A 72,089-nucleotide genomic window follows, 5' to 3' on the forward strand; every position below is an offset into this window, starting at 1 on the left:
ATAATCAGAAGTATTAGCTCCCTGAGAAACATTTTCCAATGTGGTGGAAAAGCTGTTTCTCTGTCCTGAAATATCTGTAGGAATTGTATTCCATCTTGACCATTAAGGATGGCAAATAAATGGAGGAATCTGGTGATTCTCAAATATCATCAATGAGAATTGTTTTGCATGTGACACTCAAACATTTCACACACAAGAGTAACTGAAAGAAAAGACAAAGCATAACAGGATGACTGCAGTGCATGTTATACCCTACCCTTAAGGGAAGACAGCACCCAAGATTTGTAAATGCTTGTGGTTGAGAGAAAGAACAAAAGTCAGAGAGTCTGCAAACCAGATGAATAAAGAAGTTTTATTAGCAAATAACACACTTGGAGTGAGAATATGTATATTAGTTCCTGATCTACTGTATAAACAAGTGGCAGTGTTTTGGTTAAAGGAATAAGATTAAAAGGAAGTGAGAAAGACAGAAATTAATTAAAGAGAAAGACAGGAAGAGAGAAAGAGGAGGGAAGGAAGGAGGGAAGGAGGGAAGTGCGGAAGTGCAGAAGGAAGTGCGGAAGGAAGTGCGGAAGGAAGTGTGGAAGGAAGTGCGGAAGGCAGGAAGGCAGGCAGGAAGGAAGGCAGGAAGGAAACTTCTATGACAATTAATTAACATGACCAGTTCTTTCTTTTGCACATTTCTGGATATGGGTTGAAGGGCTTTGGGGATCTTGATCCCTCCTACAGTCCATGCACACTTCTTGGTCTGATTCCTGAGCTTGTGCTAGGCTATGTTGTGCTTATCTCTAGGAACTAAAAGAAAGAAGTTTGCCCTGGAAAATTGCTGCTCTACCTCCGCATAGCTCCCTTCTATAACCATACCTTGCTCTTTCCCACAGTGTGTTATTACTAAGAGTGCTTGGCTATTGCTACTAATCTTTGTCAGTTATTATCAACAATCTTTGGCTGGCTCCACAACCATCCAGCTTTGGTGTTTGGGACTCATGAATCCTTATCTTCTACAGATTCTGTGGTGAGGTTCTAGTTTACTGTTTCCACTCAGCAAAATATGGGACCAGCATCTTGGAACCTTTGAGTGCCTCTTATTGTGATATATCATCATGAAAAGAAGACTGGGAGTAAAAATTACCTTTTAACAGGTAGAGATCCTCGTCAGGATGCCCTACACCCCTGTCTCCTGCTGTGATACACAATACAGGGGAAAATGAAGCTTGTACTGGAGAGAATGTAGTCAGCATGGCTGACTTCCCACACAAAATACAGGCTTAAGGAAAGAATTAACAGAGGATGGGGTGGGGTGGGGCCGGGTGGGGCCGGGTGGAGTGGGAGTGGAGACATCACAGCCAGATCCTGTTGAAATCCTTGTAGAGGAGGAAAGTTAGTTCTGCTTTTATCTGATAAGCTGCACAGCAGCTGTTAATCAAGGGAAATAAAAACACATGTCTTGTTAATGAACCTGCAGATGGGATGAAATCACTCTCCTCAGATTTGACACTGATATCTATCTCCATCTCAAGGTTACCTTAGATGTAATACTGACGTTATCTGCCTCCAAAGTAAAATCACCCTTCACCAATGTCCTGGGGTGACTTTATGACACTGGTATCCCCAATCGTCTGGTTTACGTTATATGTTAAGACATGTAACACCTTTAAGACTGGCTTTGAGAGCAAGAGAGGGGGAAGAAGAAGCGCATCGTTTGTGTTAAAGAAAACATCACTCCCACACATCTCGCTCCTGGACTGTGTTGTCTGCAGCACGGACAGACAGCGGGACAGAGCTTCTCTCTGGCTTTTAGTTAGTTTTAGCTAGCTGAGGCAGAGGAGTTCCCTGGACCTTTGGTTTTTTTTTCCTTTTTTCCCTTTTTTTTCTTGGATCTGTGCAAGCCTGCTCTGGACTGAACACCCAGCCAAACCCTGGGAGCTCAGGCCTGTGGCCCACCGGGGCCTGGGGCTTGGCACTTTTCCAGCGCCGGAGGGACTGATAAGAACCTGAGCGAGCCGAGCTACACCACATGAAAAGGACTTTTCTTCCTAGGCTTGCCATCCCATCAAACAGAGAGAGGTTTTGTTATTTAATATTATTCAATTTCTGTTAAATAAACAGTTTTTTCCACTTCTCTCCAAGGAATTTTCTTTTTTTTTTTCCCGGACCAGTTGGTGGGGAGGGGGCATTTCCCTGGGGAAATCCCCATTTGGAGTTTTCCTCCCTAATTTGGCCTAAACTAGGACAACCAAGTATGATGTTTCACACTCAAGTTCCTCCTAAATGTAAGAAATATATGTATAAAAGCATGTTCAGAATGTGGGGAAGTTAGGGAGGACTCCATCATAATTTCTGGTATTAGTCCATGGGCTAAAACCTGTCTTCTTCTCCACAGGGACATCAACTGGGTAAGAACCATAGTCTGTGTGTTCTGAGTGAGTACCTTCAGCTAGATTTTGTTAGGGATAGAACATGTTTGTATATTGTTTTAAATAAATTCTTGCAATCAGTTACTACCATGGGAAATCCTTGAACCTTAATCTCTCACAATTTTATTAATAAAGAGTGTTATGCTCTGAATTGTCAGTGTGAATCCTTCATGTGTGTTAAGCAGTTGCTGGCAGTGGATAATACACTCAAAACTGTGAAGTCTCGGGGGTATTCTTTCTGTGGGCTGGTGATCCTGAACAAGCTAGTCAAACTGGCTTCTGTCCTATTGAACTCAATTGGACTCAGTAGAGAGTCCCCCTAATGAGATTCTGACAGAGTGGTCAGGCATAAGGGTCTCAATTTTCCTGAGGCTCTGTCAGACTAATCAAACACAAAGGGTTTGAGGAAATTTTCCACTTTCACATGGCAATCTTCTTTCCAGAAAACAGCATTTAAGGTTAAAGCAGAAAACAAGATCTTAACACAAGCTCCATCTTTCAAAGCAGCCTTCAACTACTGTATATTGAAATAGTTTAAGATAATTACAATTTTCTTAAAAGATAGCATAATAGTGACAACTCTTCATTCTTCAAACTCTTGAGTCTTTAAATTAAGTTGCTTTTATTTTTTTCTGGAAAGGATCTATAGAATAAAACTAAAGGAAGGAATTTAAATATTATATATTTTCAGTATTCTAGTAGAATTATTTAAAAAAAATAAGGGACTACAAAGCTCATTTTTTCCTTTAGCAATTTCTGAAGTCTCAGCCTACTAACCCTTTTCATCTCTTAATTTGCAAAATGAAATCTACAATCTATCTCGCTAAGGTTTCTTCCTATATTTCATAGAGCATCAAGTCTTCAGAGAAATAAATAGGGTTGCCAGTTGGATTTGGACTGATTTGGTTAAATAAGCAAATTGTGGTGTTTAAAACCATTCTGCAACAGTGTGCTGCATGATTGCAGACAGAGTCCAGGAACCATGGCCATGAACAGGAACAAGGAAACTGCTATACCAGGAAAAGAGTATAGCTTTCTTATAACCTTGGTACACAGAACAGTGCAGAATTAATAAAATTAGTGAAGAAGTCTGAAAGCTCTTTTTCCCATGGACTGAATAACATGGTAAAAATCAGAGGCTTAACCTATAGATAAATCTTCTTCTATTGTGTCCAGACAATGAAAGAAACCTTTCTCTCAGAATAGGAACTTTTATTTTGAAATAGGTAGTTCAGGTCCTAGATAGTGGAATTGCAGTGCAGTGCTTTATTTGAATTGGAAAGTTGGCTAACAATGGGGAAAGAAACTATGAGCAAGGCATAATAACTCTAGCAAAAATATTGCCACACTTGTAATAATACAGTTTTAATCAAATATTGATTTCATGTTATAAACCAATTTGTATCATGCTGCCTCATGATAGTATAAAAATAGACGTAATTAATTTCAGCTGTAATTAAAATAATTGTTGACAGAAGTAAGATGTCATTTATAGGCTAAACAGAGGAAACTTTCTCATTGATGTCCCTTACTAGAGCCTCTTTATATGTGAGACTACAGAACACTTTTTTAAACGATATTAAGACCAATTTCAGTAATGTTAAAATCCTTCTTTTTATAAAACCTGCATATTGTTTGAGCTTTTCAGGATTTCCTATACAGCCTTATATCAACTGTTAGAGTTAGGCAGAATGCAGTTATCTGGGTATACATGATACCTATGACTTGCAGGAACTAAAACCAGAGAGAGCAAGGGAAATCCTGGTAGGTGGAGCATCATGGTCTGTAATTTCTAGCATTCTTTAGATGTAATTTATTACAGATTCTTCACTTGGACAACCAATAACTGAATTCCTGTGTTTTTTCTTTTTCACCTGCTTTATAATTCCAGAGGTCTCAGGTCTTACATAAAAAGAAAACTCTCTAAAAAATGTGGATTAAAAGTTCCTAGTGGTTACAAATACGGGTTTTACAGTTTACTTAACAGAACTCACTTAAGGATCTTTTGAATCTCATCTGTCTCTCTATCTATTTGATGAGAATTTTGTAGGAAAAGCTAGCATTACTCGCTATGCTACTTTCATGCTTTTTTATTCATATCTATGACCATAAGTAGTAATTAACTTCTTTTATTCTATCCCACAGGGTAAGAAGAAAGTAAAAATAAAATAACTCAGGATTGTTGAAAATGTTTTGGTTTACAGCATATAATTTTTGGCCCTTAATGGAATCACTGTGAAAAATTAAGGCTGTATTTTTTTGTGGGAAGGAGGTGAAAAATAATGTGAATAATTTATTAAAAAAAGAAGATTTTATTTACTACCATTTATCTTAAGAAGCTTGCATTCATGAATCCTCCTTGCAGCAGGTGAGGATTAAAGGAAAACTATCTCACAGTGCATTGTGCCATAAACCAGGACAGAACAGGTTTTCATGGGCAGATCCTTTCTGATGCTACACATGCTACTTAAATAAATCTTATTTCTCTTGTCCCTTCCCTTCCCGCACCTTCCCTTCCCTATCTCCCCACCTTTTCTATTCTAACCATTCTAACAAAACCCCTTTCCCCCTCCTCTAGCCACTCCCTCCCCCCCTCCCCCCACCAATAAGTAAAACCTGAGTTTCATTCATCCACATCTTACCCAGAAAAGAACTTTCTCTGGGTACCAGCCTGTCAATGGTCTCAGGACTAATAATCAGTAGCAACTGAATTGAATAGAAATTCTAGTGGATGATCTAGTAATTGGCATAGAAAGTCACATGAGGAAATTAATAGCTTTGTCACCAGAACAGCACTGGAATAAAATGTGATCTAAGGCCCACAGCAATCCATTTAATTATGAAGGAAGAATAGCATATCAAATAACTGATCGCTATATGAGAATGATCCATTTTGTACACCAAATGAGGAAAGACCCTATGAAGAATGAAAAATATCAGTCTGTTAGTTTAATAATGTAGCATAGCATATACTCACAATGTTTTTGAATCAACCTTTTATGTCCAGTGGCTGTTATTTGAAAAAGTCCCCATTAAGATTTCTTTGAGTATTTATGTAGAATTAATACCTTTTTCTTTTTTTTTTTTTTTTTTTTTTTTTTTTGTTGTTGTGACAGTTGTGAGAACCATGGTACCTGAAATTTTGATTTGTATGTGGGTTGGGTGGTTTTACTTGGCAAGCTCTGAGTTTCAGATTTACATATGAAAGACTGAGAGGGAGATGGGCAGGAAAACATTAGGGGCTTTATTTACAACTCTCCTTTTTTTTGCAGTGTGTTAGCCAAATACTGCCAAATTTTGTTAGAGCAATCTCACGTCTGGTCTTCTCTGTCCTGTCTTACAAGAGAGTAAGAAGAAATGCAAAGAATAATAAACAAGTATATTTAAATATTCCCACCCTACTTCTTTCTGATAATTTTAAATCCTTAACAGGTAAATCCTGGCAGACAGTTTGATCTCTTCATGGGAGTAGTTCACACTGCTTATTAGGACTAACTGCTATAAGAAATCCACAGTAGTGTACTGTATCTCTGTGATTTTTTTTTCCCTGTGAATTTATTTTTGGAAGGTAGAAGTGTGTGTATCTTGGAACATGTAAACATCAAAATTATCTCCAAAGCTTAGACCTTGACAAGTGGCACCCTACCTGCCTGGGTGTACCTGTATCTGATGAGTGTGAAGAAATTTTCTACTATGCGTTTCATCACATTTTTAAAAATATATCTGAAATAAATGTGATGGTTGCTCCCTTTTGGTCAATAAGCAAAGCTTTAAAGCTGTAAAAGAGTGGGAGAAAGGAGTAACTTCCATTATAATTCCTATTTGGGATAGGGCACATAATTAGAATGGCTTCAGTTTATCCACAGCTGTGGGCTCTGGACTGATTTGAAATATTTTGGATAAAGAGTACAAAACACAGATATGGGAGTCTTTGATATTATTGCTTTAAATGAAAAAAAAAATATGTAAACTGCCTTCAGGATTTTAAGAGTTTCTTAAAGGACTTCAAGGTCAGATGCTTTTTGTTCAAATCAATAGGACTTTCAGATGCTAGTTTATCCTTCAAGAGTCCATGTATCAAGTGTTTTCTAAAACCCTATCATCTCTCCTGTTAATATAGTTTAAATGGTTAAGATGACCTGAAATCCTTAAAGATGCTGTATCTCATATTTTAGCAACTCCAGACTATTTAATTCATTACTTTTGAGACTAGCTGCTGTGAAGGGTCAACATAGTCTAATTCAAGCTACATTCCTCAAATATAGTTAACCCTTTTCACCCAGTCATAAGAGATACTGAACATAACTCTTGTCATATAGTTATGAGCAAAATAACCTGAAAGACAGTTTAAAGATCAAAACCACAGATTCTGCATGACTCTTGGGGAAGAAACTACTTTTACTCCACTATTTGCAAGCCTGAACTTGCAATTCTGACTGCCAGTTTCTGACAATTTTCTACTATTTATTTTCTACTGTTCTCATTTTTTTCTTGTTTGTACTTATTTTCTGTTTGTACTGTTGCTCTGTTGGTCTAAAAAAAGCTGTCTGAGTGCAGCCCCAGGTATTTTACCATGTTAGCTTCACACTCAATTTAAAGAGCAGAGTTGGCCAACTGCTGGATTTTTCTCCAGCTCTGAGGGATAAGCCACCTACATAATCCTGAATTTATTTTTTTAAAGGCTGTGTGTATTTTCGCCCCTGTCTTTTGGTAAATAGATACTCTCTAAAGCATTTTCAAGTTTCCTCCATTTCATAGTTGTTGCTTGTGAGAAAAAGATTCCTTTCTCCAGATCAAAACATTTGTCTAGACCCTGCTGCCCCCCATGCCATCTAACATCTGCTGTATCTTTTTGTAACTGCCTTGTGGTGTTAAGTGTTAAATGTCTTTGAAATGGCAGCCTATGGAAAGAGCTCACAGCAGATAAATGTATGATCTCTTTCTCTGGAATTCTGACAAGTGCCTGTCAATTCACACAAAGACAAAAAAGGTGTACTTCCCCAGATACGTCTCCCTTACTCAATCTTTAACATTGTTTCCTCAATAGGAAGTTCAGTAAATATAATTAGATAATCATTCTTCTATGCCTTCATATAAATAATTGTGTTTCATGCATTCAAGAAAATTTCTGTGAAATTAAAAAAAAAGATTTTCCTTTGGATTTCTTATTTTTTCTTTCTTGTATTTCATTCAGTGTATTGCAAAGGTACTTTGTGGTTGCTGTTCTGGAAAGAGGGCATTGTAAACATCTAGGTATGTCACAGAGTCTGCTAATTAAAAATTAAAACTTTTTTATTTGATTTGATTTACAGATTCCATGGTGAAATGCAAGTACTGTCTTGATGTCTTGAAGTCCTGAATTACCTTTTTATTATGATGTATTGGATGTACTATCCTTGAATATGTGAAAGGTGTATAACATATAACATAATACTGTGTAGATACTATGTTAAGATATTTTGTGTGGCATTGCAATGCAGACTACTATGACTTCCCATATGTGACAGATTTTCAAGTGCTGTAATTTCAGTGCTGTAATATCATTAAATCAGAGATTTAACATAATTTTGGATTACACAGAGAAGCATAATTTTCCCATACCTCTATAAAAATTTCTACCTATTTAAAAGCCCTACCTTTCTCCTTATCCCTGTGAATACGCAAATTCAAATTTTTCCCCCCACCAAAAAGAAAATAAATCAAGATATGTACTATTTCTTTCTCATTAGTAACATCCTGAAGTTATACAGCTTAAATATGTCAATAGCTATTTTATTTTCTTGTTTTTTAAATAATTTTGTTTCACTTAGGATTATTCATTCAACAATATATTAGAAACAGTAATTTGCAGCTATATTCTTTTATTTAATCTTTTTTATTTTTTATTATTATTCTTTTATTTCATTTTGTTGCTCAAGCTGACAAACCTTTGAAACCTAAAACGCAGATGTATCTGGCTGTGTATGATCACTGTTAGCCAGTATCAACTTTTGAGCTCATAGTTTTTCTATATTAGGAAGAAATCTGGACTGTTTTTTTTAGTAGAGCCTTTATTTCAGGTAATCACATAGAAGAAAATCTGTAGCCTGCTCCAGCTCTGCCTTTTAGGATTATTTGTAGGCCAAACAATGGAGTGTGGGTTTGAGGGTAGGAGCTGAGGTAGGAATATTTGCCAGTCAAAGACTAACAACCAACCAAGTAAGAAATGCAGGATCAGATGCATAATAATCAATATGTAAAAGGTAGCTTGTGCTACTCTTTTCCTTACTGATGCACACTGAAATTTTCATTACTTAGTGGTGGTTGGGACAGGACACTGCTATTTTAGATTTTAATTTAGTGCTTCTTCAGGCATCAGATGATTCTGTTCTTAGCAGATTATTTCACTTTTATTTAGAATGATGAGAATAACTCTAGATAAAATGCATAAGATACATAATGCATATTTGTCTTGCATTGTCAATTTTGTTTTGCCCATTGTCAGTTGTATTTGAAGTTAAATTATGTGTTTGATCATATTGTTCATTGAAGCATGTTTAGTTTTTAATGTCTGCAGGTTAGCAATGTGTTACGTGGAAAACTGTTATGAATTTTTATATTACACATTGAATGATGAGTTTTTTTCAGATGAAATTAAATTGTCTGGGTGCATATAAAGCCCATATAAAACTCAGTTGTTTATTTATGAAGTCTTCTGCAGATTAGTCCAGAACTGAAGACTTCATTTAAGGTATAATATATAATGGCAAAGGAATCTATAAGGAAATAAATTACACTAGATAGGTAAATACATGAAAATAGCATGGATCCAAGTACTGGTTTTGGACTATACGCCATTACTCTATCGTTGCTTTGCATAGAGAAGAAATATCACAGTTCTTTCTGTTGGCACCTACTTAAATTCTTACCAGACTTGACCCTCTGGTTTTATGCCTTTTGTAACATTCTAGGTAATACAGAGTTTTCAAGAAATTCTAGCTGAGCATCTGCTCAAATCAAGTATTCCAGGTAAAGGTCAATTGAAAACATGTTTAAGCATGTCGTTGGGAGCCAAACACATAATTTAATATATCTCTTCTTCGTTGTTTTTCTCTCTCTCCCTCTCTCTCTCTTTTTCTCTCTTTCTCTCCAATCTTTGCTTTGAAACACATTGGTATTGGCCAATATGTGAAATAAGAAACTAAAGGATTTGGGCTCATATGCTCAGATGGTAAAGACAGTCTTCCCATAGTTATCTTAGTAGCCTTTTCCAGGAATCAAAGGTCAAAATGATGTGGAAATTTCATGTTCAAAAACATGTTCAACCAGAGTGACATGGAAAAACATGGTTTTCTAAGGCCTTTTTTAATGCCAAAAGCATGCACAGCAGTACCTCTGACTTCACAGGTTTCTGAGAATAGAAATTCTTCTGATAATAAGTTATCTTCTGAGGAATGATTTCATCTTCTTAAACTTATTGAGTCTAATATGGGTAAAATGTAATGTCTTGTGATATGCAGGAGATTAAATAAGAAATTTTTCATTACTTTCTGAACAGGACTTTTATGAAAGACTGTAACTCTGGAATATGTCTTTTTGAACTTTCTATTAGTACCACTGAGAGGAGGCTGTCAGTGAATAAAATTTTTTGGACACACATTCAAGAAATAAATACAAAACTTAAGCAAGCTTATTTTTTTTGTGTGAAGTTAAGTAGCATGATGGAGTTTCATTTTCAAAGTAAGTGAGCATTAAGGTATCATTTCAGGATTCACACACAAATGGCATTCTGATTTAAGTAGGTTGTTCTAAACTTTGCCCTCATTTTAGAGTACTTCTGTGATTTTTTATTTTTTTTTTTTTTTTTTTATTTTTTTTTGAATACAGGACCATTTTATAGAGCTTTTGATGTGGCTAAAATGCACAGAGACATAAGGCTGTTGGTTGATTATCCAGAGGCACTCACTGATGCTAGCTGATGTCAGTGAAACCCTCCCTCCCAAAGGAAAAAGTTGGCATTTGCTGGGTCACTGAGAGATTGGAACTTAATGAGAAAAAAACCCAACAAAATGCTTATACCCTTTTCATATCGAAGAATGTGTTGAATTTATTTATTAAGCTTCAAGGCTTTCATACACAAAAAGAACAAGTTCAGGGAGACATTAAATAGAAAGCCCCAGTGTGACAGGACATTATTTCATATTTCATCCAGTATTTCCAATATAAAAGCTCTTCTCTATACAGAACCTCTCCTCAAACATCCAATAGGAGGCCTACAGAAATAAGGAGAAGTCACATCCTGTAAAGCTCCTGATGTCACAAAGGTTGTATAAATTGACTTCCTCCCAGTTAATCCCTCCATATTGTTCCTGGGATGAAATTTTCTATATATTTCTATGTGACACACAGCTGTTGGTTTACCCTTATAAGCTGAATAAAAAAATTATCTCTAGTATCTGTACTGGAGTTTCTCACTGCATATGCTCTTATTTTGCCTTGAACTCCCTTTGTTGCCAGTGGATTTTCTTGCATAATAAAACAAGTAAAGCATGTCCAACTAGAAAGCAATATGGGATGAGAGACCTCAATGTTGTATGTTGTACTGAATCTTTTTGTCATTCTGAAATGAAACTTTTTAAACCTCAGTGACATTACAGAAGTGAGAAACTTTATCTCTTCAAAAAGAAAGCAGAAAGCATTGTATACTGATCTATCTGGTGTAACTACTGCAAGGTTATAAGTCTAACAAAAATATAATGTTATCCATCAGAGCTGCCTGTTAGTTTATAAAGGCTGACTTTTTTATGCAATAAAATGTAATTTTATCCTTGAAAAAAAAAATTAAACAAAAGACTTAGTAGAAGTAATCTCTTTTTTTTTCCTTTCTACTTTTTTTTTTATTATTTTTTTTTAATAAGAAAGGAAGTTTCAAACAATTTCTTAAGGATTTCCTCCTGCTCCAACAGATTGATCATTCTATTTCAACAGAATGATAATTGCTGTAAGTTCTGTGAACTACTCAGTTTTCTTTGAAATCAATGTGTGAGTGAAACAGAAGTGTTTAGGGAGGGTTTCTGAAGAAAGAAAACTGCTTCAAATAACATCACAACTAAGTGAACAAGAGAATGGTGTAAGCTGATAAAGAAAAAAACCCAGGCTGATTAAGGAAGTGTAAATAGATAATAGAAGAACACAGGAATCCTATAATGTTTAGTCATGGAAGAAAAACTAATTTGATTTAAGAAATGTATGTGTTGGGAAGAAAGTGATACTGAAGTTAAATTAAATCTTCAGTTGTGAAAGACTTTTAATGGAAATACTATTGACCTCTTATGCTGGTTTTGCACTGATTGACATTTGGTGAGGACAGAAGATGCCACCCACGGAAATGAGTTTTCTGAGAGAAGCTGCTAAGAACTTCCTCTGTGCCTGGCAGAAACCAATAGCTGGCTAGCTCTGAGTACTGAAAACCTGTTAAACCATTTAGGAGCTAGATCTGCCTCTGCAAGATTCACATTTTAAAGACGGTAAGCCCGGGAAACCTCTGTCTCCCTTCTGGCCTTGGAGAGGTAAATGGGGACCGGGCCGGGCCCCGGCGGTGGCCAGGCTGGGGACGGGAGGCCGCGGGGCTCCGGCCGAGGTTGGGCCGGGCAGCGCCTGCCAACACCTTGCCGACTCTAAACCCTGCCCCGCCACCGGCCTGCGCTGTTTTGGTTTTGTTTGTTTGTTTGGTGGGATTTATTTATTTATTTATTTATTTATTTACTTACTTACTTACTTATTTTTAAATTTGATGGTGTCGGATAAATAGGAAATCCGTGCAGGACTAAGAAAGCTAATTTTGAATACCAGCCTGTAATATAATCTTAATGCAGATTGAGGATGTGCAATAGTAATAACTTTTTTTTTGGTAAATACTTATAAAAGTTTAGCACTCTTGCTGCATAACCACATAACATTTCTCAGCCGTAGGTCAGAGCACCTCATCAGATTGAAGGAGCTGTATAAAGTATGGTCAATGACTGTAAGAATGACTGTAAGGAATTTTAAATTTGATTTCAAATATATCTATCTGGTAGCCAAAACCTTTGAAATTAGTGCCCACAAAGACTTCTGTCTTTTACTGTGCTCTTACTGATTGTTTATCTATACACTTGAAGGTATACATTTGTCTTCTACTTGAGCTAGTCTCAAAATAGGTTGTTTTTTTTTTTCTTTAAAGCCTTACCGTAGGGAGAAAGAAAGTGTAAAGCTTCAGGAGAAGCAATTCTTACCAGGAGGATATTGATCACGACCAATTACATGAGCTATGTATACTTGCCATGTGAATCTGCCTTTTCAGAAGAATTTTAATTTGTTTATTCATTATCACTCATATATTAATTTTGTAACACTTGCTAGTCTTAGGACTAACAATATGTGGTAGATCATTGTGAGGATGGGAACTGCTGTGAAATTCTACTGGGAATTGGTAAGTCTCATAATTTGAAGGTAGGCTACGATGCCTTTTCTATTTATTGGGCTGATAAATTTGAAATAGATTCTAAACTCTGTCTGGAAAAATACACGGTGTGTTCCCCATTATTTCCTCTTCCTTATTAAAAGTTTCAGAAGCTAATGCCTGAAGAAATAGTCCGATTCAAGGGTAATCTAGACTAAGATTGTCTCTTTTCCAGTATTCTGTCAAAGTAATTTTATTGTTATGTCTTTTCCACCTTACCAGCCACCTAAAGTGAAAATTTTAGCTGTTGTTAAGAGTGACTCAGAGAGTTTTTATATTTTATTTGAAGAGTCACTAGTAATGCACTTGCGGATGAAGTTTCTGCCTAATACAACTGCTGACTTTATCCTTCACATTCCAAGAGTTTCCTTTTTCAGAAATAGCATCTTCTTTTATTTAACTCTTGCTGTTCTCTTGTCTGAAACGCACAGCTCAAACTTTTATGAACTGATGTGAATTTGCATTATAGAACCTATTCACTATAAATCAGCATAGCTTTCAGTGACTGAATGAAGATCATGCTGTCCTACCTCAGCTGACAAACAGGACTGGTTTCTCACAGCTGTAACTTTTCTTTTTATAGAAAAACTGCAATATGACTTCTAAATCAGAATATTAAAGCCTGTGCCTTAATTAAATACAGATGATGAAGTCTGTATTTCAATTTCAGTCCTACAGCTGTCACTTTGTCATCAAACAGTCTTAATCACTATTTTTATGACAATTTATCATATCATATCATCATTCTTTTATAAAAGTTCTTTGTAATTTTTTTTCCATTTTTGCATTCAGGCTCTAAATACCCACTTTTAACATTCTGCACTCTTCCAAAACCCTTCTTCAAGTTTCACTTCATGCGTAGGGTTAAGGTAGTTCCTTTCTGTCCACATTTCATAGAGTTTTAGACTGAAAGATCTAATATCAAAATATCAAAATCATAGAATGGTTTGTGGTGGAAGGGACATTAGAGAGAATCTTATTTCAACCCTGTGCCATGGGCAGGGATGTCTTCCACTAGACCAGGTTGTTCGGGGCTCCATCCAAACTAGCACTGAGCATTTCCAGGAATGGGACATCCACAACTTCCCCTGGCAATCTGTTCTGGTACCTCACCATCTTCACAGTCAAGAATTTCTTCCTAATAACCAATGCAGTTCCACACTCTTCCAGTTTAAAGCCATTCCCCCTTCCATCCCTACACACTCTTGTAAAAAAAAACCCTCTCCAGCTGTCTTACAGCAGCCCTTTAGATACTGAAAGGTGCTCTAAGGACTCCCTGGAGTCTTCTCCAGGCTGAACAGCCACAGCTCTCTCACCCTATCTGTTTCATATGAAAGACTCTTCAGGCCTCAGCTCATCTTTGACTCCTCCGGAGTCACTCCAAAGGGTTCCCAATCCTTGTTGTGTTGGGGCCACAGAGCTGAAAGCAGTACTCCAGGAGGGAGTATTCTTCCTTTCTTATGAGAGTTGAGTAGTTTGTGAGAATCAGTTTTACAAATTTTCCTTTGCACTTTCTGCTCAGGGTTTTCTTGCTGGGTCAACAAGAGAATGTGCCCAGGATGGTTCTTCTTTTGAAGGAGCTAAATACTACCCATAAACCCTATGACTGTAAGTGTGGGCTCCACATATGGTGGGAAGAATATTTTCTGTTTTCAGTTGAGAATGTGCCTCATGAAGCAGAAACGTTGCATAATGTGTGTTCATTCTGGTATGAAATGGCATGGTCATGTGAAATTTGGGAAGCCAGGGCTAGCTAGGTGAGAGTGGTCTGTAAACCCTTTCTCCTTTTTCATATTCTGTTTATCAGTAGAATTTACTGTTTAACTGTCCATGTTTGTGCAGGGTCACAGTCTACTAGCAGGGACTTTCAGTGCTTTTGGGAAACTGGCCCCTTCAGCCATAGGAGTGGTTGAAAAGTGGAGAGATTAAAAGAGTTGTAATATGTGGCTAAATAAACATTGTTTTGTATGGACTTTGTTGGGTCTGGCAGTGCACTGGAAAATGACAAACTGGCCTTAAAAGGAAATGGGTTTGATTTGTTTTCCTTTTTTTTTTTTTTTTTAAGGTTGTAAATTTGATGAGGTTTGGTTTGTTTGTGCTTGGTTTTTTTGTTTTTTTGAGTTTTTTTTTGCTTTGCTTTCTCTCCCTGTAGTGCTTGCCTTTATCTGACATGACTTTTTCCAACATAAAAATTGGACTATATGCATGAAGTTTTCAGAAATGTGCTACACAAATTATCCACTCTGTTTTCTTTTATGTGCAGTTAATAATGCTCTTGTTATATAATTGATACTTAGATGGAGATTTGTAATTTGTTTAATGTTTCCCACAAGATATATTTTTCACTTCTGCGTGGTTATTCATGCAGCAGCTTGAACTAGGAGAAAAATAATCCAGCACCTCTGTATAATTATTATAAAATCAGAACTTGTAAATGACCTATAAAGAATATTTAGCAGGAAAAAGGACCATTTTCCCTCCAGCCATGGTGATGTGCTTGCAAAGCTTTTTCAAAAACTGCATTATCACTGAACTAGTTAATTAATTTTATTTTATAATGCAGCCAGCAATTTAATGTATTTTTTTTCCTCCTATTGTTTTGATATTCCTCTTCTTACAAAGATCCAGTGCTTCTAAAAACCCAGGTAGCCAAAGTATGTGACAATACAGCTAAGGATGAAAGCTACTCTGTGATAAAAATCTCTTTTGTAGCAATTTTTGCTTTCTGTGATAGTGTTTTTCACTCTTTGCCATTCATATAATCAAAGCCCAAGTTAATAGAACTAATTGAAAAATCAGCAACTGATCACATTACAGCTGAATGTCATCATAAAAATGTTTTAAAGCACTTTAATTAACCCCTTGAACACCAGGGAAATATGCAAATTAATTTGCTTATTTCCCTGAGCTCTTTTCACAGCTATTTAATTAACATGTTTTTGCAAATTCTCTGTTTTAATAGTAGCCCTACAGTTCGGGTACAAGGGGAACTAGCTCTGAATGCAGGACTAAAACTGGTAGGTTTTTTTCCTTTTCTTTAATGACTGAATTTAATCTTCAAATTTGACACAAAAAAAAAGATCTACAGACTATAATTAATTTTTTTATGTAACTTTTTGGCACAATTCTTAATAGCATTTGAGAAGAGAACATTCTGACGGGGTTCCATTGTTTTAGAATTATGTCCTTTAAACACAAAGTGACCTCTGCCATAGTGTCATAGATGCTTCTTGCGGTTGGATTGAAATTTGAGTCCATGGGAACTATGGTCATCAGAAAATCAGGATGAAACACAGTGTAAAATATGGCAGCAGTTTGTTTCCCAGATATTGAACACTTTGCAGTCCAAACAAGCATGAGACAGAGCGTTGGCTGAATACCAAATAAGTGCTTTCATAAATAAATCACTTTACAAATTTTGCTGGTATCTACTGAATAATTCATGTTACAAATAGGAGATGGTCAGCAACAGTTCTCCTTGAATACAAAGAACATCCCTGTTAATTGAATTTTTTAAATGAAAAATTAGTAATTTTCACTGACTTTTATATTCCACAATTGTTACTCAATTAAGTTTACAAAACTGCAGTCAGAGGAGCTTCACGTTGCTGGTAGAAAAGACATGTCATTTGAGGATAACTTAAATTTTTCTTTTGTACTCTTTCCCTAATGGTCTGTACCACTTTTGTCCTGTTCAGCTCCAGTGCTAAATAGTGGAAAAAGCTTGTCTGCTTGATGTACCAGAATCATCATGTGACTTGTCATTGGCTCAGCAGTTCTTCTATTTTCACATCTCTGGGAATGTTTCAGGTTTATATGATTCTGGATTGATACATGGGCAGTTATTCATATAAAAACCAGTTAACTTGTATTTGAACATTGCATAATGTCTGCTTTCACTGTTGGAATTAAGAAAAAAGCCCCAAGCACAAAAATTCCTAGTATTTGACTCTACAGTTAGGAATTACCTAGTTAATATGGCAGAATTATAAAAGTGATTCCCGTGAACTTGAAGAACTTAAGCTCTGGATTTGTTATTGCCAATGATTTGGCTGTTTAGGATGTATTTTTGCTACTCAAAAATGTAAGTGGCAAAACCTTTAGATTAAGGAAAGCAGTTAAATTTTAAAATATTTCAAATTTATTTAAATTTGAGAAAAAAGATAAACTACAAAAACTAAACTAAAAAAACTAAAAGAAAACTAAAGAAGATAAACTTATCTAAGAACTCCTAAAATGTACTAGGTTATCTTCAGTTAGAACTGTGCTATCCATGTGTTTGTCCATTTTAGCTTTCTGGTTTAGGTCAAAGTATAAGATCTTTCTCACAATCTGTAAAAATGAAGAGATGAATTAATTACCGAGATCTGATGATAGAAACATTATGTTGTCTCCTTTTATTTACTGAATATTCAATAGAATATCTGGATGACTTCCAAAATGTTTCTATAGAAGTTAGCTATGCAGGGGTTTATGGAACAGCTGTAACATTCTTCTGAAAATGAACTCTAGGTAGTCTGTTTCTATTCAAAGATTTTTTAATAAAAAGTTGATTACACACAGGTATAACTGATAAAATAGATACATCCCAAAAAACCCCTAACATGGCCACATGAAGCTTTGCACAAAGGTTTATTTTCACCTATTGTTAACAGTCTGGCTGCTCAGTGAAACACATCAAGAACACACACATGTGTGTAATGGATACAGATTTATGGCCATCTTTCTACTGTATGAGTGCACTGGGATAGTTCCACATTAAACAGATGGCTGAAAAGTAAGTTATGGAATGTCATGTTACTGAAATAAATAAATTTCCTAAAATTTGGATCATTGAAAATATCATTCAGTAATGTTATTTTCACTATAGCAGGTGCATCCTGACTATGTAGAAAATGGTATCACTGTAAAAAGAATGAATATGCCATGTTTAGGAGAGGAAACATGTAAAAACTGAAGTGAATGCTGCACTTACGCAGTCTGACATTCAAAAGAACAAATCATTTCTTGGTTTAGAGCCAGTAGCACTGATCGAGCTGCAGTGATTCTACTATAAAAATCTCTTATCTTTCTGTAAGAGAAAAGAAACTACCATGGTATTTGGTAAATTCTCTAATGGCAGGGAATCAAAATTTTCCTGTTTTTCTTAAATATGTAAGGCAGCAGTAACAAATTGTTACCCCTATTTTGAGTTTCATTCCTTTTAGTATTTTATTTTCTGTTGTAATAATGACAAAGAAACATGAGCCACAGATGAGTAGACATAACCAATAGTGCAGGAAAGACTGCTACATGAACTTAGAAATTGCCTGATGGGTTTGTTTAGATGCTTGTCTTTAGGGTGTTCTTAAAAAGTGTAATAAACTCCTTTTATCTCTCCTATATATATTTTAATAATTGTTTTCCTTTTTGCATAGGTTCTGTGTAAAAAGGAAGCACTTTTTCTGTTTGAAAACTCAATGAGGCTCAAGATGCCTTCTCTAAATATTTCAATTTTTACTAGTCATATTGAATCTGCTCTTCTGCTGATTTCAAGATGCTTTTGAAATATTTCAGCTCCTTGGTTGGTCTAGGATTTTCTATCAAACATTCCAGTCATGAATGATTCTTTCCAGAGAAATAATCTTGTTGACATTCCCAAGACTTAATCAAGGCATTAAGCTTAAAAAACTTGCATTCTGAAAGATACACATTCCTTCAGCTTCAACTTTCATCTGTTGAAGGAGGTTAAAAATTTCTATTCTGAAATATTCTGTTGAATTGACATTATTCCTAAAGACACGTTTGTGTTTGTGCTTCCAGAACTTTTGTTGTATAAAGTAAGCTAGCTGGCTCTGTTGGCAAAGTTTATTTCCTAGACTGAGTCATTCTTTTGACACTTTGGATTTTGTAACATCTTTCAACTCTCTTCTTAAACTATGTCTGCTTCTGGAATATTTTTACAGTTCCAGTGAGTGCACTGGTCAGTCAGTACAGATTTTCATTTTTGCCTTGATCATGCTCCACAACATGAATGGGACCTTTAGCTTATGTAGGTTAGCCTAAGTTTTATTAGGTACTTTTTGATTAGATATTTAAAATAAATTCTTTACTCTGAGAGTGCTGAAGCTCTGGGACAAATTGACCAGAGAAGCTGTGGCGTCACCATTTCTGGGGATGTTCAAGACCTGGTTGTATGGGGCTCTGAGTTACCTGTGCTAGAGAAAGGTATCCCTGCCCATAGTAAGGGTTTGGAGCTATATTTTTTGAGGTAGATTCCAACCCTCACCAATTACATGACTCTGTGATTCCATTACCTGTTCACTGAATGATGGTTGTTCTCTTTGCTACCTTTTCACAATCTGCTAATTTCCTTATGACTTTTCTTCCTGATTGTCAGTCCCTGTAACACACCTTTGTCCCTCACTTTCTCTAGGACAACTCCCAGTGTTCAAGATACCTTTAGGCTCTATCAAATACCTATTTTTCATCCAAAATTTTGGCCAACATGCTGGTTTTAATCTTGCAGTCATGATAAAGCTGGAAAACTTCTCTTGTAAATAAGAGATTCTTTTGGTGGTCATAACTAACTACTAGAAACAGTTATTTAGGGATGTTTAGGAGCCTTTTACCCTCTCCCAATCAGAAAAGCTTATTAAACGCTTGCAATCTTATGGAGCTATTAGTGTTTTTAAATACACAAATAAAGTAACAGCTTTCTAAAGCGTAATGAAATCAGAGGGCTTTAATGGATTTTTAATTTAAGCTCCTTTTTTCACTTCACTTCACAATATGCTGCTTATTTTTAGTCCAACAGTGAAGTTGGGAAGATATTGATCTCACAAACTCTACAGAATTCTTTTTATCTTATAAATAGTAGTAGCAAAAATTGATATACGCACCTTTCTATAGAAATTTGCATTTAGGTACCAATCCCTGTCCTTTGATGCTTTATTTCATGCTTTGATTACAGTATTTGTCCTTCTCTTTAGCCAAAAAACTCCACTGGAATACTGCTTTCAGTCAGCAGGACAATGGAGAAAGTTGAAGGGAATGGTAGTAACGAAGACCTTCCACTAGGAAGCTGTCCACTGTTTTGACTCACCTCAGGAGAATTGTACCATTTCCCTCTGGAAAGGTGGGAACAATGCAACAATGGTTGCATTAAAGTATAACTTAATTTTCTTATTTCTCAAGAACCTTACAACTTAAAAACTGATACAAATTTATTAAGCTATATCCCATGTAATTTAGAAGTATCTCTTCATAATTTCTCAGTGATCTTTCTTTCTAATGAAATATAAAAAATAATCACTTTGGAACAAACTGAACACATAGGTGAGACATAAAAGCTGCAAAAGTTACATTTTAGTTAACCAGAGCATTCCTTAGCTTTGCATATTAGCTTTTTAATGTGATTTAGTTTTTATGTTCTTCAAAATAAGATCTTAGTGAATAATGGGTAAGAACACTCAAGTCACCATAAAAGAAAACGACAAAATGACTTCATAAAAATGCCAACAAATGCAAGCTAAGAGCATTTTCAATTTATCTGCCAAGTTTCTAAGCACTCATCCAAAATAGCTTTGTGATTTCACTTCCAAAGCTATTATCTGTACCTAAATAAGTAGCTGTCAATAACTATCAGCTATTATGCTGACCTTTTTCTGTGTGAGGCTAAATCAGAACAGGTCTGTTGAAAGCTATACCTGGCTTCCAGTACAGCAGATCCCATTAGTTGTTAATTCTTTACTCGCCTCTGAGGTCGGAGTTCTTGTCACTGCCTTTATGGCAGTTCTGAAACACTTTAATAGTGATATGCCCAGTTGCTGTGGAGTTCTAGTTATGTTTAGATTCTGTTATCAGTGAAAACAGGCATGAGAATAAAGGCAAACATACTTTTTTCCTTAATGGTTTCCTTATTTTACCTTGAAAAAAATTGTGTTAGATATGTTTTATAAGCCCATAGATCCATACTTTTTATAAGCAGATATATAATGAGTCTTATTAAGTTATGTCACTCATACACCAATGTCATGTTTTATTATGTAATGCAAAAAGGCTCACAAAACTTACTCAATTTTCACAAACTGGGAAATAACATTGGTGCTGTTTGAACAGGCTGAGTTCCTCAGGAGGAAAAGATGTTCATTTCAAAGAAGTAAGAACTGCTGTGCTTACAAAATAAGCACCAATTAATTATAATGAAATTTAATTAAGCTTCACTCAGGTTTGCATTCTCTCTCATGTCTTTAAGGATTGATCTTTAGGAAAGACTTAAAATCACATTTCTCAGGTAAGTCACTTCTTATTTAATTGTGTATGATGAAGTTAAAAAAAACCCAAACCCACAAACAAAACAACAACATAATTTTATCTAAAAATTTAAAACTTTTTGATTTTCAATTAAGGTGTACCTTCTAATCCCCAAGCTGCAGTTCCCTATACACTTACATTTTCTAATTCACCTATTGTTGGGCTACCAGCAGATTGACAAGGAGCGGACGGGTCTCACAAGATCGACATTTTCATACTGGGGAGCTTGTGACACCTCAGAATCAAGTTTTTGTGTTCTCTATTTTCATTTCTTCAGTTCTTACTTTCTCATACACTGACACCTATGTTCATTACATTACATTTGACCACAAGGCAGATCTCGAACCTTTTGGTCTGTTTGAGCTACTACCAGCAACAAGTGCAGCAGCACCCAGATCTTCAATCATCCTCAGTCTTTCTGTAAAACTTCTCAGCTCTATATTGTCCATAGTTCACGACAGTCAAGAGTAAAAGTATTCTCCATTATTTTTTTGCACTGTCTTCTGATCTTTGTGCCTTCCCAAAATTATTTACCAAAACATGATGTGCTGAAGATTACACATACAAAGTCCAAGCAAATGTCTCTGAGAAAGGCAAGGTTGTAGAACCGTTCTTTTTTAGGTTTGGCAACTGGCATGAAGGACATAATTGACACTTAATCCTCTTAATTTATAATTGTATAAATATGTTGTAATAGCACCCAAGCACTTATATTTCATAATACTTGAAGGGTTTGTGAAATAGATTGTATTTTTCAGAAAAACAACTCGCTGTTCAGTGGCAACAAAAAAGCATAATGGAAGCATAGGAGAAAGGTGTAACATTATTACAGCACAAATGACCTGTTGGCACTGTACAGTTTTCCAGATTCATTTTATCTGTAAATTCCAAATCATGTTAGTTTTGCTTTTTCAGGAGGAACCCTGTAAGCTAAATATTTTTGTCTTGCCTTGCTTCTTTCCTTCTCCTTCCCCTTCCCCTGATTATGGTGAGATGATGTTCTTGAGGATAATTGCACACAAGTCTTTATTTTAAGCTGAGGTTTGTAGTATAACAGGTTTCCATGTAGTCTGTGATATCTATGATCCCTGTGTGTGCACATGCATGTGTGGGCATAAATTTTAAATAAAGTTATAATTAGAATGAATGAAAACTGTACCATATTGATTTCATTAAGTTATAAAACTGCACCATCGTGGGTGCTTAAAATATTTTGGTGAAGGTGAAAAAACATTGGAAGATAATGTAAATAATTCCTTATTTTATTTTAATCCCTGTGCTTGGGATTTATACAGGTGCCTGTCATTATTTGGGAGAGCTATAATAAACTATTGCTTCCACTTCTTGATAACAGTTGTGATTTTGACATTTGTTTGTCAGAAGAGAATTTTGTTCTTATACAGTTGACACAGTAAGGTAAGATTGACTTAAATTCAGGGAAAGCAGAGACTTTAAGGACATAATAAATTTTGATGCATCACTTATAATTTGTCACTGATGTCAGCACCTTGTCAATATCAGCACATCATCTTGTTCATGAACTTGTCTGATATCATGAAAGATTCAGATTTTTTATAGACAAAAGCTCTGTTATATTAGTAGTCATAATATTTCTTTGGGCATTTTTCCTCTCCTGGATGTTCTCCGTGAGAGCTTTTAATGCCAAAGCCTAACTATGTAAATAATTAATCTGAAAAATTTCATGCATTTTTATAAAACACTTCTGATTTTTAATTGTCAAGAGATAACTGTCTTGGACATTCATAAAAAAGTAAAGAATGAAAAAAACCCCTATTTTTGAAATGCCATACTTTATTTGATCTCCGGTCAGTCACAGTAATCAGAGCAGTAATTTTTACCAGCTTGAAAGTTATGCTTAGTTCAGAAGCCCAATGCTGCGTTTTTTCTTCAATGCAGTTTTTCTTCAAATTTTGCCTATTATCAACAGCAGGTTGCATTAGGTATTTGGTAAAAAAACCTAATGTGAATTCTAACCTTACCTAACCATAAAGGGAATGGTGCAACACCCTTAGAAGGCTAGAGAACTTTATATTAAATATTGGAAAAATATTTTGGTGGTCTGCAGTAAGCTAGCTGCAAATTTTTTATTTTTATTTTATTATTTTATTAAAATTTTGTTAAATTTTTAATTTAAAAATAAATATTATTAAATTTTATTATTTTACTTGTGTAGTGGTTTGACTTTGGCTGAGTGCTGGTGCCGTGTGCTCTATCACTCTCTTTCTCAGCAGGCCAGGGTAAAGAGAATAAGATGGAAAACAAGTAGTAGGTTGAGATAAGGCACTAGTTTGTGCTAGGAAAAGTCAGTCTCTACTTCCCATCAGCAAGTGCTGTTCAGACACTTGCTATGAATCAGGGCTTCAACACAAACAGTAGTTGTTCTGGAAGGAAAACATTGTAGAACAACAAATTCCCACCTGTCCCTCCCCCTTCCCTTCCCTTTTCTGTCTGAGCTGGTGTGACATGGTGTGGAACATCCCTTTGGCTAGTTTGGGTCAGTTTTGTGTCCCCTCCCAAGATCTTGTCCCCTCCCAGCCCCTTGAGGTGGCAGAATGTCAGAGGGACAGAACTGCTCAGCAGTAACCAAAGCACTGGTGTGTTACCAGCATCCTGCCAGCTAGCAATGCGAAGCACAGCACTGTGAGGGCTGCTACAGGGAAATAAACTCTGTCTCAGTCAGACCCAATACAACTTGTACCAAAGATATTTCATCTTACAAAGGCAGAAATTGTCCGTTAAATGTTTCCTTATTATTTTCTGAAATAAAAGTTTCTGAAATAATCACAGGGACCATTAGTACAATACATTAATATCATGAATGGAAAAGGAAGTGGTCTGAGATGTAATCTTGCCTTAGACTTTTTATACTCTACACTATAAAAAAAGTTTGTGAATTCCGATGCTAACCAGTTAATTACGGTATATTTGTAAAATATGACCCCTGAAACTTGTAGCATACACTAGGGAGCTGTAAAAATAAATGGTGATCATTAATAACAAAAAAAGTGAATTAAAAAAGTGATTCAAAAATTGTATCTACTCTGCTCTCTCTTATCTGAAAGAAATTTCAACATGACAATACTAACAGAGGAGACTTCTTCCAGTGGAAACATCTACTTTGTTAAGAAACTTTCTTAGGTACCTTTCTCATTCTCAAGGCATATGTCATTGTGAAGACTGTCCTATCTGATGATTCTCTAAGCTGATTCTCTTTTTCTGGTTTTACAAAACATTTTTAGTACATTTTCTGACAGTAGGCAATACATGTGTTATAATACAAATGTATCATTGGTTGTTACGGTATTAGGGTTCATGTCAATGCCTAGCTGGATAGGGATTGAAAAAGAAACTGCTAAGTCTCCCATAGGCTTCAACTGTGTCATAAAGTTTCAGAAAAAAATCAGGAATGGAAGAGTGTAAAATTAGCCACACTAGTAGTACAGTGCAAAAATGCTGATGTTCATGGGTAGTGAAGCAATTATTACAAAAGTTTTCCAACAAAATCTCCACCAGTGCAATCCATCAAGACAAAGACAAGACAAAGTTTCTATATTTATATATAAGTAAGATAAAGGCCTGAGAGATGATGAAACCTAGGCAGACAGTCCAACAAGTCTTCTGCCATTTAAAATTACTCTTTCCAATGTATTCCAGTGTTTTATTCTGTGAAATGCTGCGTAAAGGACTGGATGACAGCATGCTCATAGTTTCCCATGTGTTCTGCTAAAAACTCTGCATGATTATGTCAGAAAAATAAAAAGGAAATATGGTTAATTATGTTTGAATTGTTCACAGTGCACCCCCATAGGCCTATGCTTTTTTGCTATAAAATAGAAATGTTGTGCTCAAAACTCCATACGTTAATTCGTATATTCATGAATTCAGAATGAATAATCTCACAAACTATAGGCAAAATAAAGTCAACATTTGTCTTTTCCGCATGGTAGTGGAGGTGCTCATGCTGGATTTGCACACATTCCTTTTTCTGTGAACACTTGTGTTTGCTTTATATTCCTGTGTCCAACACATATTTTGTTTTGAAGGGACAATAGTCCTCATGTCAACATTTCAGCTAGTGATGTTAGAAGAAGGTGGGCTAGCTATGAAATTGAATTAGCTGTTTTTGTTTTAGGAGTGGGCATGCCTTCTATAGCTTAAATCAGATCAATATACTTTGCTTTATGAGGTTTAAGAGAAATCTTACTAATCACATGACTGATTCTAAAATTTAACTAATTTATTCATTTATTCATCTCTATAGAAACACATACTGAGATAGGACAGGAGTCATCACGTTTCATTTAAGACGTAACATAGCTCACATTATTATTTATATATTCAAATTATGGCCTGAAATTTTTGGTATCTTTCATGTTTCACAGTAAGGTTCTTAGTGGAAAGATTTTGATTCATGTTATACTTTTCTTTTCCTGCTATCAGAACTTATTTTACTTTGGAGGTTTGAACCTGTGCTGTGAGATTACAGACTCTTTTGCAAGAAGAGGTAGGCACAGGCATAATAGAACATTTTGGTACTCAAAGATGAGAAATGTGCAACTGACACAGAAAAGTGAAGTACTTGTATTAGGTCACAGCCTTTTCAATCTATGTTTCTTGCTTTCAATGTGGTATACTATCATTTTTCATAAGCATTTTACATATCTGCAGAAAATGGAAAAAAAGTTCTTAAGTGGTTGTCATGGTTCAACCCCAGATGGCAGCCAAGGCTCACACAGCTGCTCTCTCACTCCCACACCAGCAGTACTGGGGAGAGAATTGCAAGGGTAAAAGCCAGAAAACTCATGCGTTGAGATAGACTGTTTTATAAGGAAAGCAAAAGCCACTTACACAAGAAAAGCAAAAATAATTAATTCAGTACTTCTGGTCGGCAGGCAGGTGTTCAGCCATCTCCAGGAGAGCAGGGCTCCATCAGCTTGGGAAGACAAATGACATCACTCCAAATGTCCCTCCCTTCCTTCTTCTCACCACCTTTATATACTGAGCCTGATGTTACCTGATCTTGAATATGCCTTTGGTGAATGGTGGTCACCTGTCCTGGCTGTGTCCCGTCCCAACCTCCCATGTATGCCCAGTCTCTTTGACATGCCAGTATAAAAAGCAGAAAAAGAATTGGTGCCATGCAAGTCCTGCACAACAAAAGCAAATATCTCAATATTATCAAGCCTGTGTTCAGCAAAAATCCAAAACACAGTCCCATATCAGCCACTGTGAACAAAGTTAACTACCCCAGCTGAAACCAGCGTAGTGGTCCTTTAGATTTCATCAGTGCACAAAAGGGACCACGCAGGACAGGTTTAATGAAAGTGTTTGATCAGTCATCCTGAGAAAAAACTTCCTGCTTAAGAACTGATGATACCAGTTTTTGATGATGAAAATTGGAACCAAGAAAGTGAAAAGTATTTCCTTTTTTTCTGACTTGGATTAATCTGATGCAAGATGAATGAAATATCTAGATGGAGCTCATTTTTGGATGTTAAGCATTCTAGCTTTCCAAAATTTAAAAATAAATAATAACGACAATTTTGCAGATAGTAGTTAGACATAAAATCACAGTGCTACAGAAATGAACATTAGAACTCTCAGTGACTGCATATTGGCTGAATTTCATGCAATGCACTTAAAATTATTTAGGACAGCATTAACGTTAAAAAATAATCCCTAGTCTTTTGCAAATGCAATAGATATTTGATAGATAAATCAAACTCAAGTACTTTGGCATCTTTATTACAATACATCTGTTAGTGAAACAAAAAGTCTGCACCACATACACATATTACTATACTCAAGTAGTAACAATCTTTGGGTGTTTTACTTAAGGTTTAGCTATTGTCTTTCCTTTAGCTTCTTTCATGGTTATTAAGCTGTGCTATATATCTTGCATTCTCTTCTCCTTCTCAGCTAAATTATATGATGAGCTGATCTTTGAAAGGCCACTAATAGTCAATAACCATTATCAAGAGATTCATGCTTGTTCTTCTCTAAATCAGGAAATTGACAGAAAAACATAGAGCACACATGAAGCTGTCATCTTATTCAGTGGCATCCCCCATCTCAGCTGTGTTTACTACACTACTGTGCAGTGAACTGCTTGCTTTTTAAAACTGAGGGTAGTGCCTTAAGTGGAATTCTTAGTATTCCTTTTGACCTCTAGATTTTACCACATAGTGAAGCATCTCATTTGAAATCTAGCAAGGGGGAGACTGCTTTCTCCTATCTAAAATACAATGATTAAGTTAAGCATTGAGATTTAGGGGGAAGTTGCCTGCCTTTATGTTGAAGCAGATGATTATGTATCATTAGTGGTCAAAACAGTTCTTCTTGCACTCCTGTATTATAGAGTGTTTTATCAGAAAAAGGTAAATATAAACTCAGTCTTATTTTACTGTTAATCTAATACAAGTCCATTTTCCTTTGTTGCTATAACAAACCAAGATGGACATGACCTCATTTCCAAATATTCAGGGTAGATGATCAAAGCAATTGTAATACCAGCGGCAGATTTTGAGGCTCATATTGATTACAGTTACATATAGTCTGATAGAGCTCTGTAAAGAGAGGCAAATTTGCCACTAGTCAAGGAAGCAAAAATTCAGATTGTGTATATTACCGTCAGTGAACAAAACTTGGTTATTTGGGCACTGCTTGTGTCTAAAAATTTTCTGTAAAAAGTTACAATTTTAGTAATAAGGGTATATGTGAAGAGAAATTTCACCAGACAAATTAAAATATAAACAATACAAAACCAGTCAAATGTATGAAAATGAGAAGGAATGAACAATTTTTCCGGCAGATATCCCTTCCCTTCCCTTCCCTTCCCTTCCCTTCCCTTCCCTTCCCTTCCCTTCCCTTCCCTTCCCTTCCCTTCCCTTCCCTTCCCTTCCCTTCCCTTCCCTTCCCTTCCCTTCCCTTCCCTTCCCTTCCCTTCCCTTCCCTTCCCTTCCCTTCCCTTCCCTTCCCTTCCCTTCCCTTCCCTTCCCTTCCCTTCCCTTCCCTTCCCTTCCCTTCCCTTCCCTTCCCTTCCCTTCCCTTCCCTTCCCTTCCCTTCCCTTCCCTTCCCTTCCCTTCCCGCACCCTTCCCTTCCCTTCCCGCACCCTTCCCTTCCCTTCCCTTCCCGCACCCTTCCCGCACCCTTCCCGCACCCTTCCCGCACCCTTCCCGCACCCTTCCCTTCCCTTCCCGCACCCTTCCCGCACCCTTCCCGCACCCTTCCCGCACCCTTCCCGCACCCTTCCCGCACCCTTCCCGCACCCTTCCCGCACCCTTCCCGCACCCTTCCCTTCCCGCACCCTTCCCTTCCCGCACCCTTCCCGCACCCTTCCCTTCCCGCACCCTTCCCTTCCCGCACCCTTCCCTTCCCTTCCCTTCCCTTCCCTTCCCTTCCCTTCCCTTCCCTTCCCTTCCCTTCCCTTCCCTTCCCTTCCCTTCCCTTCCCTTCCCTTCCCTTCCCTTCCCTTCCCTTCCCTTCCCTTCCCTTCCCTTCCCTTCCCTTCCCTTCCCTTCCCTTCCCTTCCCTTCCCTTCCCTTCCCTTCCCTTCCCTTCCCTTCCCTTCCCTTCCCTTCCCTTCCCGCACCTTCCCTTCCCGCACCTTCCCTTCCCGCACCTTCCCTTCCCGCACCTTCCCTTCCCGCACCTTCCCGCACCTTCCCTTCCCTTCCCTTCCCTTCCCTTCCCTTCCCTTCCCTTCCCTTCCCTTCCCTTCCCTTCCCTTCCCTTCCCTTCCCTTCCCTTCCCTTCCCTTCCCTTCCCTTCCCTTCCCTTCCCTTCCCTTCCCTTCCCTTCCCTTCCCTTCCCTTCCCTTCCCTTCCCTTCCCTTCCCTTCCCTTCCCTTCCCTTCCCTTCCCTTCCCTTCCCTTCCCTTCCCTTCCCTTCCCTTCCCTTCCCTTCCCTTCCCGCACCCTTCCCTTCCCTTCCCGCACCCTTCCCTTCCCTTCCCGCACCCTTCCCTTCCCTTCCCGCACCCTTCCCTTCCCGCACCCTTCCCTTCCCTTCCCTTCCCTTCCCTTCCCTTCCCTTCCCTTCCCTTCCCGCACCCTTCCCTTCCCGCACCCTTCCCTTCCCTTCCCTTCCCTTCCCTTCCCTTCCCTTCCCTTCCCTTCCCTTCCCTTCCCTTCCCTTCCCTTCCCTTCCCTTCCCTTCCCTTCCCTTCCCTTCCCTTCCCTTCCCTTCCCTTCCCTTCCCTTCCCTTCCCTTCCCTTCCCTTCCCTTCCCTTCCCTTCCCTTCCCTTCCCTTCCCTTCCCTTCCCTTCCCTTCCCTTCCCTTCCCTTCCCTTCCCTTCCCTTCCCTTCCCTTCCCTTCCCTTCCCTTCCCTTCCCTTCCCGCACCCTTCCCGCACCCTTCCCGCACCCTTCCCGCACCCTTCCCGCACCCTTCCCTTCCCTTCCCGCACCCTTCCCTTCCCGCACCCTTCCCTTCCCGCACCCTTCCCGCACCCTTCCCGCACCCTTCCCGCACCCTTCCCGCACCCTTCCCGCACCCTTCCCTTCCCGCACCCTTCCCTTCCCGCACCCTTCCCTTCCCGCACCCTTCCCTTCCCTTCCCGCACCCTTCCCGCACCCTTCCCTTCCCTTCCCTTCCCTTCCCTTCCCTTCCCTTCCCTTCCCTTCCCTTCCCTTCCCTTCCCTTCCCTTCCCTTCCCTTCCCTTCCCTTCCCTTCCCTTCCCTTCCCTTCCCTTCCCTTCCCTTCCCTTCCCTTCCCTTCCCTTCCCTTCCCTTCCCTTCCCTTCCCTTCCCTTCCCTTCCCTTCCCTTCCCTTCCCTTCCCTTCCCTTCCCTTCCCTTCCCTTCCCTTCCCTTCCCTTCCCTTCCCTTCCCTTCCCTTCCCTTCCCTTCCCGCACCCTTCCCGCACCCTTCCCTTCCCTTCCCGCACCCTTCCCTTCCCGCACCCTTCCCTTCCCGCACCCTTCCCGCACCCTTCCCGCACCCTTCCCGCACCCTTCCCGCACCCTTCCCGCACCCTTCCCTTCCCGCACCCTTCCCTTCCCGCACCCTTCCCTTCCCGCACCCTTCCCTTCCCTTCCCGCACCCTTCCCGCACCCTTCCCTTCCCTTCCCGCACCCTTCCCTTCCCTTCCCTTCCCTTCCCTTCCCTTCCCTTCCCTTCCCTTCCCTTCCCTTCCCTTCCCTTCCCTTCCCTTCCCTTCCCTTCCCTTCCCTTCCCTTCCCTTCCCTTCCCTTCCCTTCCCTTCCCTTCCCTTCCCTTCCCTTCCCTTCCCTTCCCTTCCCTTCCCTTCCCTTCCCTTCCCTTCCCTTCCCTTCCCGCACCCTTCCCTTCCCTTCCCGCACCCTTCCCTTCCCGCACCCTTCCCGCACCCTTCCCGCACCCTTCCCGCACCCTTCCCGCACCCTTCCCGCACCCTTCCCGCACCCTTCCCTTCCCGCACCCTTCCCTTCCCGCACCCTTCCCTTCCCTTCCCGCACCCTTCCCGCACCCTTCCCTTCCCTTCCCGCACCCTTCCCTTCCCTTCCCTTCCCTTCCCGCACCCTTCCCTTCCCTTCCCTTCCCTTCCCTTCCCTTCCCTTCCCTTCCCTTCCCTTCCCTTCCCTTCCCTTCCCTTCCCTTCCCTTCCCTTCCCTTCCCTTCCCTTCCCTTCCCTTCCCTTCCCTTCCCTTCCCTTCCCTTCCCTTCCCTTCCCTTCCCTTCCCTTCCCTTCCCTTCCCTTCCCTTCCCTTCCCGCACCCTTCCCGCACCCTTCCCGCACCCTTCCCTTCCCTTCCCGCACCCTTCCCTTCCCTTCCCGCACCCTTCCCGCACCCTTCCCGCACCCTTCCCGCACCCTTCCCGCACCCTTCCCGCACCCTTCCCGCACCCTTCCCTTCCCTTCCCGCACCCTTCCCGCACCCTTCCCTTCCCTTCCCGCACCCTTCCCTTCCCTTCCCTTCCCTTCCCTTCCCGCACCCTTCCCTTCCCGCACCCTTCCCTTCCCGCACCCTTCCCTTCCCGCACCCTTCCCGCACCCTTCCCGCACCCTTCCCGCACCCTTCCCGCACCCTTCCCTTCCCGCACCCTTCCCTTCCCGCACCCTTCCCTTCCTTTCCCTTCCCGCACCCTTCCCTTCCTGCACCCTTCCCTTCCTTTCCCTTCCCGCACCCTTCCCTTCCCGCACCCTTCCCTTCCCGCACCCTTCCCGCACCCTTCCCGCACCCTTCCCTTCCCGCACCCTTCCCGCACCCTTCCCGCACCCTTCCCTTCCCGCACCCTTCCCTTCCCGCACCCTTCCCGCACCCTTCCCGCACCCTTCTCGCACCCTTCCTGCAGCTTCCCGCACCCTTCCCTTCCCGCATCTTCCCACACCTCCCATCCCCTCCCCGTCCCCCTCCCCCTCCCCTCCCCATTTCCTTCTGAAGTATTAAAATTTTAGCAATTTTAAGAAGGCACTTTCTCCCATGTAGATAGCCTGATACAAAATGCCCATGCTTAGGTTACAGCCCTTTCCCTAGTTGCAGCATCCCTTCTCTGTTTAGTTACCTGCTTTCATTGCCACTTTATGAATTTTGTGGACTAACTCCTCCTCCTCTCCCCATCCAAGTTTGCTGTACTGGCCAACAAGCTCAACAATTGTTATTGCTGCATAAGCATGAGTGGTCAGGTGAGACTTACTGGGAAACTAGGCCATAAATGTTCAAAAAATTTTACCTTTGTTACTATTTAGGTTATTTTTTTGCTTATTATACATTTTCACAACTGGGAAAAATATTAGTCCAAGTACAAGTGATCTGTTTGTTGGTTTCAGCATGAGAAAAATACTCATTTGGTAACCTTCACAGTATTCTGGAATTTCTAAAGTCCATTTTTTAATTTCAACAGTGTCGCAGATAATGTATGACTTTGGTATTTACTCCCATGAGCATACACATGTGCGAATGCATATACTTGTATAATTTCCTTGGTGGCAGTTTTCTCTGAAGAGAAATATAAAATAAACAATTTGCCTGCTCAACAATTTTCACTACTTAAAAAGAAAAAAATAGTTCTCAAAAATGTCTTAGATGCATGTATTTTTATTTTGGCTTTCCTTTTTATGAAATAGCTTAACTCTGTGTGTGTGTGAATACTTCTCTTTACACTTAATTTTATGAGATTGTTTTCAGGGCTTTTCTAAGATTTCTATTTATGACTGTTGTTCTTTCTTTAAAGCAAAAAATCCCCACAAACAAAAAAGCAAAAAATATCAAACAAAACAAAACAAAAAAAAAAAACCAACCAAAAAACTACTGCCTTCTTTTACAGTTAGCACAAATTGCAAACATAAATCAACTGCATGCATTCATGGTGCATACATGCATAAAACACTATGCACCAGAGAAATGGTGACTATATATAAAAGCCTTGCCTATATTTTTCAGCTATTTCAAAAACTAAAAACAGCCAAAGTTTGGTGGAAATAGTAAATATGGGTTAATAATAAGCATATACAGGAAGTCTGTATAGGTGTTCTCAAGCCAAGGTATATATGAATATATACATTCCTTTATGTATATACAGGGAATCCATACAGCAACAACTACCAAATTCTGCCCTAGCTGAACTGGAAGCACTGAAAGCTACAACTACTAGATATTGGTATGTGAAGTATCACAGAACATTCTGGTTTGGAAGGGATCCACAGAGTTGGAGTCCAACTCTGAAGTGATGGCCTATCTGGGGATCAAATACACAGCCTTGGCCTTATTAGTACCATGCTCTGACCAACTGAGCTAATCTCAGCAGCACAGGTAGTAGGGTCCTTCCCTTCTTGTATGTTTCTTGACCAGATTGACTTGTTGATACCTCTGTAATTTCAGACTGCTGGAAAATTGACCTGAAGTGCTGAACAAAAAAAGATAATGAGAGATGAACTGTTGGATTTACTGTACCTTTCTTAATGTTTAAATTGGGACTATGTCCTGGTTGTGTCCTATCCTAACCTCCCATGTATCCCCAGTCTCCTTGACATTGTTCCAGGACGAAAAGCAGAAAAGGCCTTGTGCAAGCCCTCTGCAACAATAACAAAAATATTATCAGCCTTGTGTTCAGCGTATCAATAAATGAAAGTTGCATATTTTAGATAGAACTCCTTCACACATTTTGTCTTGAAATAAAGCAACAGCTGGTGTTTTTTTAATGCAAACTGACACGCAAAGCAGCATGACCAAATGGGTGACTCATTGACCAGCTCTAACTTGTATTTCACCCCATCTCTTCTGGCTGAGAGACAGATTGCACCTCCACAGCAAGGAAACAGTACATTCAGCAGCTGGATGAGCCTTGGAAGAGACAGGGAATTCAGTGTGACTTAAGAATACGTGCAACAGGTGGCTATTGCAAAACACTCTTTGGATGGTCATGTCTTCAATGAATTTAGGCACTCCCTAGAGATTATAGACTATTCATATAGCATCAAAATGAAATAGGAAGTTGCCTTTCTCCTCTCCTCATTCTATTTAAATTTTTTCTGTATTTTGCTTGCGAAGGTCTGTAGGCACAAATGATTATGCTCTTCAGTTTGATGCCAGGCAATACAAAGCAGTTATAGTGATCTTCATAAATGTTTTCTGTAAGAAGTGCTTAGACTATCAAGTGATTATTTCAGATAACCCATGCACTCCACATACATTCTGTGATGCCTTAATAGCTGTAACAGAAAACTGTTTGTCATATGCTTATGAGTACCAGCAATAAATGTGAGCTTTATAGAAGTACTTTAGTTTTCTCCTTTTTGAAAATTCCATATATAGAACTTAATAGCCCACTTCCATGAATGAGAGGGGATTTTTTAGTAAATTTAGGTAAGAGATTTATTTCAAACTGGCAATTTTTCCTTTATCTTTTTTTCTAAGAAAGGAAACTTCCCACTGTCTTTCTAATTTGGTAGAACTTCAAAAATGTTTGTGTAATGGAATTGCCTACTGTGGAATAAAGACATAATGTTTGGACATGTTAACCTGCTACTACACCTTATGTTCTTTGTGGCTAAGAAATTCCAAGTTCTCCTTTTGATGCTCTTCCTTATTTTTTCTTGCACTTCTTTGTTAATTAACTGAAATCTATAGGAAAAAAATAATCTCCAGAAGAAAAGCAGCATGCATTTTCCTTGTAAATAAGCCAGTTGCTCTCAGACCTTCATGGTGGAGTGTATGACCAAAAAACTTTAGTACTAAAATACTTCATGGTTCTTGTGTCCTGTAAATTCCCACATTTTTTTTATTCTGGGATGCTTCTTAGTGTTCAGTAATCTAGCAGAGGCCAACATTTATTCATTGTAATGATAATCAACTTCTTGACATTACCTTTGGATAGGCATATTTTCTAACCAGTAACCGTGTGTTGAAAAGTTCTACATTTTTAAAAACAGATGTAGTGTGCATGTTAACCACCAAAATGTTCTTTGAACTACAATTGCAGTAAATAAACTGCACAATTAATTTCACTATTTTAATGTGGTTTGGATTTTTAATTTTTAAGGAGTTTTTCTTTTGCCTCTAGTCCCCATAATGATTAATAAGTTAAGGCCTAAATAGAGAGAAAAGTCAAGACGGAACAAACTCTCCTTTACATGAGGCAACAATATCTCTTGTGATCGTACAGTTAAGAAAGTATTTTACATTTTCAGCAATGTGTTCTGGCCCGATGACAGGTATTACTTTCTGAATAGCTGTATATAGGTCATTTTCTTAGATAAATGGAATTTTCTCCCCTGGCAACTTCTCATGTAGACCTGGAGTCACTTATTTTTTGCCTCTGTATTAATTAGCAGGGAGATATTTGCCTGCTATGAAAATGATGGCAGTGTCTTGTTAAATTTCATTCCATGCTATCAGAATTGCATTAATATCCCATGGATAATAAGTTCACTCTGTACCTCTTGAACTGCTATCAGATGAGTCTATATAAATTAGTAGCTTCCCAGGTATTCTACCACATTCTTTTCTTAAAAATGACAGTCCTTTCCTTCCCCTAACTCCTCTGCTATGTATAGTAATAACAGGTATTGTAGGTGTCACCTCAGAATTAACAACAATTACTCTAATGAGGTTTTTCTAAATTTAACTCACTTTAACTTCATTTAATGTCACATATGAACCAAACACAAATTGTAGAATTTCATTGCAGTGGTCCATAGTTCTTTGGCTTTATATAGTGGTTAATTAACCTGTGGACAGTATTAACATATTCTTTTGTAACAAATGCAAAATCAGAAGCTTGCCCCTTGTTTTTTTAGGTTACTAAGCATTCCTGCACTTTCTCCTCTTTACAGCAGTAATATTGCAATAATATCAAGAGGTTCAGCTATTTAAGATTTTGTCTGGTAACACCAAACCACAAATATTTCACATCTCCTTTTTAATTTTTTTTTTAATTAATGTAATACCATTATGAAGGTTCAACATAAATATTACAGTCTATGCATGTTTTATTGACATATCACCTTTCAAGTGTCAAATCTAGGCTAAAGACAAATTTGAAATATAATTTCAGAACATTTCTGGAGAGGAAAATACTGAGACCTCCCATACTGAAGATTTTGGTATTCTGAGACCTAATCTACAGTGGGAGTAGAAGTAATAAAACCCACAATAATTTAAGGAGCAGGACATTTCAGATTGCATTTTAATATGATTTTACTATTATCTTTTTTGTTCTCCCCGTCTTTACAAAGAGAAGACTACTGTGTGGCTCTTAAAAATGTGTTTTGAAGAGAATTAATTTGTTTTTGAGCACTTCATATCTGATGTTACCATTAATCTCATCGCTGAATTTAGAGATTAATTCTTTTTCTTATACCATTAATTCTTTCTCCATTTTCCTTTAAAGTGTAATACTTAGATGCGAACAAAAGGTAAAACAGCCAATTATTTTTCTCAGCTAGCATTATATATATTCCATAAGGAATGCATCTTTCCAACTGAAAACTTTTAGAGCTTTTTTTTTCCCCAAGTGCATTTAGTATATAATAAACCTTACTCTAATGAGATCATTGTTCTCTCTCACTAGAAATATGTTTGTAGAAGAATGTGGATCTGAGGTTTGCTGAATATTTCACTTAAATATTCAGAAATCGTGTTCTGTCACTGCTTACAAATGCCTAGTTCACAGTTCACTTTGCATATGTAGATATTCTGGTGTTTTATCAAAATGGAAATGTCCAAAAGTCACTTTAAATATCATATAAGATAAATAGAAAAGAGACTTACTATAGCTGATCCCATAAACTTCTCATATATTTTCTAAGGATGATTAATTTGCACTAACACATATCATATCATATTATGCACATATTAAAATAGATGCTTAGGATATAAAGAATTAAGTAGTAATGTCAGGTTTTTCTCATGAAATGATGCCTGGTTTGTTAAAATTTATCATACTGCACAGTGTTAGTGGCATATCAGGAATTAGTACCTAAAAAATGCAAATACTAAAATCCTTTTCTGTGAGCAGGCTACTTGGCCTAACGTACCTCTGTCAATGTATTTTACATATGCATGGAAGATTTTTTTCATTGCTTTTAGAAGTTAGGTAATTACTGCATATGCCTGAACTTTCTGTAGAAAAATATATTATCAAATGCATTTATTGAGCTGGGATGGAGTATCATTCAGTGTAAAATCTGTGAGTGTATTTGCTGAGGATCCAGTCAGTGACATTTTTTAGCTGTGGAATGTCCCCAGTCAAATTATTGGAGTTATGTGCCAACACAATAACATAAATAAATAAATAAAATCCCCACAGCTATATTCATCTATAGTAATTTTTTATGTGTGATTGTATTAAGACTGGCAGACACCTACATCTTTTTCTTCTTTCCTACCTCCAATGTCAATGGTATAGAAATTGCAAACACTTTTTTCTGCATATCCCTTCAGTGTTAAAAATTTCGAGCCAGTGCATTTTTACTAATGAAATCTGGTTTTCTCACTTACTTGCTTAATAAACTCGTGTGTGCCTCTGTGTGTGTGTGTGTGTGTGTGTGTGTGTGTGTGTGTGTGTGTGTGTGTGTGTGTGTGTGTGTGTGTGTGTGTGTGTCCCAGAAGTAGGATATGTAACCAAATCTGTTGGACTTGTGGAATGTGATAAGGTATTAAAATGAAACATTCTTCAAAAATTAGTGGGCAAAGTAAACACTGTAATTTGAAAAAGTCAACTATTTAACCCAAGATAATTTATGCATATAAAGATCTGGGCTAAATGCAAAGGAACAATGAACCCTGAGGCTATATGTTTTTCTAACCACCCTCATCTTTCTTCAAACGTATTCAAGTCACAAACGATGGTTAATTAACTGATGTATTTTCTTTGCTGGAATATTCTATTCATTTTTTTTTTCTCATATCTAAAGCTGGAAGAAAAAAATAATAGTTACATACTGTGTAGTAGCCCAAATGCTTTGCACTTGTCTACTTTATTATCATCTTGGTCCATCTTGCATTTGATCAGTGGACTAATCTGACAGCCCACATTACTTGCTAAGCATTAATTTGGTTATGTGCTACTCATTCCTCACAGTCTATTTATATTGCATTGATGACCTCTCTCTTATATATACCAATTCATTTTGTTTTCACAGAGCAAGATGGAAAATGGTACCAAACTGTAACCTGCTGCTGGGCAAGTGAAGATGTTCCTTTCTTATCAGGTATCAGTGTGTCTATCTGCAAGGGTAGACTGGTGTCTCTAAAGTACTGTTTTGGTCTATGAACATTGCCAAGAGAATGAAGTCAGACACAGAAGAAGGACAGAATCCGTTGTAGAACAGAGTAGAACCTGAGAGACTTATTAATAATGGAGTGAATTTTGAACAAGATACTTCAGGAAAGTTGGTGTGAGGTGTGAAAGGGCAAAACTCTGTCTTACATTTAATGATAAAATGACATGTTGGATCTATTTCCCCTGAACTTTCTAATTAACTTTTTTACAAACTTGGCTGCAAAATCTAGTTTAGCAGAGCACATAAGCATCTGTTTATGTTTTAAACTTGTGATACTTAGACCCTGAACTAAGGTGACTGTTTGAACCAATATGAAAGAGAGAACAAGAGTGTGTATTATGATAATATAAAGAATTTGCTGAACACAGGCAAAATACAAGAACATTCATTAGGCAAAAACCTTTTGGCAAGTCTGACTGGCTTTGCCACTTTCACTCACATGTCTGGTGTGAATGCTGAATTAAGAGGAAAGAAACCTGATGAATGTGGTATATATTCAGTTTCTACAATTTTAATATACTGAGCTCCTGTCGTTAATTCAAACCAGAAAAGAAAGAAACCAAACAAACGAGAAAATTATATGAATTATTGTTCAGTTAAAGAAAATAATGGCCTAATATTGGTGGTCCTTATTAAAACAGCCTAGTCTTTTTAACTTCAGTGTAGCTATCATGCATAATTAACAGTCTTGCAAATAGACCATAGGCTGATCAGGCAGTGAAATTCAATAATTATTGCTCCAAGAATATTTCTGGGGCTACAGGTTGGTGTTTAAGCTTACTGGTAGAACATGAGCTATGAATGTTTTCCTGTGTACTATAAATCCTCAGCATGATGTTTCCCTGCCCCCTTCTACCCCTCTTGACATCGCACAAGAAAGCTGCCTAATTTAGCATAGCATAAAATAAACCTTATAGGTGTGAACTCGGTTGGAAAGAGTATTTCAATTATATTCTACTTGCTGACATTTAAAATTAAAAGCAATGAGTATCTTCTGTGAATAATCACTGACGGATAGGGATTTCAGGAAAGTATTAACACAGTTGAAAATGAATAGGTAAAACATAAATCTCAGCATGTAAAATGATAACTTTTACTTCCAGAGCTCAGATTGTTATGATATATATACACATAAAGTCCTGTATTAACAAGGAAGGATTTGTTTTGAAAAGCATCTTTTATGCACACAGCTGTGGATTTCATTTTGTGTTGTTTATCTTGGTTTATTGTAAATCCTCAGAAAATGACAGTACTTCAGAATAAGGTGAACAATTGTACTTAATTGCCTAGAGACTGTTGTGTTGGAGTAGTTCCGTTTGTCTGGAAGTCTAGATGGTCAGGGATACAGACCTGAGGTGAGGAAAAAAAGTGTTCGGCATCTCTGGAAAGGACTTTGGCATCCTGAAAGGACTCTTTCTTGGCTTCCCACAGAGAGGAAAAAGTAAAGACTCAGTAATGATTTCATGTAAATAAAGCAGTATACCCTTTTTTTTCCAAACAGCCTCTTTGTGGGGAAGAATAATGCCGTACTTGGCTCAGGATTTCATTTGACCACAATCAATATAGGTTGTGTAAGGAGGAGTTTTTGAAGCTAAATACCTCTTAGTTCCCTTCAGCTTTGTGTATAAATTCGTATACAAAACCAATTAAAATCTTTGCTGTCTTGAAATTATAGTTTGCATTACTGTACTCAACACAGTGTTTTATCATCTCACACTATAAATCTCTAAACAGGAATAATCCTGCAAGAAGACAGCACTCTGGGAGGCTTCTGATGGAAAAATAAATGCCTAGTTGCAAGTGAATGCAAAGGATGCTGCTTCTGAGAAGAAAGAGGAGCCTTCATAGAGGTTTTTTGAATAGGGAAACCTTAAAACTGTAAGAACAGAACAGAAAACTTGAGGAAAAGAAGACACCATGGATAAAGAAGATTTTTACAATGGGTTATTTTATTCCCTATTCATTTAATTTTTGTGTTTTAATGAAATACATATGGAGAGGTTGGAAGCATTTTGATGTTCTTTAGATTTCTATCTTTAAATAAGTAGGACAGTTTCACCAAAAGCCTCTTCCTCCTCTGCAGTCCCCTGACATAATCTTCCTGCACACTGTATGCAAATAATAAAAGTGCAATTTTTAATTTAGTTAGTAAGTGAAAGCTGCACCTGTTACAAAATGGTCAGTTGCAAAATTAAATTTCCCAAAAGACAAAAACCCTACAGTTAAAAGCCCTAGCTTCCAGCTGTCTCTCAAACACAGAGAATACCACAACATGAAAGAAGATCCCAAGGTAGGACAGTATCCTGTGTCATAAAAAAAATTAAAAAAAAAATTAAAAAAAAATTAAAAATATAAATAACTAAAAAAAAATTACTGTTCAAACTATTTATCAAATCTGAGATTCACACGTTAATTGTAGTTGTTATTGACACTTAGATAGTTAATACAACATTGTATGTAGCTTGAAATACTTCAAGTAAATCAAATTTCTTGATGGTTAGAATCCTGAGCTTCAACAAACATGTATCACTTAGAACTGTGGTTCAATATACCATTCACTATCCATCTAGCATATTTTCTTCTGAAGACAAGTGGAAATGGACTGGCCAAATGAATGATGGTTCTTGTCAAGATTTTGCCTTAGTCAGTACAATCACTGGACAAAATACAGAAATAATTTATTGCTTCAGAAGCTGAAGCCCCTGTTCCCCATTCCAAGACTGTGCCAACCAGGAAGACCAGAGATATAGTCTACATGTTCTCCCTATAAATATTCTATTTCCTATACAAGTGGTGCAGTTGTAATGAAGCAGGTGAATACTGCAAAGAGAAAACTACCCTTTGGCCTGACTACAGCCTGGCATTTTCCTTGGTGGTGGAAGATATGGCCTTGGGCCAATAAGATTGCTGGGCACAAGATACTCACCTTTGACTCAGTTCTCTAGCTGCTGTGTATGTAGTGCTCTTTTCTTCATATCTGCTATGAAATAAAGCAACTATATTAATAAATAAGAAATGACAAAAGCCTGATCCAAAGGCTGTGTTTTCAGTGTCAGGAGAGCACTGGCAAAGAAATTTTTAGTTATGGCTTGGAGGTGTGCATGAGGTATAAGCTGATCTAGACTGTAAAGGGTATCCTCAAAAGCACAAAAATTGAAGGGGTGGATTTTTATTTGAAAGGTTGTGATATATTATATCTATTAAATGTTGTATAAAATGTTTGTATATACCTTAAGTTGGTACCTCCAATGCTACACAAGTTCATGTATCATTTTGGGGGTGATCTGAATTTAAATGCAAGTATTTCAATTTTGCCTAAGGCCAGTTTTATGTACTTCAGTCACTTCATGAGTTGTACCTTGAAATCTATGAATCTATGTACCTTCTATGAAATCTATTTTAGCTTTAAATTCAGAAAGCTCTACAATTATCAGCTGTTCATTTTCAGGCAAGAGAAAATCTCAGAATTCTGTACTGATTTTGATACTTCAGTTTCTAGAGCATGAATCAGTGTTTCTGAAGTACAAACCCTGTTTAATTGAAACAGACACTCTGCATTACCTCTATAGGTCTTTCTCTGAACACCCTGCCATTTTTCCTGCTATTTTTCTGAAGAGTCCCCATATAAAATGCAGTTTAACTTGATACTCAAACCAGTTTTTCAGTTGGAAGACTGCTAATAGAGAAGTAATAGGGCAGAAACATGAGGTATTATTTTATCAATGTTTTCTGAACTATATTTACTGTACTGAATTTCAAACTGGGCTAGTGATGATTTCCAGAAAATGGGACATTTGTACCAATTAACTTTTAAGAGTATGCTTCCTTCTTCTGGAATAGAATTGGATTATTGCTATTAGATGCTAATTCTGCAGCTCCCTCAAGGTGCTAAGATCTGCATACCATCCACGTGTTCTGTTGTGTTCCTAAAACTGACCACAGACCCTCCAAAGTGTGGCTACTGCATAACTGCTGTTTTTCCTACCTTTGGCAAACCACTATATAGTAGGACTTTTTTATGGATTCAAGTCTGTAGTCTATCATTTCTCTTTTGTCAAATACGTAAATGTGATGTTTACAAATAGGAAGAGAGGAGTGACAATCTGATGAACTCCTTATTAGATGGCTTTAAGGATAGATTATTTGAAGACTTTCTAAAGATTTTCAAATTTCTTCACTGAATTACTGTCAATACACCTGTGCAATGAGTTCACTAAAGAGAATTCTCACAATACTAACAATGCTGTTAGAAAGGAGACATTTGACTAAAAGGTAATGTGATTGCCAATTTCTTTAATGGGCATCCTTAATGAATTTTATCAGAAGACTGATTCACATAGAACATGCACAATTAGCTGTGCTCACATTTAATACACCACAATTGCCACATTAGCCTTGGTTTCATTACTTCTTAGAAGTGCTTTTCTTCTAAAGTGTATTGTACAGTAATATAATACCCTAAGCATTATATACAGATAAAGGTTCACTTTTTAATTGCTCATGTTCCCCAAATTATGATACACATAAAAAATAAAGAATGAGTATACAAAATGTCTTAATCAGCAGAAAAAATAAGAGAATTAAGATTCCTTTGAAACTTGGTTTGAAGCAAACATACAAACATGTGATTTCTGGTCCTTGGACAATGAACAACAAAATTCAGTAGAATTTGTAGTTAAAACCTGTTGTATTAAAACATCACTGGAAATCTATATCAGGCTAAGGTTGTGACACACATTGTTATATATATATATATATATATATATATATATATACACTTTTTTTTTTTTTTCTTAAGCATATTGACACTGTCTTACATAGGACTATGTTCAAAAACACAGCAGACTTTGGACTTTGTTCCAAGTCAAACAAATTATTTTGTTTTTAGAAAGTCTTCTTAAAAATCCTTTTTTTTTTCCTTTGGGCTTTTTTTTCTTTGTTTCTGCCTTTCACCTTCTGTTGAGACTTAATATATCAATTTAATTTTGAAATCAGGTTGAGCATTTCAGCTTTCCCTATCAGGGAAAACAGACATGCATCTATCTCTTATTAGCACTAGATAAGAGCTGCTAGCCTCTTATGTCACACAAACATGCCACATTCTCTCTAGTTCTGAGAAGGCTTTAGCCTGCAATGTCACTGTAATTGTATGTGGATAATCTTTGCTGAGTTGTGCAGGGAACTGCACCTTGGCACTTAGCATCTGTCACACAAGCTGAACTCTCAATACATATGTACTCTCTACAGGCAGCTGAAGTATGAAGGCTATTTGTCTAGATATATTGAGTGTAGAGCCTATTTGAAAGTCTGAGACTATTTGTTCCATTATTTTAATCAACTCAAATTTATGAGTTGATGGATTTTTCTAGACTGGAACGAGTAGGACGTGGCATGAACTTACCTGAAAAAGGTAACAGACAGATATTGCAGAGAATTAAAATGGAAGCTACTGAAAAATACTAAGTCATTAAAATCAAAACTTTATTTTTTTTTTCTGTGCAGTCATGAATAAATATCTTGAGAACATTTTTTTTTCAAAGATTCAGAATTTCCGTAACATTATTTAATCTTTTCATAAAGTTGCTTCTCCTTGAGCAGAGCAAATAGCAAAACAAAACAAGTTTGAAGAAATACCTGATAACTCAGCTATGGATCATACTGTTAAAATGGTCTTGATGTAGCTACTCTGAGTCATTCTGACATCTTAAAGTAAAGTGAGAAGACGTGACTCTGGAGGTCATTTGGTTCCAATCTCCTGCTCAGGCAGGTCCATCCAGGACCGTGCACATATGGCTCTGGAAGATCTCTGAGAACCTCCAAGACTGAGAATCCATCTCTGGGCAACCTCTACAAGTTACTGCTCACTCTCATAGTAAAAAAGTGTTTCCTGATGTTCTGGAGAAAAATCCTGTGTTTAGCTTATGCCACTGCTATTGCCTGTCACTGGACACAGCAAAAAATGCCTCATAAGCTTTGACTCTAATTAAAAGACCAGAATCAGACCATGAGTACATAGACAAACAGGAGCACACAGGAACAATATTTAGTTTTCTGAAGGAATAATAAGCAAAAGAGTTTTGATAACTGAATTTTAACAACCTGTTTCACAGGAAAATGAGAATAAAGAATTCTGTATTTGTCAGGTATGATGCACAGGTTGTCATTGAAGGCTTAGTGAACTACAAACAAAAAATTACATGTGAGAATATGTTTTTAAAAAATATATTTGTAAAGAACATGATTCTGTCAAGGGGAATGTGGCGGATTTTACTGCATGCCAGACTTGAAACAGTAAAATGTCCCCCTGAATTCTAATAAAAGGCTGTCTGCTTGAGATCACTGATGACAAAAACATAACCTCCCTCCCACAAAAAAAAAGCCAACAACAAACAGCTGAAAAGAGGTAAACACTTGATTTGACTGTCTAATTTAGGCCCTTTCATTCAACACTTACAAGACTATTGAGAATTTGCCAAGTAAAAAATTAATATATTTCAAGACTTGTTTTCTATTAATTAGCCATGTTTTGACATAATGTACAGTAGCTCATGAACAAAATGTGATAAAAAAAGTGCATGTGAAATAAAAGCTGTTACATATTATTAAACAGAAGTTATTTATATTTACTGCAAGTAACTTTTGCATTCTTCCTTATGGAATGTGTCTGACACCAGAAACTGCCTGCCAGATAAATTGTGTCTGAAGGGATGGAAATATCTGAAAAATAGTGACCCTCTGTAAAGGACAACAGTATGGACAGTGGTATGCATGTGCATACCACATATACAATAATTCAAATCAAAAGGAAAAGCCATGATCTTGGCACAAGAAAAAACCTAGTAGGAAACATTTTTGTATCTGCTTCATTGAAATAAAGTTGATTAAAAAAAAATTGCAGTATAAGGGATTTTTGTGTTCTCTATTTTTGCTGTTTATGACTGTCTTATCAAAATCTGATGCTCACCTGAAATGTAATGAGTATTAGTATTAATGTTTTACAGTGGTAAAACATTACCACTATAACATTTTTATAGGTTCAGTGCATGAAAGTTATAGCTTGTTTCCATTTATCCTCCATACAATAAGCCTCAAAATAATGGAACACCAGTGTAAAGGGTAGAAAAGACAGATTTTAATCTATATTTTGTGCAGGCAAATTATGGAATGGCACTGGAAAAGCCTGTGGCCCCGTTACGGATATATTCTTCAGGAGAAGCTTTAACTGCTAGAAACTATTGTCCGTGGAGATTTACTGTGAATATCTGAAGGTACAGAAGCAGACAAGCTGAGTAAAAATCTCAGTGTATTGAAGGCTTCGAACTATCACCTGATGAAAGTGACAATGCAATGCATGCCACAAGTGAACGAATGTCTCTCAGCAGTAGTGTAGACACATAAGCTGTGTCTGGTTTCATGCCCCTAGACAGACATGTCCTATGAGGAAAGAGTTGTTTTATCTCTCTAAAATTCAAAAAAAGGAAAATGAGAGGAATATATTTTATCATTTTTACTAAGAAAATATTGGACAGATGGTAAATCAAACCATTCTAAGTGTACTGAGCATTTTAGAATATGCTTTGATAACAGTGTATAAAAAACTGGATGTGTGATGCATACAGCATTTTTTAAGGTTATTTTTAATCTATATTATCTCTAGAAAATAAATTTATAATTTTTCTTGCTCATTCTAATGAGTTAATATATGTTTATTTTGCCTTTGTTGGACAAGCCCAGTATTCTGCAATGATGCCACTCCATGAATGAATGACATGAGGTTTCTTTCTGGTTTTTAGTTCATAAACCCTGCAAACTAGTGTCTGTAATGATAACTATGTGTGTCTGGAACACAGTCCACAGTCTTCACAGTCCTCAAATATCGTCTTTGATCATAAGCCTTTTTAGTTACACATGTAAGAGCTTTTTCATTTATAGGCTGGGAACATTCAGTATACCAATACACAATGTCTTTCAAGAAGTTCAAATTTATATAATCAGAATTAGTATAATCTTTGTGGTTACAATCTAGAACTGTGTGGAATTTCTGTTAAGACCATTGGAGGGAATTTATAGGGTGTTTTCAGGAATGACCTAAGAGTCAAGTAAAGGCTGGAAAAGTTATGTCTTCAAATTTCAGGAAATGAATGGAAACAAATATTATATATATATAAAATATTATATATATATCTATATATCATATATATATTATATATTATATATATTTCAGGAAATGTTCAGGAAAACATATTCTTCAAGGAGAAGATTAGAGGGGATAGAAAATGGCTGAAGGAGTTTCAGGGTTATTTCTTTGTGGAAGGTTCTTTGTCTGTCTGCCAGATTCCTTGCTGAGTGACAGCTTTTGCTGGAATAAATGATAGGGAAGACTAATTTTTTTCTTGATGAGCCAGATGACAAACCACAAAGGATGTATGTGGTCTTAACCACAAAGTTTCAAAGAAAACCTGGCCTGCTTTAGTAATTTGCATGTGTATTGTATATTTAGTGTTTTCAGAACCTTGTCTTTAAAAACACTTATCAAGAAGTGTGCTTGACTTGCAGTATATCTGGGTAGTATCCATATCTAATTATACCTATTTACTGTAAACAATCAAGTAGGAAACTGGAATCACTTTCATTACTGTAGAAGAGAAATCTGGAATAAAAACAACCACAGTCAAAAGAGACTTGTTTTTAAATTCCAGTAAATACTTAAGGTGATATTTATTATCCCTCAACAGTTTACTGTATTGATAAACGAACAATGCAGGAATCTGCTACAGGTTATGGCATTTTGAAAACCATATTTGGTCACATTTAAAAGATATGATGCAGAATCATTATTTAATAAAATTTACAGATTCTCTTTTTGTAGCAACAGCACATTACCTAGAATGGCAGTTTAAATGCTGAAAGCTGAACAAAATATTTCCAGTCCAGTAATTTAAACCTGGAATGTCATTCAGCAGTTGAACAAAACCCAATGGACAGTTTGCTATCTTTCTCCATAAATACAAATGTGTATCTATCTAGGTATATTTAGGTATACACACACACATTTATACACACACATATATTTGATGTCGTGGTTTAAGTCCATCTGGAAAATAAACATCACAGTTGCTCACTCAAACCCCCATCTCTCCACCCCACCCTAGTGGAATGGGGAGGAAACTCAAAGTTGCCTGTTGAGATAAGAACAGTTTAATAATTTAAAAGAAACTAAAATATAGTAATTATGCATTATAATGATGCATGATACTTTTTTCTTTGAGGTATGCTTTCTGTTTTGTTATTTGTATTCCCATGTCTTATCAGCTACTGGAGTATTTTCTCTTTTGTACAATACTTCAAAATTTTCAGTGTCTTACAGAAACTCGAAGACTCTCCAGACTGAGAAGTTCTTTGATACTTAAAATAAGCAATGCTAAAATGAAGTTCTTATGATATACAGATAGAAATTATTTTCCCCCATTGATAATGAAAAATGAGAGTCTACTAACACTGATTATTTTTGTGACGTGAGCTCATTACTTTTCTTGGATAATCAAATCAAAATTCATCATATAAAATGACTATTCTTTTTCATGTGGCAATGATCCATTTTTCTTTCTAATTACTGTCTTAATTTCTCCAAGCTGTGCATGAAACTATAAAAAAATTCTTTTCCCCCATCTGATAAAAATTCTTAGAACAGAAAACTTATCTCATGAAGAAATTTGTATGCATACTCATAGAGAAACCATCTCATTTAAGATGGACAGGAATTTTATCAGGTCCTAATAGGTAGAAAATAATCTATACACATTTTATGACCACTCAAAGATAAATTACATACATATGAAATCAGAACATAATAAGTGGTTTTAAAATAAATAATTAATACCTGAAGAATTAGAAAATTCATATTTTATGAGACTTCCGTGACAATTTAAAAAGTTAGGTTTGAATATTTCTTTTATACAAGATGGTGACTTCCATTCCCTCTACATCTAGTTTTCACAGAGGAAATCATGGCTGTAGTTAAGAAGGAAACACATCCGCTCTCTTGTTAGAACCTAAATTCCTCAGTCCTCCTGGGGAGAAGTATTTACTTCGTGCAGTGAGTAACTTAAATTAGGCTTTTATGTCAAGAAAAAGAAAAGCAAAAAAAGAGAGGGTGAGAAAGAAAAAAATAAATCCCCTTTTTGAGAACTACAGACTCAGTTATGTTGGAAGAGAGCTCTGAGATCATCAAGTCCAACAACCAATGACCAAATGCCACCTTGTGAATTAGACCATGGCACTGAGTGCCACATCCAGTCTTTCCTTAAACACTTTTGGGAATGGTGACACTTCCTCCCCCATGGCAGTCCATTGCAATCCCCAATCACCCTTTCTGGGAAGAAATCATTTCTGATGTCCAGCCTAAGCCTCCCCTGGTGCAGCTTGAGCCTATGTCCTCTTGTCCTGTCACTGGTTGTCTGGGAAAGAGGCTGATCCGCACCTACAGCGGGGGCTACACGCTCCTGTCAGGTGATTGTAGAGAGTGATAAGGTCTCACCTGAGCCTCCTTTTCTCCAGGCTAAACACCCCCAGCTCGCCCAGCTGTTAGTGATCAGGTGTGCTCCAAACCCTTCACCAGCTTCATTGCCCTTCTCTGAACCTAGTCCAACACCTCAGTATCCCTCCTGAAGGATGTTTCCTGTTTCCATTTACTGAGGCAATGCCAATGTCTAAATTATTATTTAGCTCTAAAATGCTAAAGCTTTCTTCTACTTATCTGTCACAAGGTTGTGTTCCAGTATAACTTTTGGAGCTGTGCCTGACTGACCATCACAACTTTCTTTTATCCTAGCAGTCTCACAGCTGACTTCTGTAGAGGTAGATATTGTTCAAACAGAAAGGCTGGAGTCTTAGTGCTCAAAGAGGTGAAAATCGGTGAAAAGAAAGCCTCTCTCCCCTTCATGAGTTCACTTATTTTTTCTGTGTAAGGTTGAGTAAAAACTCTCCAATTTATTTTGATTTTTACGCTCCTCAGAGAATATTTAGAAAGCTGTGAGAGGATTCAAACATTATTTTCTTGTGGAGGGAAAATAAAACCAATCTACCTTGATAATTTTTAAAATAAGTCAATGTGAAGGATATGGTAGACAGTGATGGCAGGGAAGAAAATTAGAATTAAACATGTTATATAGTTTGATACTTTTTTTTGTACTTATGTTCAGTTACACAAATGCAAATACGTGCTTCTGCATGGAACTGTGATTTTTTGTTTCTTTGCAATACATTTGTGATTATTAGTGTCTTATATTTTAATGTCAGCTCTAATGAGTAAGGCTTTACAGAAACTTGTATTTTGCAACATTTGGCACATACAGAAAACTCTTGGAGGCAATTCAAATGAACAAGATGTTCACAAAGGAAAGAGCAATTAAAATAATTTTTAGCAAGCAGAAAAAAAATTGAGAAAGATTTTTTTTTGGGGAGTGGGAAGGGTGTGTCTTCAGAATAGATAAAAACAAGTGTGAATGAGAGAATTGTGAATTGCTTATTTATGATAAGTTTTAGTAGCCATGAACAAATAAGAATACTTGCAGTAAAAGTTACATACAGACTACAAAGCAAGAGGTTTTGATCCCTTAAGTGTCTATGAATGGGTAGAGCTACATATTTCTGTCAGTCTTACATCATTCTAATTTTAACTTTTGTTTCCCATGTATCAATCTTTTTTTAAAAAAAGTCCTTACTAATATGCAAATAGTTGGATGGAGGGTTTTTTTGTTGTTTATTTTTAGTAAAGCAACTAAGAAAATACAGACTGAGATTGTACTGCTATAGAGTTTTTATATTTGGTGTCCTTTGTTTCATTTGTACACTTTCTTCATTTGGAAAAAAAGAAAAAAAAGAAAATATAATATAATACCATTTGTTGTGTGATTGAGCTACAGGCACCCCATACATAAATTGCTTTTTTTCTATTGATAAGAAGTGCCTCAGAAACAATAAAAATAATGCACTACAACTGATGTTGTAAATTGCAGACACAGCACAGTCAAAGAGCAGCCAAGGAATATTAGGAGGAAGAATGATGGCTTTTAACTTTGTTAGCCTGCTATTAAACTTTTGCATATTCGGAAGTCTTTCTTTTTTTCTTTAAAATTGCTAGTTTTTCCTAAGGAAATGTAAGTGCTCCATGAATCTTCAATAGTGAACAGAGGATTTTTGGCAATAAAACATATTTGAGGTCAGTTAAATGATTTCTCTTCTGTTCTGCAAAAGAAAGGAATAAACGGAATCCTCAAGGCAAGAGTGAACAGGTTTTGTAATGTCTTTAAATGGCTTTAGTTAGTAGAACTGAAAACTACTTCAATAAAACAATGAGAAAAGACCATTTTTTATATTTATGTAATTCACTTTGAGCACTACCTTGTAGGTCAATGAGCTATGAGAGTAGGCATGAGTAGCATTTTGCACTTTTTTCCTCCTCTATTTTCTTTTTTTTTTTTTTTTCACTGTTCTAGAAAATACCAGTGCAAAAGACAATTGATAAAAAAAACATAATAAAGCAAAACAATAATTCAAGACTTAAGCAGTGAAGGAACCAACATCTTCCCCAAACAAACTTACTGTATAATGTTACATGCTACATCTTGACAGCTGGCTTGAAGGGATAGTACTTTCCAAGTACAAGTAAATTTAAAGCAAGTGTTTTGAGTCTTGGTCACCAAGAAAATACTTCAGTACTTATGGTGGTGGAAACTCTGGCCTCTGAATCTATTGCAGAATGGATCACCCCCAAAGAGCAGCTATTGCTTTGCATTGTTGAAAAAGAGAATTTGTTAATTTGTTATTCTGAATCATAAACTGAGAAATATGTTGAAGCACAGTTGGATATAGCTGGAATGTTCACAATTCTTTAACCTTCCTACTCTTCAGATAAGGGGTTGGAGCCCTCTGTATTTTTTGTGAAAGTGAGTGCAGAAAAAGAAAGAAAAAATATGTTTGGAAGCTAAAATCTCTGAGTTTTCAAAAATTACTTTTGCAAAGATATTTAATAAACATAATGGTTGCTCCAACCATTTTGGAACAATTCCATATTCATATTAGACATGCTACTGTGGATGCTAACTCTGAAACAGAGAGCTGTAGAAGTTGCAGGCCACATAGCTTCTCAGTCTTGCCTGAGAACGTGGCCTGAGAATTCATGGGGAGGATTCAAAACAATCATCAGAGACAGAAAACAGCCTTGCAGGTGCTGTTTTTCTGTCGCTTGTTTTCTTTGCAAGAGAAAGTCAGGGGGTGGTGTGACCCACTGACCAATGATGGTGATGCAGTAGTTTGCTAACCAATAAGAGTTTCCTTTCTGTACTTTCCATGTATCAGTCTATAAAAAAAGACCTGAAGCAATAAATTGAGAGAAATTCTCCTGGTTAGCTCCTGGAGAGTCTGTGTCATTCTTCCCAGCCGTTCCTAATAGAGCGACATGCTACTCAGATTTTATTGTAAAACTGCAAATTATTTTATTGGTATACTATTTTCCTTGTAACCTGGCAGAAGGCACTAGAAATTTTTGTTAGTTCTCAAAGATTGTTTATCCCTTGGAGAAACATCAGCACTGCAAATTAGGATGCAAATAAAATAAGATGCAGCAAGCGGTACACGTTTAAAATGCTTTCAGCATTGCTTCTGCAATTGATTACTTTGCTCTATTGTTGTTGCTTCCTTTTTAAAAATTTTTACTCCATTCATGGAAGTGCCCCAATGACCTGCTTTATTTATTGCTCTGATTAAATTCTTCAGTAAATCCTTTCATTCTGATCTAATGCATCTCTCAATCCTGAGAGCGATTCAGAGTTGCTACAGGTTATGATACTTTTTAATATAGAGCCAAATTCTGAAGAAACTCTTTTTTTTCTAACCGCTCTGTGGAGTAGGGAAGTTAGATTCACACTGTTGGCACACTAAAGAGCAGGAAAGATGATAGAAGAACACACACCCTACATTCAGTAATGTAGGTGAGGGCAAACTCTTGAAAATTTGACTCTGTACTGCCATGTCAACCATGGGATATTACAACTTTGCTTAATCTAGCATACTATGATAATTCTCACCTTATTAAATATTAAAAATGGTTAATGCGTACTATACATACATAACTATTTTATGTGAACTTAAAAATACACTCCGTAATGCTTTAATACTCTCTGCTCCTGAAATAAATTTATTACTCCTTTCCAAGGTATCCCTGTATTAGAAGTTTCGGATACATTGAAAGTTATGTGGACTTTCACATGTAAATACAAAGTCACCTGATTCTCCCTACACTCCCTAGATTTAACAGTAGATGAAAAAATCTGTATTTGTTGCATGGTTTAAATAGTGTATACAGCCGAAAGGAATAAAAGAAAAAAAATTTGTGATGACTTCAGATTTGTATTGACTTTGATATACTAATGCTAAAATTATATAAGTAGAAATTTTAGCGAATAGTTGTCTTCTGTATGATGTGCTAACATTATGGGATTTTGTTTCTATTATAGCACAAGTTTTTGTTAAATTAATTTTTAGTATTTTTTTAAAACCTTTTTATTTTAAACTGACAGATGAATGTTTCTGTGTTATAGCTGTATACTGAAGAAATGAGCACTGGAAATTTTCACTTGTATCAAAACATAAAATAATTTTTTAAGTTCCTGCATGTGCATTTGTGGAAATATTTGAGCTAGAAACAGAATATAAACACAAGATAAGGCAATATAAAACTTTGAAATATCTGCTTAAATATGTAATGAGGAAGGTCTATCTGATGCCTTTAAGTAAACATTAATAATTTTAAAGTAAACATTAATCACCAGTGCAACCAGTAAATCTGAAGCACTAAACAAAACTAGCAAGTGAAATCTTATTCTATAAATCCAGTTCTGCATGACAATATATGCATGCTCCAAAAATAAGAAATACTTGTAAAAACATATAGGAGGAATGTTAGGCCAACTAGGAAAATGCAAAAGATTTTAAGGCAAAACTTTAAGATGTGCAGAATTTTTTTTAGTAATGCTAGCGAATCAGAAACTTAGAACATTATTTCTAATTATAAACACATGGAGAAAAATGTTGAAATGTGAAAAGTCCATCAAACCCCAGAATTTTATAATGAATAAACATTAGTAATGGAAATTAAAAGCTCTTGTAATCTTCAGACCCATCCTATTCTGGGACAACCTTCATAAACAAACATTAGAGGCAAAATACAGTTCCATTTTAAAGTCAGAATATCTTTGCTTTATGAAAATCCAGGAAGTTAGAGAGGTTCAACTTTGTGTTTGGGAAGTTCTTTTAACCTTTTTAACATTAGCAGCATGCTGTTTCTACATGGGCTGATAGCACTGGTTCAAAACAGTGACCTTGAAACTAATCACTGTTTGATTTGAGATTATTAAGAAATAGAGTAAGCCCTGATCTTATGTATAGAGTAGTGGAGTGCCCTGTGATATTGTCAAAGCAACACTGTTAGGAAAGATTTAACACAAAAGTATGTTATAATGATGATACCACTGCACAAAATCTTGCATATATGTGTATGTATATATATATATTTTTTTATATATATATATATGCTATATATTGCCTTGCTGATTTGCCACTCTCATCTGGATCACCTTTCCCAACAGGCAGGGTTTTGGCACTTGTGGAAATGAGAGCAGCCCATCTGAAGATATGAGAAAAGTGCTTGCAATAAATACATCTGCTCCAGCATTTTAAATTATTAATATAAAAAGCTACACAAGTAAAAATCTTAAAATTAATTAATTATAAGATATGAGTATGCTGTGAGAAGATGGGTTAAAACACATTACAAGCTGAGGGCTGAAAGTGTTTGCCCTGTCCTCAAGGGAAAGGAAGCTTTTCAGCTTGTCATATAGTATTACCTCTAGTACATTCAAGCCACTAAAATCATCCATAGGCAAATATATAGGCAGACACCATACATCGTTTTAAGTTTCTCAGGAAAAGAGATAAATACGTAAGAAAATCAGCAAAACCCTATAAAACTACCAGCTTCCAGTGTCCTCTTTCCTTCCTCAATCAAATGAGTAATATATATCTAAAATATATAGTAATATATAATCTAAAATTATTAATCATTCATCTAAGTTTCAGGTAATTTCGTCAGATGAGTTCCTTGGAAGTATGTGATTTTGTGTGCATACATCTCATTTGGGGCATCTAGCTAAGAAATCAAAGCAAAAGCATAAAGAACTAGTTGAACGACTTCAGACAATGCCTTGAAGAAAGTGCTGATTCTAGTCGAAATTTTCAGGGGAGCTGTTTTAAGTCTGACAAGTCTGAAGTCCTCTGTTGTAAGACAGATACCTGGTTCGCAGAAAACATGTAATAAAGATCTGTTAAGTACTATCTGAAGTAAGAGCATCAAGGTTGTGCAGATGTTTCAAGAACACGTCTCTCTCCTCCCACTGCTGTCTCTTCACATAAAGCTGCAACTGAAGTGAGACAGCGTACTCTTTCTGTAGAAAAGAAATCAAATGCTTGTCTAGGTCAGCAGAAAACATTTTTCAATACTTTTTTCTCCTTTTATGTCTTTTAGAAAGCAACTTGTACATATTGACCTAGACAGGATATGTATGAAAATAAGTAAAAGTAGCACAACTATTAACAAGGAAAACAAATATAAACAAATATTCTTCTTCATGCAGAAGATCACGTGTAGATAATGTGTGTTTTGGGAATAGGGTTTGTTGTTAGAGGGCTATAACGTGCTGAGAAAAAATTGCATGATCTACTAGGAAAGCTATATATCATAGCTATATATGCCAACACAATTATGTTTGCATGAATACATCCTACCATGTACTTCATGTTTTTTTGCCTCTACTACTTGACAAGAAAGTCACAAAGACTCTAGCTTGAATGAATTTGTGAGATGCATGCACATTGCTTCCCCTACGTGTGTCCCATTGCACTTGGGACCAATCTACAAATGTTATAAGTACATTTCACAATCAGTGCCACTGTAGAAGAAACATTCTCTAGAAATGGTGGCTTTCAGTATGAAATAGTTATAATGTGCTTTTTAATATTCTGTGTTTGAGGGCCTGGCAAAGTTAGTTAATGACCTTGAGCACTGTAAAAAGGGCTCTTGGGATGGAGTATCTTTTCTATTAAGACACTTGTATTTCTAAGGTAATGAGCTCTGTTGGGGGTAATTTAGATTATAGAATGGTTTAGATTATAACATGATTGTTTCTAATTAGGTATGCCTTAGAAAGGAGCATGAGTTTTTGAGTTACTGAATATTTACTGAATATTAATTCCCTGCTAAATAAAATATGTAGTTTTAAAAGATTAAGAAAAAATCTAAGAATATATATTGTATATATTATGTACATAAGGGAGTACAATTAGGTTGCCTGAATGAAGTCCATGAATTCCAGTAACTCTGCTTCAGCACTTCAAAACACACCCATAACCCCCTACCCCTGGATCTGGCAAATGGAGACCGATGAAGGATTGGTGAGCAAGCAAAGGCCTCAAAATTCCAATCAGAACAATTGTGAAACTTCAGTAGAAAGTGTTGTAGTGTTTCCCTTTTTGAATAAGTTGAGAAGAGAAGCCAGTATCAGATGAGCCAGCTCCTCTACTGATGTAAATTAGCACATCCAAGTTGATGCTCTTGGAGATACAGAAATTTATACCAGATACAGAGATGTAATGCATAAATATGAAATATATGTCGGCTTGTTCCACGGGTTAGCTTCTTTTCTGGTCTCTGGTGTAAATTTACCTTTTTGATATACTCCCTGTCTAAATGTTTCCACAAGGAAAACCCTTCTATGCACCTTTTTTTTGCTGTATAACATTAGCTGACCGTTTCAACCTATTAAAAAAGAAAAAAAAAAGGAAAAAAAAAGAGAGAAATAATAAATAATTGTGAACATTGACAGAAGACATGAAGTTCTTAGGACTGGATTTCCAAAAAATTAAGTGGCATAGGACAGTACATGCCCCAGACTTGGCTACAGTGTTAGTTGCTTTTGGAAACCTTACCCTTGCATAAAAAAAGCTCTATATAAGTAGCTGACTGAAGTGCATTGTAAAATCATGCAAAACATCAGTGTATGGCTGCTGTGTGACACTTCCACAGCTTGCCTCTGTATGTGAACTCCATGTGTGGAAAGCCCAGGGTCTGTTGTGCCCAGGTTTCTCCTGCAGGATGCATCACCAGGAGGCTGCCTGCAGCTGGTTGCTCAAGCAGAGGTGATTAGATGGGTGTGAGTCCTGTATCCAGATAATGTTTTGGTAATAGCTAATTCTAAGTTCTTCAGTTTAAGAGGAGTCACCATCTGTGAACTATGTCACAGAGTTTTCCAGGTAGATCTTAGGACAGCACTCCTGACTAGGCTGTCCAGCCAATCCCCATCCCTTTGGATCTGCGTGTCCCTGATGGTGCAGAGGAGCCAGCCTTCAGTGCTCCATGACAAGTGGGAACAGCCATTCCTCTTTCTTTGACTTGCAAACTAAACTGAAAGGCAAAAATTGAATTGCTGTAAGGGCAAGTCTGACTTAATTAAGAAAATCTCAGGCACTTTTTTCTTCCAAAATTGATGTTACTGAAATTCACTGTGCATGTGTGTGTAAAGACTAACTGTCATGGGAAATAAGGAGAAGGCAGGGTATAGGCAAGAGCAAACCAGTAACAATTGAAAATAATGGATAACTATTGTAATTTCCAGGACAAAAGAATATGAAAAGGTGGCTTATGGGAAGTAGAAATTCTATGTACAATAGAGATTACTTTAAATTATTGAAAGAAAACTTTCCCACATGTCTGCAATGTTTTCAGGTGATTGTGGTTCAAGCTAAAATTAGAAAGTTAAAATGATTTATCAGAAAAAATAGAAATTTGAAAGATTATAAGCATAATAACACACTAGCAGGAATGTGACCATTAAAAGACCACCATTAAAAGACCACAGTGTAGACGAAATACTGAGACAACAAACTATAATTAATCACACAGTGAAACAATAATGTGAATGACAGATGCAGCCAAGTAATCAGAGGTAAAATAGTGGCAAAGAAAACCTAAATGAAACAGTTAACCAGAAATTAAGTTTTTTAAAGAGGTGGTACAATTAGCATGAACATATCTATAAAAAAACCTATGGTGTCCTATAGAAAAACGTGCTGTTCTGAGCAGGAGATATTCCTGCTAAGAGAATTAAGAGAATATCTCTTAATTTTCTGATATTCTCTAAAACCAGCAGAAGCCTTTGAAAAGTGTCTTTTCAAAGTGAAAACAGGACACGTTTTCCCAGTAGGAAGAGCGAAAACAAGAACCCAAGAATCAACATGGAGGAAGTTTTAGATGCTACTTGCAAAGCATATAAGAAATTAAAAACTAAAAATAGAAAATGTAGGCTTTCATAATTCACATGCTCAATTATTGGATAACAATGCTAAAAATCCAAGAAGAACCCTTTCTTTGGACTGCATACACAATGAATGGAACATCAAAAATCAAGATATTTTTATTGAAAAACAGTAAAAGAAAAGCAGCAGTACAGGAAGAAACTATTCTATATTATTATATTATATATTTTTTATTTGATAAAATATCAGTCACACTATGGATACTCAGGGAGTTGGTAGTTGTCTCAGGGTACAGTTGGGATTAAATGATTATTTGTATTTGGTGGTGTCAAATTTTATCCAGAAATCATCATCTGGTTCAGTTTTTCTGAATTGCAGTAATTTTTCCTTTCCTAAGTTTAGCTGGGTAATTAGTTTGATTCCGGGTATTTAGAACTGTAACTAGGTTTAATTAAATAAAATAATGACTGTGTGTTTATGAACTTTATTTTTCTTGCTGTTATCTTGTTCAAAACTCTCAGTGTGTTTTCGGCATTATGAAAACAATAGGTGAGCTCTCCTATACCAAATTAGACACTGCTTGAAATTCAATTGAGAGTAACGAAGTCAGATCCCTTGCAACTTTTACTGATCTCCTGCAAGACTTTAAAATTTCAGGGTTCTAGAAACAAAACTAATCACTAGTTACTGCTATGATGCCAATGATTTAAATGAATAGCCAAGATTGAGTAGTAGGAATAAGTCCTGGTTTATGTTGTTCTCCCAGTTTTGCAAGTCCCTACCAATGTGACATTCATTACGTTGTTACAAAATTGGGGAGCTTTGTTTGATATTGGACACATGACAGCCTAGTCATCATTTTTCTTTTCTACACCAGCTCCAGGGGAAAAAAATACATAATCAAAAGACCAAAACAATCAAAGGGACTGGATTCGCATTGTCAAAGGAGAGCTGCTACCCCATACTTAAGTTCATGAGGATCAGAGATTCTTTCTGGTGGTTGAACAACAGAGATGGCTCTGAGTATTGACACATTAGTGACATTGTGTGAGAATAAAGATTAGGGAGAAGAAAGTAATTCTGAACATTTTGATAACTATCACACAGAAATAGCAGAAAGGAAGCAGCAAGTTCAACATGACTTTTACTTCATTTTAGTCTAGTTTCAATTAAAGAGGAAAACTACAGCTGAAAAATCTGATATAGATGTCCAGGAGCTCCATTAAGAAAAAGTCCTGTGGTGATAGAACATAATTTTGAGAGAGGATAGTCCTAATTAACCAATTTGTTTTACAGAAAAGTAAAATCATGTTTGAAAGAGGGACCTTTCTTTGCACAGAGCTTGACCTATGTTTTTTGTAAGCTTTTCTCCTTTATTCCATCTGCCTCCCAGGAATCACAGTTTCCTATAATGTCCCTGTGATGCTCTCTTTTCTTGTCTGTGAAATACTGCAGAAAGCAAAGTGTCAGTACTTTGAGAACAATGGAAAAAATGGAGACAGATCTGGCATCACTGAAAGACAGAAAGATTTGATGTATGAACACCTGCAAAGGGACTAACTACTAACTACAAACAACTGATTGAAAATCAAAATAAAGGAACACACTTTCATGTTGCAAGAAGGATTTCAGTGGCTGCAGAGAAAATTCAGGAAAATTATTTCTCATGTATATTGTAGAGCAGTGGGTGTGCAAAAACTGCCTTTGGAAAAGTAGATTAAAAAGTCTAAGTTTCTTTAAACTTTTTTTACTTTCTATGATGAAAACAAAAAATAAAAACTCTATGCAGAGAAACAAAGATGAGGAAGAAAAAAGTAAGTGGGAGAAAATACAGCAACAATTTCTGACCTGTCTCACCCACTCATTACTGATTAACGAACCAATATAAAAATTCCCTTGTATTCTCACTTGAAAGCAGATACTTCGCTATTAACTAGGAATGAAAAATAAAAGGAGAAGATTAAAGGAAAAAACAGCATAGTGAAAAATGGGAAAATTATAATTAGCTGGAAGTTTGGAACATATTATTTGTCCTGGTTCCCTTTTTTTTAAAATACTCCCCTGACAAAGAAGGAAGTCATACCCTGATCTGGTCTTGTAAAGCTACATACTTTAACTTTACTGAATGGGAGTGAATTCAGTATCTTGTATTTTGATTTTAAAGATTTTAAAAAATCTTGGCAACTCACAGGTTCTTTTTTTCCGGTGCATTTGACTATGACATCCATCTAGGCCAAATGTAGCACTGGTATGAAGAGATCTTCTGCAATCAAAGAAATCTAGACTGCCAGAAGGACTAAGATGCAGAAAGAGCCTAGAGTTTGTATTAGTATGACTACTTTGATCTTTTTGTTATAATTTTTGTTATTAAAATGCATGAGAAATAACTTTATGCGTAACTTTAAATACATATTAATTTTCTTGTTTAATATTAACTTTGAAATGGGAGTGTTTGCTGGTAGTGTGGAAATTCTGTAGATAATAAGGAACAGAACAAACTTACAGTGAAAGAAGTGTGGCAAATTAATTATGAGAGTCAGGGACAGTAGAACACCATATTATTAGTATCATTATCATTAAATCCATAACAAAACTACAGCTTCTACAAAAGTTTCTTGAATACAGAAGAGAAAAAGGTGTAAAAGATTGAGGAATTTTTAAGGATGAGGTTAAATTGCTAGGCTTTAAATATATATATATATATATATATATAGTGTTCCAAGTAATAATTTCCACTGCAGGTATCCCTTCAACTTTATTAAGCATTCTTAACAGGAAATCAAATGTTAAATGATGTTCTAGCACTTCAGAAAAGGCAGTGTTGACACAGCCTATTTTTCTATACATGAATGCCTATATTATCCTCTAGTTAATGTAAAAACTTTTGAAAAATGTGAGTGATGATGATCCACTTGCCTTCCCAGAGGTGGAAATAAAATACTCAGACAGGTACTTTCTGGACGCTATCCTGTTGGCAAAGACAACCTTCCTTAATAAAGAAAATTCTGGCTAGATGTGCTGCTGCTCCAACCTCTCTACCATTCTCTTGATTTACTGAAAAGGTACATCCATCCATTATTCTGTTCTGACTTCCTATGTGATAAAGGTATTTTCCAACTGTATCCACCAGCTTGATTTTGAATTTGAAAAAAGTAGTGTTTGGAATTATACCTGAAAGATCACTCCCCCCTAAATTAGGAGGAAAAAAAAAAAAAAAGGGCAATTAGGAGTGTAATCTACTAGTAGCACTGGTTCACAGAGGAGCAGGGCTTTACTGGCAGACCTGTAATGATAATTAACTACCCAAAGATAGTTGTTCTTAATTGGCAAAAATATTTACTTTATATTGCAGTATATGTATGAAGCATTTTTCTCTTTGAGCTAGGATTCAAAAGTGCTGTTTTCTAAGTCTAATAAAGGATTACATTTGACATTTTTAAAAAGAGGTTGTAGCAGGACATAATCAATGTTCCCACAGCCTGACTGGACAGATGGGTGTAACGGCAGTGCCAATTTATACTCAACTGAAAGACTGCTGTTGGCCAATATTTACTTAATTTGTTGTCACTGCCACTCTCATCCAAATGAAACTGCACATTATATAAAATACCATACTCAAGCCTGTCATTTTTGCTTGGTTAGCTATGTTCATTATTATTATACGTAATTTAAGGAAGAAAAAAAAAGGGCAACAGGACTTAAAATAATGCACAAACACTAAATTACATTTCACACAATGCAGTATAAACGGCAAAGACCTTGGCTAGGAAACCTCACTGTGCTACTGTTGAGAGTTTCAAGCCTGTGGTGTCAGATGAATGTCTGCTTGGTTTTGCTTGTTTTTTTATGTTGTTATTGTTGTTTGTTCAGTTTTCTCTTTTTTAAAGTCTTTATTTCTAGAGAAACCTTGGGTGTAGATACAAGATATCTTTCATAATTCAGCATCTAAAGGTCAGTGACCTAAGTTAAACTGTTCATGCCCTAAAATATCCAATAAATGAATAGAAGGACCAGATTTAAAGAATGGGTGGAAAGTATATTTTAAAATAAACTTGTTCTCTTAAAGTCCTCCCTCAAAACAAGCATATATTAATCTTTATTTTAAAATTACTGAAATATCTGAAAATGTAGACAACTTAAATTGCATGTTTTGTAAAAAGAAAGCATTGTCCAATCCTAAACTATATGAGTATTTTAAAAAGCTTCCCTTTGAACCAAGAACAGTTGATATTATAACCTATGTGAGGATTCATTATCCTCCTTAAATTAGGTTTTTTTCATGGTAAATAACTTACCTGCTACCCTATTGAAAAGCCATGGAAGAGACATAATAAAATATATTTAATATTAATAAATTAATTAAATACTCTGTAGGAATACTATGTAAGCTAAATACTGTGTAAGAGAGCTAGCTAAATAATTCTCTTAACAGGTGCCTAAGGGAGCTAGCTATTAAAAAAATTAAACCAAAGAACTGTGTCTGTGTCTTGTCTTCCATCTCAATATAAACTTTTCATTTTTTGGAGGGTTGTCATGGTAACTGCCCAGAGAGCAGTTAAACCCTATGCAGATACTCACTCACTCCTCCCCTTCTCCTCTCCATCCCCCTTAAGATGCAGGAGAGGATCAGAAGGCTGAAAATGAGAAAGCTGGTGAGTTGAGATAAAGACAGTCTAATAGATAAAGCAAAACCCACGCACAGAGGCAAAGTTAAACATGGAATTCATTCACCACTTTCCATGGGAAGTTCAGCCATCTCCAAAAAAGCAGGGCCCATCACATGTAACTATTACTTGAGCAGACCAATACCATCACAATGAACATCTCCAATTTCTCTTTCCACCTTATAAACAGAGCATGGTGTCATATGGTCTGGAATATCCCTTTGGTCTGTTGTGGTCAGCTGTCCTGGCTGTGCCTCCTCTCAGTTTCCCACTCACCCCTAGCAGACTCCTTGGTGGGGTAGTGTAAGAGGCAGACAAGGCCTTGATGCTGTGCAAGTAGTTCAGTATATTATCTATATATTCAGCACAAAACTAAAATATAGCCTCACACTATACTACTGTGAAGAAAGTACAGTACCCAAAGAAAGTGAAGAAAGTAAAGTGTCCAGCACAAAGGGTTAGGTTGTTTTTATTATTTTCTGAACAATGAAAGCAATATTGCATAGGATTTTCAGGTATCAGTTTGATGGAATTCTGTGTGCCAGTACAGGCAAAAAGAAACTTCTCTCTTCAGCTTTGTTGATTGTAGTTGGAAGAATCTTATTATTTAATAAATTCATTAACAAGTAATCATCGCTGTACCTTGATATACAAAACCAGAAATATTATATTCCATTCTTGCACCTGGTTTCCAATTATTGCAATGTCCAGGAAGAAACATGCCAAAATAACAGCTTTTATAAAACTCAAATTCCAAACTCACTAGGCATACATTTATGTTCTGGAGATGACAGCAGTACTAGGCACGCATTTTTTAATGGAAAGGTTTGAAGGAAATTCTTGATATGCCTGCTTGCTTCTTTAAAGTGGATCTAGTTGCAAATGTCTGTGAAAATTAATAGACAGTAAGTTATTATTAAATAATAACCCACGGCAGATCCATGTTGTTAAAATGTTTTATAGCAGTACTCACATTTCAATAAGGAGTGGTCGAATTACATCACAGCATGAGTTTCCCATGGGCTGATATAGATGTAAGTCAAGGGACTTTTCTTTCTTTTTCCCCCACTTCTGAGACTCTCACTTGTGGAGGAAGCCCAGTCCTCTGACAGGCATCCTCCCCAGAGATCAATCCCCTAAGATAAGATAAAACTGCCTAGTCACTGTGACTAAGCTGTGAACCCCTTCCTGCTTCAGGACCCCACGTTATCTCCCGGTTAGCTCTTGGTCACCTTATCCCCTCTCAGACCATTGGTCCCCTTCCTGATTCTCCCCTTCTCTATAAAAACCCCAGCTTTTTCCCAGATCAGTGGTTAGACCATCAGTGTCCCTCTTCACTGAAGCCTGCATTAAAGACTTTCTGCGGAATGCCATATGATCTTCCCGTCTCTTATCTGTGTGGGCAGGGGTACCCCTGAACGGAGCTGGCTGGGCTGAACAGAACAGAGCTGATCACAGAGCAGAAATCTCTTCTAAAAGAGCTGATGACCCTAAAGCCTCTGCTGGTGCTCCAAGGGTTACCCCTGGCTGGAGGCTGCCTGCAGAACCCTGGATGGTGGCTCTGTCCCCTGGGACAGCCTGACTATCTGGGCTTGTTGCTGGCAGAAGCTGGGGATTGGACAGGCCCTCAGGACCCAGCCACAACACTCACTGACAACTTAGTTTCTACTTCAAAATCTGAAAGATGTCTTTAGAGAAAAGACTTTTCAGTAGTGTACTTGAAGGATTTCACCACTTCTTTATCAATCATAATGAGTTGTGTTGCAGTAAAGGGCTCATTATTTTCAATAACAAAGATTTTTCTGAATTACAGTGGATTTTGTGTAACTTTTTGCCATCAAGTGAAGTTGTTCTGTATTTTTCTCCTGGAACTTAGGACTTTTGAAACTGATGAACAAATTATATGCAAAATAATCTTGACATTTCCCACTGTGCAAATGTCCAGTATAAACATTTTCCAGTATGGATACTTTTTAGGGAAATCTACTTAAAAAAACAAAAAAGCATGTAAGGTATAATTTTTCTTAAAAAGCTTAGTTGAAAGTAATGAATATATAATTAAATCTTGTTGCTCTTACTGCCATAGCAGAAAAAAAAATAAAACCTTTCTTTTCTAGTTTAGAGGAAGTTGTTAGTAGAACGAAAAACCTATGACGCTCAGACCAACATAATCTTTATGAGTAGTAATATTGAGCAAGCAGTTCTAAGGCATGTTATAAGTCATCTCTTATTGAAGAAGCATAGTAAATCTGAAAGGCATTTGGTAATATAAAGCAACAAGGAACAGGAAAATAGGAGCATAAATTTGTAAACTGTAAAACTGAAAGTATTTTGAATCAATTATTACTAAAAAGTGCTGTACGTGGATAAGTCATCTAAAACACAGCTGTGATCATGTAAGAAGGAAAATCTTTATCATAAATCATTTTCTTTTATACAATAATTTGGATTTGTTTAGAGAGGAGTGTTGTCCAGCTCATCCACAATGAAGAACAAATAATTAATATTTCTTAAGAGGATTGACCAAGTGATATATAAGAACTGAAGTAAGAATATAGCAGTTATATCATATGTGAAATTGAAATGCTGATGTTTTCGAAGAGAAATATACAAACTTAAAAAGACAAGGAAAGCCTGTAATCTGTGATTCATCTAAAAACAATCAGAGCTAAGTTTTAAAAGTGTATTTATTTTAAATTGCAGGTGTGTAGCCCTGCAAAACCATTGTAGTCTAATCTCTGTGTTTGTACTTTTGAAAGTTAAAAAATGCTATGCTTTTAGGGAAAATTGTTTTTTCGATTTCTTTGTCCATGTGAATTTAGAATAAAGTCTATCTTTGAAATCTGAATAAGGTGTTTTGTTTCTTTCTTTCAGGGCAAGAGCGTGTCCTGCCCATGTTCTTCACTTTAGATTGCCTGGGGGCCTCATGTTTGTGATTTGAAGGCTTTGATCCTAGAGGACAAACATGTTTGATCAAAAAGCGTTACTGCTGAAACCTTAGGCCACCCTACAGTTAACAGAAATTCAAAGCCTTACTTCTTTATTCCAAAAATAAATAAATGATAAATAATAATAAAGATCTCATTGTTTCTTTGTTCTGTTGAAGAAACCAAGTGGCAACAGGGCTGTGCTCAGTCAAATACAACAGAAACAATCCTTTTCAATCTAACATAGACACTTTCTATTTTCCTGCTCCTTCCCTAAATCCCTCATCCCAAATTATGTTGCCATATCCAAAATAGGGTCAGAATGGATGAATGTTTGGTGAGAGACTTTGAACACATCCAACTGTGTCAGAAAAGTGATGGGAGAATTATAAAATCATGGAATGATTTGATTTGGAAGGAACCTTATAGATAATCTGGTTCTAACCCTACTGCCACAGATAGGGACAGACAGGTTGTCCAAAGCTTTGTCCAACCTGGCCTTCAACACTTGCAGGAATGGGGCATTCAGAGCCTCTGGACAACCTGTTCCTCACCAAGTTCATGGTAAAGACTTTCTTCCTAATTTCTAATCTAAACCAAATCTACTCATGGGAGAAGCCACTCCCCCTTGTCCTGTCACTACAGCTTCTGGAGAAGGATCCCTCTTTGGCTTTCCTGTAGGCCCCCTTCAGATACTGGAATGTTGCTGTGAGGTCTCCATGCAACCTTCTCTTCTCTAAGATGAACAGTCCCAACTTCCTCTTCCCATCCTCATAGGAAGGGTGCTCCATTCCCATTATCAACTTCATGGCCTCCTCTGGACTTGCTCCAACAGTTCCATGTCATTTTTATTTTAAGGGCACCAGGACTACATGCAGTGCTCCAGGTAGGGTCGCAGAAGAGCAGTGTGGAGAGGAGGAATCACCTCCCTTGACTTGCTGGCTGCACTACATTTAATGTGGGGCATAAGCTGACAGGGCCAGAGTTGACCAGGAGATGGGGATGCATGCACTCCATGACTCAACAAAGTATATTTCTTCTTAAGATTTTTTTTTTCCCTCCAAAGGATAGCTAAGCAATCAACCCCTGTGCAAATCTAAAATTAATATTTGTATATTTTTACCCTGTGTCTTGGTTTGAGACAATTCAAGAGGCATTCTGGGATTAGTTGTCTTCCCCTATGATATTAACCATTCCAAATACAGATTCCACCAATAAGGAACAGATACAAGTAGATATAAGTGAAAAAATAACAGTTTATTAATGGGCAAAACTGCAACAGGCATGAAATAACACTAAATTACCTCTACAAACAAAATTGCCAAATCTCATGAACCCCATGGGAATGAAGAGAGACTTGAAATGGTGGGAAACTCCATGGCCCACAAAAGATGGTGCTCCACAGCTGAGTTCATGGCTCTAAAGAAAAAGGGAAGATGGTGTCTGCCTTCTTCCTCCTCTCTTATCTCTCTGACAGATGGACCTCCAAAAGTAGCTAGTGGTCTATCAAGGGCAAGAATTCCTGGAGGGAATTTCCTTGCTTAGGGAAGAAAATGGCAGACAAGGCAAGGTGAAGCAGCTGGGCTGGGGCAATTGGTGTCTCTTCTCCTTGGCTGGGAGCTGCTGGTGAGCTGCAGGAGACTCAGACCAAAGTGGGGCCACCCCGTATCCCCCTGCACGGCACCACAGCTTAATAAGACAGGCACCTGTGGATTCACCCCAAGGCAGTCCAAGATGCAAGGAAGGAACAAAAGAGAAGGGAAAAAAAACCCAAGCGAACCATCTCCCATGAGCAAAGATGGTCCCAAGTGAGAGAGACAGTTGAGTTTTGGTGCTTCCAACTTTTCAAGAACCCAAGGCTGCGAGGTGTTAGAGAGACAGTTTAGATGAATAGAACACATATATCTAAACATCTAAGAAAACCTTTTGGGTTACCCACAACACCCTGGAACAAATGAGTTACTCCTATGAGACCTTCTGCTTAACAGGACACTGCTGAAATGGATTCCTTATACTGCCTGAGATATTGAGCAACACTCAGAAAGTGATTACAACTGGATTTAAAGAACTAATGGAATAAATAATTGTGTGCTGTTGAGATTAATTCTCAGATGGGTATTGTCGATTACAAACAATAATATTTTAATTTAGAATTTGTCCTCTTTCAAAAGCTGCACTGGTTATATATGCATGTTATATTACAATGTTATTCATCAATTAATTGTTTATCTTTTAATACCTGCTGCCTGTGAAAACTCATATAAGTGGCATTTTAGGTATACAAATGCAAAAGGCAGGAGAACACAAGAGATGCATAAACAGACTCAACATCTGTATCTCTGCTTGAAATGGAAATATTGGTAATTTCACTGCCATTTTTGGATATCACCTAACACATCTCAGTTCTAAGTCTTCCTGATATTTGTAACACAGTTGCATTACAGACAATAATTTGAAGCAAATTCAAGCTGATTCAAATTTTTAAGAAGTGGTGATTCTTTTTTTTCTTAGAAAATCAAAAATCCCAGACATTTGTTTTGCATTTGTTTTTGGTAATGAGAACTCCTGTCTCATTGTTCAGTTTACCTAAATATTTTTTCTTTCACTCTTTGAACCTTTTCTTTCTGATTCAGAGGTTCTTAGGCTGGAAAAAGAAAAAATAGCAGAAAAACCCCAAAATCCCAAATTTTTACTTCATATAAAAGACATTAAAAGAAATCACTCTGACTTACAGCTTGTCATATATTATTTCAATATATAGCATACATATAAGCATAAATAAATAAATATAAGCATAAATAGACTTGTTTTCCCTGAAATTTTAGATGGATGGGAAAAAAGGGTAAGTTTTCAATTATTTCACTGTATTTTGTGAGGGTGTCTATGATCATATGGGAATGTTCAAAATGAGCAGCTGACAATTTATTTCACTAAATAAATTGAAATATTTGTAAAGATGTGTTCTTTTGATACATGGAAGTATCTGAATACTACTTTGGTATATATAGTTCCTATATATATATAGGTATAGTACCTATATATATAGTACCTATTTTGGTGGCTTGTGAAAATGCTTCCTTTGGTTCCATTTTTTAAATAAGAAGTGTTTATATTAAAAAATACAAAAATACATGAAGCAGGCACTTTTTTTGAGATTTTTATTTTTAGTGAAACTAAGAAGTTTCTCCTGCTCAACTCTAAGGAGTCACAGAACTGCTTTTACATTGCTATGGAAGCTCAGAAAGAGGCAGTGGGAAGGCCTATGTGCATTTTGACTCCATCCTCTGTGTTACAGGAGAAGTGGTGGTGGGTTGGATGTATATGAACAAAATTGAACCCATGGGATAAACATCTCCAAGGTATATCCTTCCACATGCTGCAGTTTTTCAGGAACTGCTCAGGCATGGGTCTTCCCACAGGCTGTAGTCCTCCAGGAATGGATTGCTCCTAGCATTCCCACAGACAGCAGCTCCTGCCAGAAAATTTTCTCCTGCATGGGCTCCTTTCAGAGGGCTGCAGTTCCTGCCAGGAACTTCAGTGTGGGCTCTCCACAGACTGCAGCTTCTTTCAGGGTATGTACATCTGCTGCACTGTGGGGTACCCCTCTTGCCTTGGAGGAATAGCCTGCTTCACCATGGTGTGCAGGGGAACCAGTCCTCCAGTGTCTAGAACACTTCTCTTTTTTCACTGAACTTGCTGTCTGTAGAGCTGTTTACCTTATGTGTTTCTTCTGTTTTGTACAGCTTCTGTGCAGCAATTTGTACACTTTCTTAAATATGTTATACAGAAATACCACTGGAGTTGGTGATGGGCTCAGCTTTGGCCATCAGTGGGTCTATTTTTGGGACAGCTAGAAAGCGCTGTGTCCAACCCAAGGGCCACTCCTGACAGCTATGCCTGCTTCATAGTGGAGTTTGCATACATACATGTGACAAATACAGCCCTAAATTAAATGCGGGGACTCTAGGCACACAGAGACTTTCCATATTTCTTCTGTGTTTCAGTCTTAATTTTCCCCCAATCTGTTATTGGGTTGTTTGAAAATACAGTTTCAGATTTATTTTTAAAATAAAAGCGGTCCAATCCTGTTTTTAGCAGAGAATCATTTGAAGTTAGACGACATCTCTTGAGGTCACCTAGTCAAATCATCTGCTCAAACAGGGACAGCTACAACAGTTTGACAAGGAATATGTAGAAACAGGCTTCAAATATCTCCAAGAATGAAGATGCCACAATCTCTCTGGACAACCTGTGCCATGTTTGACCACCTTCACAGCAAAAGTGGGTTTTTTCCTTTTCAGATGGAATTTCAAGGTGTTTTAATTTGTTTTTACCTCTTGCCCTTATAATTTATCATACCTACATTTAAGACCTGAAAAGAGCAAATAATGAAGCAGACATCTTAAGTAATTTAGGAGTTACCATCAAATATGTAATGTAGTTTTAATGCAGAAAAGGGGGCTGTCTCTCAAATTGATAGAAGTTTCTTAATGTAAAATCTTCCAGCCAGGTCACAGAAAAGTACAAGGACATTGTAAAATTAATAAATCCAGATTTTCACTGTCATGTTTCTGCTTCTCTAAGTTTGAGGGATACTTTTTTTCTTCTGAAGTTCTGAGTCAGCTATTGACAGAGGAAGGAGGCATATTTAAAATGCTTACCTTGGCCCCAAGCCCAAAGAGGCTGTTATGGCTAGATTATAGCCCCATTAACCAAACTGCCTGTAAAATCATTTGACTTGGCTAATGTCTCTGATTCCAAGGTCTGAGAATGTCTAAACTCACTTCTAAATATTGTAAAAGTTAATTAACTTTACAGTCTGAGTTGGATAGATCTGGATTACTGTTTGGATATAAAATAATATAATGAATGTTTCTGAATGGTAGATTGTAAATCAGCTTGATGAAATCCTGAGAAAATATGACACCAGAAGAATTCTTTAATAGATTTTTCTTTAAGAGTAATTACAGAAGAGAGTACTCACGTTTCTGACATTGAGGCAAAAAAAGATGCTCATAATAATAATATTTTTTCCTTTCACTCACCATTAATTTGCTACAGATGGATCACAAAATTATGAGGAATTTTCATGCAGCCTAAACTGACCCTGAAATGAGTCATAATTATTATATGTTGCAAATAAATTTTTTGCTTTGAGATTTTAAAACATCCTGGCATAATTAATGAAAGAAAAATATACGGTGACTCTATCATTACCCCTTCTTTGTACAGGAAACTGAAGAAATGAGGTTAAATGTCCTGCCAACTGATCCTGTTTAGTCAAGAATTCCTAAGAGGCAGTTATTCAGCAAACCAATTTCCACCACATCAGATTATTATTCATCTCTACATATGCATTGATTTTTCTGAAGAACTTGTCTGCAGTGAGCAAAGTGAAACAATTCAAAGACAGCTAAGCTACTGAAAAATGAACTGGTTTTGGTATTGGAACAATATAATCACATTGTCTGGCTGCTTCTGGGAAATGCAGCACAGCTTTGTATTTTGTTGTACTGTACTGAGTTGGATTATTCTCTTGCTGTGAACTGGCTGCCACTGGCTGTTTGTGCCACAGATGGCTCAAAAGAAAAATGTATAATTTAGATTGGAGTTACCCACAGAAGCAAGTCAATGACATAGGTATAACTCCTGAGAGACATAGGACTTCAGCAGTGTATTTATTTAACAGATGTATTTATTTACTTATTTTAAGTTTAGAGTATTGAGGAAGAGCTGCATAACAACCATCATGGTTTTATCTAGGAAAAATAGGTAATAAAGACAGAGATCATGCTTACTACTATAATCATGAAGACAATAAAGTATTGTTAAGAATCACATTAAATATGCTGGATGCAGGTTTGACTAATGTGCTAACCATGCGTTGTTCTTCAGGGAGAAAAGCTTCTACAGCACCATTTTCATCAAAAGCAGTGTCATTCTTCACACCAAACGAATAATGGCAAGATGGAAGGACTAGATGCAGAACACTTTAATTAAGTAAAGTATTACTTTACTTTTACTACATGAAACTGATTTCAAATGGTTTCTGGACACTAACACATTTCCTAAAACTGCTATAAATTTTTATGGATGAATTACTTTATCTGAAGAGCTCACAGTGAATTACGATTTGTACAAGGGTTTGCTCTCTGAGACTTAATGCGTGTTTCTCTGTCTGTTGAACCAGACTTCATAAAGGTTCTCCAGAGGTGCTAGGCATCATTAAGGATAGAAATAAGCTCTTTCCCTCTTTCACTGAAATACTATATTTATTGCCTCAATGTAGTAATGTGACTGTGTTTTGGTTTTTTTTTTTCTATTAGATTAGCACTGTCTCTATCTTGCCCCTAATTATGGAATTAGAAAGGATGACATTAGGGATGCGTCCAAATGAAAAATAATTCATATTTTATTCTGTGCCAATACTTCCCTGAAAAATTAAAATATTTAAATTTTAAATACCAGCCAGTTAAGAGAATTAACTAGAAACCACATGCTTTATCAAAAGACGTTTTTCAAAATCTGAGCACTTGGTGTGATTTGACATTATTTACGTATAGCTAAGTCAGTTTACAGGAGTAAGTACCCTATGAGGGCTGCACATTTTAAAACTGTTCTCACAGTTCTTCTGCCTGCAATTATAGAAGAAGAGAGTTTGTGAACCTACTGACTGTGGGGAAAAACTTCACAAACTGTACAGAGGGCTACAAGCCATATAAATAAGAATTCAAACAAAAAGACTTTTAAACTCAGTAAAGCAGTACTACCTTTCTCTTTTTCACTCTGTCCAGAAAAACAGACTGTCCAGTCTGTCCTCAGTCTACTAGGATTTTACACGGTTGTGGGCTGAGGACCATTCTGGAATATAAAATATCTCATGATCTTCAACATATGAGGATATTATGATCTGCATAGATCAGATACCAGCATCAGCAAAATATTGCAAGGCTATTTTCCTGGTTTTGTTCTCTCCTAAAAAGAAAATGGTTATGCATCCTCCTTTTCTGCCTCTCAGAAGAGAAGTTATTACTACAACTTTTCTAGGCACTGAAGACTTTCCCAGACTTTTTATGCTTTTCCCAGTTCATTTTATGCTCGGTTTACACTCACAGATTCCAACTTGTACACCAATTATGTCAGTTCTGTAATGAATATCCAATAGCTTAACAAGGAGAAGAACAAAATCTGGAAGACATTTGGAGGCAG

The 72,089-nt window shown here is 36.9% G+C and overlaps 1 long non-coding RNA gene across 1 annotated transcript; it reads left to right on the forward strand.

The window, feature by feature from the left end:
- The first annotated feature begins 11,786 nt into the window (after window positions 1-11,786).
- LOC131573630 (uncharacterized) lies at window positions 11,787-40,194 on the forward strand. Its single transcript, XR_009276222.1, has 4 exons — window positions 11,787-11,923; window positions 12,804-12,867; window positions 37,781-37,849; window positions 39,656-40,194. It is a non-coding gene; the product is annotated as an uncharacterized LOC131573630 (long non-coding RNA).
- Window positions 40,195-72,089: the final 31,895 nt, after the last annotated feature.

This window comes from Poecile atricapillus, chromosome Z (assembly GCF_030490865.1).
Source record: "Poecile atricapillus isolate bPoeAtr1 chromosome Z, bPoeAtr1.hap1, whole genome shotgun sequence".
NCBI lineage: Eukaryota > Metazoa > Chordata > Aves > Passeriformes > Paridae > Poecile > Poecile atricapillus.